This window comes from Populus alba, chromosome 4 (assembly GCF_005239225.2).
Source record: "Populus alba chromosome 4, ASM523922v2, whole genome shotgun sequence".
NCBI classification, from domain to species: Eukaryota; Viridiplantae; Streptophyta; class Magnoliopsida; order Malpighiales; family Salicaceae; genus Populus; species Populus alba.
Genome location: NC_133287.1, coordinates 11,027,222 through 11,089,283, shown reverse-complemented (window position 1 = coordinate 11,089,283; position 62,062 = coordinate 11,027,222). Strand labels below are relative to the sequence as shown.

Sequence of the window (62,062 nt, the reverse complement as noted above, 5' to 3'; positions counted from 1 at the left end):
GAAAAACATTTTATTCCTAACAAAACTCTTTTCAAAATTTTTTTTAATGATGCCTATAATTCTGGAAGACAAATATGGTTTTTCCAACACTTCCTCCAACAGAGAAATGAGATACAAAACAATTTTATAATTTTAATGAGTTACATAAAGTACAAATTATATCTTTGATTGGTTCGAATTATATTATACATTTGAACATCACATTGCATATCCATTTACATCCATAAAGCATGAATGCCCGATCATGTCAAGATCCAAAACCCCTATATGGAACCTCACTAGTGGACCAACAATTGAGTCTGAACATCCACCCTTGAGAAATATCTAGATAATCCACAATAACCAGACTGTAGATGCAGCTCCCTAAAAATTACCCAGTGATGACACCCTTTCCAATATCAAACACATTATCCACCAAAATAACTTTACAAACACCAACCTCAATACCTTATAAATGGAATGTCAGAATACAACATCATTAACACCCTTCAATAGATGACTATGGTAGCCAATGCCTACAAAACCCAAACAGGAACCTTGAACAAAGCTATTGCTGAATTGCTTATTGCTGGTTTCTCTAGCCAGTTAAAATGATGGTGGGATTACCATCTCACTAAAATCGACCACCTACATACCCTAAACTCCTTCCAAACATATGAAGACCAAACACCCATCCTTGACCCATCTGGAAACATTATCCAAGATGCTGTGTCGACTCTTATTCTTACAATTTCCTTACATTTTGTCGAAGACTCTTACCACTTGAAAGATAAAAATGCTGAAATTTTTTCCAATCTTAAGTGTAAGAAGCTAAGTGACTTTCAGTGGTACAAAAACACGTTCCTTACTCGGGTCATGCGGGAAAATTCAAACCAGCCTTTTTGGAAAGAAAAATTCCTTGCAGGCTTACTTATTCTATTAGGAGAAAAGGTAAAAAAAACAAAATCAAAGATACCTTTATAACCAAAACCATACCATATGACCAGTTTACATACGAAGAACTTGTGAGCTTCACCCAAAAAGAAGGCCTTAAGATCTGCCAGGACCTCAAACTCCAAAAACATTTAAAGGGGGAAATGAAACGTACCAGACAAGAACTTGGTAGTTTCTGTCACCAGTTTGACCTTTCCATCAAAAAACCCTCCTATATTGAAAACTGTTCAAAACCTAAAAACTATTCAAGCTAGAAACCCCCTTACAAAAGATCAGCCCATAAATATCGTAAACAATTTTGCTCAAAATCAGAACAAACCTACTACAAAAAGCCCTACAAGAATTCTATAAAATTCCATAAACCTTTCTAGTCAAAACCCAAACCAAAATTTGACCCAAAAAATATTACTTGTTACAAATGTAACCAGAAAGGACATACATCCCGTTTCTACAAAGTCAATACCAAACTCCATGAGCTCCAAATAGATGAAGACACCATCAACCAAATACAAAACCTATACATTAAAGCCACATATACTGACCCCTCTCCTTTAGATATTTATAAGGAAGAATTTCAAATTGATGAAATAGCAATTACCAGTGATACTTTAGATACCTCTACAAATTCCAAACAATTTAACATCTTAACCCAAGACCAAAAGTTTATTCTTGAGGCCAATCAAATACTTGACGATCCTCAACTCTAAAAAACCTACCTAGATAAACTGTTGAAAGATTTCAACCAACTAGAGCACTCTCCATCTAACCTTTCAAACTGCTCTATATTACCCTCCACTAGCACCAATACCTATGACCTTACAAAGATCATTAACAGGAAGAAATCCAAAACCACAATCCTAATCCAAGAATTACATTCTGAGATTAAGACCCTCAAAACTGAGTTACAAACCCTAATACAGGCCTAATAGAAAGATTTTTCCATACTACAACATCTTCTGTCCAAAATTAAAAGTCAGTCTAACACTAGGTCTGAACCAAAAGATCACATCAAAAAATATTTGATTAAAATTACGCTAATTTTTTCAGAAGATTTCAAACTTAACACTATTGCCTTATTTGACACAAGTGCAGACTTAAACTGCATTAAAAAAGGCGTGGTTCCAAAATGATTTTTACAAAATATCTTATAAAAACTCTATGCTGCTAACAATTCCAATCTGTATATTGCAGGAAAAACCCAAGCCTCTGTTTTCAACAATGGCATTTCTCTTAAAACATTCTTTGTCATTACAAAAGATGTTAATCATACCATCATTCTTAGCACTCCATTCATTAACATAATCACTCCATATCAAGCACATCATGATTGTATTATCTCCAAAATCAATAACATTAAACTCATTTTTCCATTCTTAGAAAAATCTAAGACTAGAAATTTGAATTTGATAAAAGCATGTTCCATACATACCTATCATATTAATGCACTAATTCATAGGAAACAATTCCATTTACATGATTTACAAAACCATGTTTCCTTTTGTCGTATCAATAACCAATTACAAAACTCCAATTTACAAAAGAAAATCACTGATTTATAAAGTAAGATTGAACAACAGATCTGTTCAGACTTAGCTAATGCTTTTTGGAAAAGAAAACAACACATTATTGATCTTCCTTATGAAGATACTTTTTTAGAAAAAACTTATACCTACAAAAGCAAGACTTATACAAATGAATGTTGATTTAAAACAGCACTGCAGACTTGAAATCCACGATCTCGAGTCTAAAGGTCTTATCCAAAAGTCCTGATCACCCTAGTCATGTGCAGTATTTTATGTAAACAAAAACTCTGAAATTGAAAGAGGCACACCGAGACTTGTAATCAATTACAAACCTTTAAATTCTATTTTAAAATGGATCAAATATCTAATCCTAACAAAAAAGATTTATTGAAAAAACTACATTTTGCATTAATATTTTCTAAATTTGATATGAAATCTGGATTTTGAAAAATCCAGATTGATCCCAAAGATAGATACAAAACTGCTTTTACAATTCCTTTTGGCCAATACGAATGGAATGTCATGCCTTTTGGCCTAAAAAATGCACTGATTAGTATTTAAAAGTGCATTTTTATTAAGGTTTTATATTATCATTTTGCACTTGAAGTATCAATAACTCTTTAACCAAAGCATGTTTTATAACAACAAGTCTAATACTATAAGATACCTTAATATATAGTAAATGTTCATCTTAAATGGAGGCCTATCACATAAATCAAAGGATTGATTGATGAATTCAACTACTGAAATTGTGAAGATAAAGAGAGGGTGAAGCTTAGAAAAGTGATGCTAGTTCAGTCCAAACTAGAACACTATTCGGTAATTGGGTCTATATAGAGCTATAGATCTCGGATTTAGGTCAGTTCCTTTCATAGCACAGGTGTTAGTCATACCATACAATTGGGTTATGATAGTGCCATGTATTTGTTGTTATTAAACTTAAAATGGTGGCTGTGAAGTTTATGCATTGTTGCTATCACTCTTCCAACTGAAGTTTGTGTAATTTCTCCAACTAGGGATATACTTTTGTGAGTATGGGTTATGATTGGGCATTTGGAAACTGTTTAAAGCATGAGCTTGTTCATGGAGGCATTCCCTAAAAGAAGGAAAAGTTGTATAATCATTTGTTGAGTGTTCATTGGTTTTACAGATTTCATATACAATTTCTTGAACAAATTTTATTTGACCATGCACCATCTGAATTTCTACGCATCATAAATGACATCTTTAGTGCACATTCAAAATTCTGCATTGTTTATATTGACAATGTACTTATTTTTTCTCATTCCATAGATCAACATTTCAAACATCTACATACATTCTTTTATACTGCAAGACAAAATGATTTAGTTGTTTCTAAAACAAAAAATTTTCTATTTCAAACCTATGTTTGTTTTCTAGGACATTACATCTGCCAAGGTACTATAAAACCAATAGAGAGATCTTTAACCTTTATGAATAAATTTCCTGATAAGATTATTGATAAAACCCAATTCCAAAGGTTTTTAGGCAGTCTTAATTATGTTCTAGACTATTATCCCAATATTAGTCGTCTTGCCAAACCTTTACATGACAGGTTAAAAACCAACCCCATTCCTTGATCCAACCTCCATACCAACCTTGTCAAACAAATTAAAAAACAGATCCAAACCATTCCTCTCCTATATTTAACCAACCTGTTAGCTCCTAAGATCATTGAGACCGATGCCTTTAACCTAGGATATGGTGGGATTCTTAAACAAGTACAAGATAACAAAGAACAAATACCCCAGTACACATCCGCCCACTAGAATGATTGTAAAAAAAATTACTCCACTATAAAAAAGGAGATTATTTCAATTGTTCTTTGTATTATAAAATTTCAAAGTGATTTATTAAATAAAAAATTTCTTTTACGTGTTGATTGCAAATCTGTAAAAGAAGTTTTACAAAAAGACGTCCAAAATCTTGCTTCAAAACAGATTTTTGCCCAATGGCAAGCTATTTTAAGCATTTTTTATTTTGACATTGTGTATATTAAAGGAGATTCAAATTCCATCTCTGATTTCTAACCCGTGAATTCTTTCAAAACAGGTCCTGATGCCTCATAAAGCAAAATCCAAATATATTTTCAAAACTAATTTCCAAAATATTTTAATTATAGAAGAAGGATTTTATCATGAAAACCCTTCCATTGCTGCTTCAAAAAGTTTTACTCCAAATTGGTACTACAAACCCTGGAATTTAGCCAAACTACAATCGTACAATGCCGTCATTCTTGATATTACCAACTCTATAAAATTCAAACACTTCAAACTTCATTTATATCACACTGAACCAGTATATTCCACATGCATCATTCATAAAGTTATCCATCCAAACGATTGGGGACAACCCTTACATCAACCTCTCTCCTTCCCCATACGCCTTCGTACAAGTTTCCAAGGTTTCAATACGTCCTATATGTATTGGGATTACCAACATGCATGGTTTAATGCCTTCTTCCTACAAAATCAAAACCATAGCCATTCTTTGCTTTTCTACTTCAATAGTGTCATGAATACTACAAACCTCTCCCTTTGGTTCCTCCAATGGTGGGACTATTTTGGTTGTCATGTTAACAACCTTAAAGAATATCCTCTGGTTGAAAACAGTTACCTCCATTTCAGGAATATTTTCAACCAACTCCTTCTAAAAAGAAGTTTCCTTCCCTTCTTATTTTTTATACAAAAGTTTTTGTTTCATGGGTATGTTCATGGTTCTACGATTACAATCTCCAAAACAGACTTCCATTACTTGTTCGTAAATTCAAAATCAAATGATGGGATTCCTTTACAGTCGAATCTAAAAGTTCCAAATTAGCCATTACAAAATGGTTACAAAAGCATCAAACAGATCATATCATTGATCATCATCCTCAATCAAAATTTCTAGCTTGAAAGGCCCAAACAACAGCTCTCCTTGCCTTCGTTAGAACTGAGGAAGAATACCTCTAAATAGTACAAGACATTATACAAACACAGGACCCTAAAACGGTCTTGTCCCAATCCAGCTCATCTGACTCGACATCTCCTGCCATCTCACTTTAAGACGATAATGAAGATGATTGCTTTGGCATTCTGCCACCTATCAAGAGACATTAATGAGTATTTTAGGCTCATCTTTTTACAGCCCATATCTTTAGACTCTACTATTTTTAGTCCCTTTGTTTTAGGCTTTTTTCTACAAATATTACCTGAGACTACAAAAAGACAAACCAAGTGTCGGTGGAAAGAAGACAACAAACAAAACTCCCACAAAAAACATGGGCAATTTTCATTTTGTCATCACCCAATCATGGCAGACAATGGCACATGGGTTTTGGAGGAATCTCCAGGCTTTTCAAAAAGCCATTTTGGCCTCTTCTGTGGCAGCACATCTATAAAAGGGGACTCCTAACCCCTTAGAAAGCAAACTATCATTTTTCCTCAGAAAATTTTACTCTCCTCTATAACCCATATCCATTCTCCCCTGTAACCAATATCTCCTGTGTTGATTTACCTTACAAATTTAAGTAAGATTCTATTTCAATTTACATTACTTATATTCTTGCAATATTTAAATTCCTGCACGTTTAAGTATGCTCTGTGTTTGATCAAGGATCCTGACATTGTCGGTCTTGCCTTGTTCATTCACATCAGAAATTTGTTTACATTTGTTTTGTTCTTTTTACAAACTCAGTATATCGGCTGAAAACCTGTTACTCGATCTATAGATCATTCTCAAGTATAACAACGTCACGTACTGTGCTCTAATCTTTATGTGTGTGTGTGTGTGTGTGTGTGTGTGTGTGTGTGTGTAACATAATAAAGGTAACTCAAATAATTAAGTCCATGTCCGAGTGTCTAACTTAAATAACTAAACAATTAACTAAATCCCTTGTCTAATAGCCTTTTTTGTTTTACATCATCATTCCTACCATTGCTGAAGACTCATTTTCTCATTATAGTCCCTGTTATTACAATCGACTCATTTACATATTATAGTCCCTGTCATTGTATAAGACTTATTTTTTGTTTTTGTATTATAAATTTAATATCAAGCTCATATACCATATACCACATCTCACCTTACATTTCTATATAAATAAATCCACAAAACATCTCCATAACAACACGGGGTATAGTGATGAACAAATATCACATTTACAAGTATAATGCACTTCTAAAATATATATCATTTATAATATACATAATTCCACAATATTCATCATTTTACAATGTATATTACACAATCCCGCAATATTCATCATCTTACAATATATATTACATATTTATATAATATACGCCATTTACAATTATAGCCCTGTCCTTGCAATTGGCTTAATTATACATCATTTACACATGTCCAAGATATACTTTTATATATACAATAAATAATTATACCAAACCCTTCTTTAAAATAAAAGGCAGTAAGGTGATGAACACCTACCTCATACTCTAAAAGTATATGTATCCTCTGATACTAGTTTAAACTCGGATGTCTCTCTTGATTTTTCAAGGAAACATCTCTGATCAATAAATCAACTCAATCTAATCCATTTGTCACAGTTACATATTCACATTATCATCTATATTTTAAATAAACATTCTTGTGGATGTACTTTTGTTTACCAACCATGTTCATTCCTTTCAAATACATATTATATCAATTTCAACGTACTAATTATTTAGGTTCATTCTTAACATGTAATGTACTCATTTTAACCCACTAAAGTTATTTATCAATTTCAAATAGACTTTAGGTCATTTTTGGCTCATTAATAAGAGTAATTACTTTAAAATAATTATTATGACTTCCTTAGCTCATTCATACGATTTGTCAGTTCAATCCAATTATCATGCAATACTTGGCTCATTATTGATATTTACTTATCTCACAATGTATTATGTCATCTATGCCTCACTAAACACACCTGATTATTTTACAAGCACTAGGCTAATTTTTTACTTACCAAGACCCCATATTGAAATCTAACATTCATATGGTTATTTTCTTACACTTAAGTTTAGTCATCCATATTGACAAACACATGGTGTGGACATTCATTCATATTAATTCAAAACTATATCATTAAACACTATATCATTAAGGCATAATTCTCTCATATCTCCATCATTATACCAAAAACATAACTTGCATAATATCATTAGAACATAGATGTCAAATTATTTAAAAAAAATCAAAAAACATTTGTGATCAAATACAAATTTGTAAGTGGTTTATTTTTTAATTTAAATTTTGATCATAAAAAAAGTATTTTTCTGGTAGTGTTGTTTCTCTTGCATGTAGAGTATTATCTACCTCTAGACTCGGGGTTTAGACCAAACCCAACAAACTAGGAGTGTTTTTTTTTTTTTTTTTCTTTTTCAAAAGTAGCAAAGTAAGATTTTTGTTTTTTGAAAAAACAACATAGTTGAAAACTTAAATTAAAATATACCACATTTTAAATAGTTGTAGTTAACACTTACAACACTAAAGAAAACTTTATTCAACCCTTTTATTTTATATCCTTTTAAGTAAAAACAAATATTAATTAGTGTAAAATTAAAAAAAAAAAGTTAGAAATTGATTACCATATCACACAACATTCTATTTATAATTAAATTTTAAACTGTTGGATTATTGTTTTAGTTATTTATATTATATAAATAACTCAATTATGCTCGCTTGTTTTTCAAAATGATATCATGAAGGAAAAATAATAATAAAATAAAAATCATCCAATCTTAGTCAGCAGTAGTGGGTAAGAGTTACTGCTTCTCGTTGACGAAGGCAGTACTGGAGGCAAAGTCGAGTTCACGCGTGCTTGACTGGTCGCCGTCTATATATATATACTAGCCTTGTACCCCGCGATGCCGCGGGTCATTTTTTTTGTATAAAAATATTTTTAAAAAAACAAAAATTTAAAAATCTTGAGTTTTTTTGCAAGGCCATACACAAAGAATTTTGTGTTTGGCTACAACGTCTGACCTAGAAGTAATATTTATAATATTAATAATAAAATTAAACTTGCATGACCCAAGTTTAAGTGAAACCTGATTGCAACACTGGACTTAAGAAGATTGATGTGGTCTGACTATAAGGGTCGTGTCATAAAAGTGTGATAATTAAATAGACTAATTAAAAAAAACAAAGAAAAAAAAATTAACAGGAAGGAAAAAAACTAATGAAGAAAAAGAAAATGAATTAATTGGGTTAACCCTTTAAACCAGGTTATGCCGTTAAAACCTTGGATTGTCAAGCCCAGGATATGTATCATGAAAGTATAAAAGTCTGATAATTAAATAGAAAGAAAATTAACTTTAAACAAACTAAACTAAATGAAAAAAATAACTCGTCAAATCAAGTCAACCCATCAAACCCGAGATCCGTATCATGAAAATCTGATAACTAAATAAAAAAAATTTTAACATTAACAAACCAAATCAAAAAAAAATTCATAAAAAAAATTAAAAAGAAAAAAAAAAGCTAATATTGTAGTAATCCATAGTGTTTTTTTTCTTTGAAAAAAGCTACAAAGCTAAGTTTCAAACCAGATCAATATAAAAAAAAACGACAAAGACTATTTTTTTTTTAAAAATCAATTTTGGGTAAAATAAATGAAAAAAAAAAACATGTAAAAAAAAGAAAAAAAAAACGAAAAAAAAAAACACGTTGGGAAAGTTACAGTGTTTTAAAGAAATAAACAAAAAAACTATAATTTCAACCAGTTCAATAGTAAAAAAATAAAATCAACAAAAAAATTCTGAAAAAAAATGCAAAAATTAACAATTTGAAAAAAAAGAAAAGCAAATAAAAAAATAAAAAAACATGTGGGGAAAGCTAAAGCTAGATTATCATTCAGCTCAATATTGAAAAATAAATTCGATAAATATAATTTTTTAAAAAAATATATAGGGAAACACTACAGCAAAACAAAAACTATATAGGGAGACACTGTAGCAATCCATATTATTTAAAAAAAAACTACAAAAGCTAAATTCTCAACCAACTTAATATATATAAAAAATCTACAAGGATCATGTTGAAAAAAAAATCATAAAAAGAAAAAAAACCAATGTATGAGAATATTATAGCAATCCACAATGTTTTAAAGAAAAAAACTTATATAGTTAAATTTTTTAACCAGCTTAATATTTAAAAAAATTAGTAAAGATAATTTTGAAAAAAACAATTTTAAAAAAGAAAAAAACAAAGACAAAGAAGTCAATTTTGGGTAAAAAAAAAAAAAAAAAACATGTAACCAACAAAAAAAAAGAAACAAAAGCAAAAAAAAAAAAAAAAAAAAAGAGCTACAGTTAAAAAAACTGCTAGAGGAAAAAAAGATGTAAAAAAAAAAAATACAGCTGCTACAGTGATTTCCCCACGCGTTTTAGAGTTCTTTAAATATATATATATATAATTAAAAAAAATTAAAAGATCGATTAAATTAAGAAAATTAAAAAAAATTAAAAATACCAAATCGTAAAAAAAGCCCGATTAAACTAATTAAAATTTTTAAAAAGCCGACCGGTTCGGTTTTGATTTTGTAAGCCTGAAACAGAAAAAACCGGAAAAAAAAACCGAGCCAAACTGGAAAACCGAGCCAAACCGGAAAAATCCGAGCCAAACTGAAAAAACCGAGCTAAACCGAAAAAACCAAGCTAAACCGTTTGAACCGGTTTTTAGTTTTAAAAAACCAAACCGAACGAACCGAAACTAGTTGGTTTAAACCGGTTTTATTTTTTTTAAAAAAAAATTTAGTTTAATTTTTTTTTTAATACAAACCAATCCAAACTAAAATAATGATCTCTACCGATATATGTTTCATGTGCAGTGTAGACTAGAAAAGCTATATTATTTTACCTTGTTGATTCGTATGAAGTGCATCAGCATAAGCTAATTTATTGGAAGCTTTTACCACATTTTGCTAGAAATATTCAACTAATTGTCAAACTTGAATCCCTGTTTCCAGTCAGAGGCAAACTGGGCAATGGTTCTTTTCTTGTTGAGGGTATGCCTTGATCAAACATCTCGCTAAAGCTGCTTGTCCCTTACTTTTTTTATTTTGTAGGGTGTGTAAAATTATTATAGTGGTTGTTTTTTGAAATTATTTTTATTTAGAAATATATTAAAATAATATATATTTTTTTATTTTTAAAAAATTATTTTTTTATATTAGATATCAATATAATTTCTAACTTTCTCTATATTCGGGTCTGATAATACCAGTACACGTACATATTCATTTAAAAAATCATAGAAAATTAATACCGTGCCGGTCCATACCTAAACTCAAATTAAATGAAGATAGACAAAAGTGAAACCACAAAAAAGTCGAAGCCTACACTGTCTCTGTAAATTAAAGAATTATTTTAATTTAATAATTTAAATTGTTAGATAAAATTTTAATATTAATTTATATTATTTTTTTAATACATCCCTCAAATAAAAATAATTTAAATTAAAATTTATACAAACTCATATTATCTTGTGTTTAATTTTTTTTATTAAATAAATAAAGATGGTGAGATTCAAACTCTGACTACTTAATCATCAAAACTCTAATACCATGTCAAAGAACCATTTCATACTTAAACTATTAAATAAAATTTTAAAATATAATTTATATTATTTTTTTAATAAACCAATACAAAGCTTATAGCGTGACAAATCTCATAGACCTCTAAACTAGAGCACCTCAGAAAAGCCAGATCTGGAAGAAAACAGCCTCAGCTTCGACGAACCAAAAAAAAATGCTTCTTAATTAGATTGAGCTACAAGAATTGCATGCAACACTACTCGAAAACAAACCTCAGAGGGAGTTAATTAGATTGAGAATTAGGTTTGAGTACAAATCCATCCATTTATTCTTCTTAATTGTGTGTTCCTACCATCCATGTGTACTTGGCTATTTCAATTACTTGTGCAGTAAATATTGTTGAAATACTTGACGTGATTTTCCATGTCGATCGTGATACTCTCTAGCCATATAATTAAGGAACAAGAAAGGCCAGAAAAGAACTCCACCATTGCTCATGCTTGAATTTCTTCGTGTAAGGGAGAAACGACAAAAAAGAGCTTGTCAATATTGATAAAAGGTTAGATCCATTTCAAAATCGACCCTCCGTTTCCTGTAAGAAGCCATACATTTAGGCAGTCTTGAACACATCACGTCAGCTGGTACTCTATAAAACATATTGTATCTCTTAGCTTGACGTCTTGAAAAAGCAAACATTACAATCAAATTAATCCAACATTCATGATCTCTTCCAAAATGAAGTTACAATCGTGCAATTTATGGAATCTTGTTTAATTGATTGTACCAACAACTATTAATCTTTAGGTTACAATCCTCTCATAGATTTCAATTCGTCAGCATTGTGCCTCTGATAAATTTCCTTCTTAGTCCTTTAAGTTTTTTTTTATTATTATTAATCTTCAAGCCACAGTTCTTTTTTATTTAGTCTTCAAAACAAAAATAGGACGGTCTTTTAATGTGGCCATCATGTTCATCCTCTCACAATTTTCTATTCATAAACTTGTAGCTCTAAAAAAAAATTTACTGGTCCCTTAAGTTTTTGTTTTGTATTGATCTTCAAGTTATAGCTCCTTTAGGTTTAGTTCTCAAAATATTTTTGTTGTTTTAATTAGATTTTTTTGTTCTTTTTAGATTTTATTCTGTCGTTACCAGAATTTGAACACAACCCTCCATGAAAATGTCATCTACCTTTACCAAAAGAACCAAAAGACTAACGTTGGGCAACAAGAGCTAAAGGGAGTTTGTTTGGCTTGGGCAGTAAAGGAGCATTGGCAGTAGCAACATTCATGGATTGAAGGGAGGTCTACTGAAGAAACTCAAGAGAGTTAGGAGATAACTATTAAGATTTTCATACGGGAGAGTTTCTACCTTGGTCACAAGGCTTGTTGCCAAGTTTTTGAACTCAACCTGAAGACCACGAAACACATACAAATTAAAGTCCTCTAGCGAAACTGGTTGGCCAACAACAACTAATTCATTAAATAATACCTTTTCTTTATACAAAAATATAGTGACCAAATCATCACCTTGTTGAAGATCTTGAAAGAAACTATGAAGTTGCATAATACGAGAATTAGACAAATAAGCAAGAACTTGCTCGAGAGTATGCCAAATAGAGTGCGAGGTTTGGCAATCAACAATAAGATAGTGAACATCCATTGAAAGAGAAGAAAGCAGTGCACTTAGAATAAGTTGGTCTTATTGTTTCTAATGAAGAAAAGAATGATTAATCTAAAGAGAAATTCCATTAGCAACAACTAAATGAGGAGAAGGACACGAGAAGGAGTCATTAACAAAGTTGGAAACACCTTGTACAAGGAGATATGACTTCATCTTCATTTGCCAATATAGGTAATTTGTGTTTGTAATATTAAGAGAAATAACTTGATGAGTATTAGAGAGTGGAACAATAGCATCTATGGAACCAAGATGGACGATAGTAACAACAGAGGAAGTCTGCAAATTTGAAACATCCATGATGGCAAGATTTCGGCCAACAACAGCAGGAGAAGAGTGTAGAACAAAGGAAGAGAACAAGTTCTGTAGAGGCACGACATGAGTAGGGGAAACCTCTATTAAAATAATTGAGATCAAACACAAAAAAGAGGCTAGAATTCTGAATAATCTATATATTATGAATGCATAGTCTTAACCTAAATGCAAATAAAGTATATATAAGTTAAACTAAAAATATTATTCTACCCTTAATAAATAAGACTACATAAATATTATTTAACATCTCCCCTCAAACTCACGATGCGGCAGCTACAAGCATCAAGAGTTTGCCGACCAGAAAATGAAAACGAGAGATGGAATGCGCCTTGGTAAAGAAATCTGCAATCTGCAAGGAAGAAGGAACAAAAGGCAAAGTAATGGTGCCATGCTTTAGATGATGATGAGTAAGATGACAATCGATCTCAATGTGCTTAGTTCGCTTATGACAAACCGAGTTGTGAGCAATCTGAATAGAACTCTGGTTGTCACAATACATAGGAGTAGGATGAGAAAAGGAAACTCCTATATCAGCAAGTAACCAACGTAACCAAACAATCTCTTTGGTGGTAGATGCCATAGCACGATATTCTACTTCGGTGGATGATTGAGAAACAATAGATTGTTTCTTGCTCTTCCAAGAAATAAGAGAATCACCTAAAAAGATACAAAACCCAGTAACAGATTTGCGATCTGTGAGATCACTACCATGATGAGCATCAGAGTATGTACGCAACTCCAAGGAAAAGGTGAATGAGAGTAAAAGACTTTGAAAAACTGTACCCCAAAGATATCGCAAAATACGAAGAACAACTGCCCAGTGAACAGTAGTAGAAGAAGCAACAAACTGACTAACAACATGAACAACATATGCAATATTTGGACGAGTAATGGTGAGATATACCAAACTCCCAACAATAGTGCGGTATAAAGTAGGATCTATCATAGGCAAATCATCAGAAGAAGAGTACCTTGCATTAACCTCAATAGGAGTATCTACAGTCTTGTTATCAGTAAGTCTAGCCTGCTCAAGAATATCTGCAACATATTTCAACTAAGAAAGAAGGTAATCTCTAGGTGAGTATGCTACCTCAATACCCAGGAAATATTGAAGATAACCCAAATCCTTCATTTCAAATCGTCTAGCTAACTCTGTCTTCAAAATTGAAATACCATCAATGTCATCACCAGTAATAATCATGTCATCAACATATAAAGACATAATGATACGACCTGCATCAGTGCACTTGATAAAAAAAGCAGAATCATGACTGCTAGAAACAAAGCCAAGAGACGAGATCACAATAGAGAATTTCTCAAACCAAGCACTAGGTGCTTATTTGAGACCATATAATGTTTTCTTAAGCTTACAAACATATCCAGAATCATGTGAAATACCAGGAGGGGGTGCCATATAAACTTCTTCTTGAAGATCTCCATTCAAGAAGGCATTTTTAACATCAAGCTGAGATGTTTGTAGACCCAATAGACCCATCAGAATTAGTCTTGATCTTATACACCCAACGACAACCAACAACACTCTTACTAGGAGGTAGAGGAACCAGGTATCAAGTATCTGTCTTATGCAGAGCAGAAAGTTCCTCATCCATAGCTTGCTGCCAAAGCGGATCAAGAATTGCCTCTTTATAGGAAGAGGGCTCAAAGAGACAATGAATAGAAGTTAAAAAGGAAGTAAATGATGAAGAATAACAAGAATAAGCAGAATCTGGTAGTTTTGTAGACTTAAGAATATGGATGGACTGACGTAGAGGTGGATCCACAATCTCAGATGAAGCTTGAGGGGCTGTAGATGAGAATAGAGCTTCAGGGGTGCTAGAGAGTAAAGTACCAGTACCTGCAGAGTTGTGAGTACAAATTGATCGAACATGGGGAGAGATATCATTATTAGAATCCTCATAAAACAGATCTATACTAATAACATCATATTTAGTCGGGTTATGAGTAGTGGATGGAATGAAAAAGAAAGATATATGCTCAAGGAAGACAACATGACGAGACACATAAAGTTTCTGAGTTATTGGATCAAAACAACGACAACCCTTTTTACCTTCACCATAGCCTAGAAAAACACAAATAGCGGATCGAGAGGATAACTTACTTCGTTCTACATGAGGATAAAGAACAAAACAAGTATAACCAAAGACTCTAAATGAGGAATAATTAGGAACATACCCATATAACTTTTCAAAAGGAGATAGACCTGAACTATGAAAAGATGGAATTGTATTAATTAAACTTGCAGCAGTAAGAATAGCTTCTCCCCAAAACTCACTAGGAACAAAGGTAGACAATAAGAGAGAACAAGCAGTTTCACCAATGTGCCTATGTTTTCTTTTAGCAACACCATTTTGCTCAGGAGTATCTGTACAAGAAGTTTGGTGAATGGTTCCATCTAAGGTAAGCAATTGGCAAAATTTATTAGAGGTGTATTACCCACCCAAATCAAACCTAAAACATTTAATCACAGCAAAATGTTGAGTTTTGATAAGAGCTCAAAAAGCTGCATATATCTCAAAGAATTCAGAACGATGTTTCATTAAATAAACTCAACAATAACGAGTATGAACATCAATAAAAAAGACATAATATCAAGACCCTCCTTTTATGGCAATAGGAGAAGGTCCTCATACATTAGAATGAATCAAATCAAATGGTGAAGAAGAAACATAAATACTTCAATTAAAAGGTAAGGCGGAAAATTTTGCTAATTTACATCCACTACAATAAAAAATGTCACAAGTTTTTAAATTTTCTAAAGCACTTGTGGATGCCAAAAATCTCAAACGAGAAGATGAAACATAACCTAGACGGGAATGCCATAAATAAAAACTAGAAGATGAAAGACTCAAACGAAAGGAAGACAAATCAACGGTAGTAGCAACAACGGCAGCAGCAGCAACTGACACTTTTAACTCATCCAAAATATATAGTTCATTCTCTCTACGACCTATCCCAATCAGCTTCTGAGACTACAGATCTTGTATACAACAAAACAAACTAGAAAACATGACTAAATAATCACTAGAATCATATATTTGACCAATAGACGTAAGATTCAATTTGAGTTTTGGAATAAGATAAACATTAGGGAGAGACAAGTGAGGTGTGACAACAGAACCAACACCTACTAAGGGCATATGAGTGCCATCAACAGTCATAACAGGAATGGAGGACAAAGGGGACACAAAGGTAAAAGATGAGGAATCTAGAGACATATGATGAGAAACACTAGAATCCAAGACCCATTTAGAGTGTGACATACCTGAGGAACTATGAGGCAACTAACCTATGGAAGAAGAAGCAGACATTGCTTGTGGCTGCAAGGAGAGAAACTTCTGAAATTGCTCAGCCAAAATATTAGGATCGGTAATAGAGCTTGAGGAAGCTACTGCTGCAGTATTGTGGTGTGGTGGTTTATAACCCTGAGGTGGTCTATGAGCATTAGATTGTGACTGATTGCCAAACTTCCAAGCTTGATTCTGCTATCTCAATTTAGGACACTGACCCTTCCAATGACCTTTCTGTTTACAAAAACTACACTCATCGAAGCCAACCCTTGTGTAAGGCTTATTCTGATGATTAGAGAATGACTTAGAAGGCACTGCTAATACTGAAGGATTTGAAGCAGAAAGAATTTCTTTTCAGAATAAGACTGAAGACGTATTTCTTCAGCCAATAACTCACTAACAACAGAGTCAACAGAAGGCAGTGGAGAACGATGCAGAATTGAACCTCTAAGTCCTTCGAAATCACTGCGAAGTGCTGTTAAAAACTATACCAATCGCTGCTGCTCTCTACGCTCAATATAGGCACCACATGCCTTTAATTCTGCCGATTCTGTAAGAGCTGTCATAGCAGAATAAAACTCTTGAATACTCATATTCTTTTGATGAAGAGCTCGTATGCCATTCTCTAATTAATACTGTTTTGCAAAATTTGATTGTGTGAATAACCTTTGCAGATGATCCCAAACCTCTTTTGTTGTCTCATACTTCACCAACTACATACTTATTGAATGCTCAACAAAATTGTTGATCCAAGTAATAATCTTTGCATTATTTGCTCCCCATATATCTATCAAAACAACATCCCCCTCCTCAATATTCTTAGGTATCATATAAGTTCCACTAACATACCTCCACATCTTCTTACCCTTAAGGAAATTTCGCATTACATAACTCCAATACGAATAGTTCTTCCCATCCAACCTCACACTCATAGACTGAAGCGAATCATCTCTTTCAGTAGCCATAATCAACAGTCACAAAGAACCAAAATGCAAAAGTAGCGGAAAACTAAATACCAATTTGCAGAAACTGAATAGAGATTGCAAAAAACTAAACAAATATCTTCTCGAAATTATATGATTACTCCAAAACACAAAACAAATTTGCAAAAACTGAATGTAAATACCAAATTGCAGAAGTTGAAGGGAATATGAAATACCAAAATAATTGCAGAAACTGTCAAAATACCAAATTTTATAGAAGCGGAAGACAAAATATCACTCCAAAAAAAAATTTTGAGATCCGCGAAGCTGTATTTGGGATTTAGCCTCGTTCCATAAAACCAGCTCTGATACCATGTTAAAATAATTGAGATCAAACACAAAAAGGAGGCTAGAATTCTGAATAATCTGTATATTATGAATGCATAGTCTTAACCTAAATACAAATAAAGTGTATATAGGTTAAACTGAAAATACTATTCTATCCTTAATAAATAAGACTACATAAATATTATTTAACAACCTCCAAAGTAGATGTGGAACAAGAAGTCTACAGTAGTGGCTGAAGAGGAGAGGAAGTCTGCACCGGTGGCTGAGAAGAAGAGTCCATTAGAGAAAAGGAAAGAGAGTTTTAAATTGTTTAGAGCTCTGATACCAAGTTGAAAATAATAGGTAGCTTAATATATTAGTTAGCTATATATATATATATATATATATATATATATATATATATGAAGTACAATGTACAATAGTTAAAATAGTTAATGTAGAGATTGCAATAATTACTTGTGGATTGTATGCAATTAATAACATAGTGAAAGAAAGAAATATATGTTTTTGGATAAACAAATACATTAAGAAAAAAAAATTTATATTAACAATTAAATTTTTTCTACATAATTTAAATTGTTTCATTTATGATGAAAATCCATTTTTATTTTCATATATTTAAATATAGAAAACTTTTAAGAGTACTCCATACTTCATGACATCAAATATCTTTATTTTGGCAATTGCGCGCAGAGCTGGCTGTCACTGATGACATTGCATTGCATGAATTTCCAGCATGGTGTCTATTGTTAGTTTATTTGAATATAAGATAGACATTAGACATTAACTATATAACGAGGAAGTGAAAAGAAGAAAGATTGACATTATTATTATTATTACTATTTTCAAGTTAAAGATTATGATCAACTTGAACACAAGACTTTGCCCCAAGCGAGTGCTTCCAGCAAACATTTTGCAAAAGATTCACCTTTGAGCTGGCTCCACTTTCACGAACTCAAACCCGCCCCCCATGTGTTAAGGTCCCCATGACGTTTTGTTTTGATGATCAAGTGCTTGTCTTTGCTGTTGTTTCTTTCGTTCTTTGTTTGAAAGATTTATATAAAAATTGTCCCTCCCTCGCTCTTCTTCCACTTAGCCCACATTAGGTGACCTAATGTTACGAAAAAGGGGTGTACCCATGTGATCTGGAGCCATCTTGGCCACCTGAAGGATCAAATTTTAGCTCTTGTGGGGCATCAATGGGGCTGCCCTACTGCAAGAAACAACAACGGAAATTTGAGGAATGATGCCCCGATTGCACGTTGCCCCCTCGTGGGCATATCGTAATCTTCCTTGGTACGATTTGGGCTCGAATTGACAAGCACCAGACAGTTATTGAGCCACAAACTCCATGAAGTTTTGAAAAAACACATGAATGCAATATTTTCCTTGAGCACTGTTAGATTTGGTTCTCTACTTTCCCATTTTGGGGTGAAGTAGAGTGATCCAATTTGTTGGTTCCTTCCTCGAGTAACTTAGAAGGAAAAACAAGATACTGTTGTTAGTTTTCAATATGAAATGCAAAGGTCTGCAGTACTCACTTCGACAAGTTGAGGACATAAAGTAGTCTTAATTTCGAATCGTGCTCGTATGACTTTGATTATCAAAAAAAGTAAGCAAATATGCAATTAATATCGAATCCCTTCTGTTTTTATTTTTTATTTTTTATTATTATGGCTGTTGATATTCTCTATCCAATATTTGCACACCTTTAGTTAAGTCAAAAGCATGTTGTTATCCACAAAGTAGCAAGCATCTTGAGATATGAACCCTAATGGTTAAAAAAGAAATATACCCTAAAACCATCTGGGTCAACATTATCAGTTTTGTAATTCCTTATCTGAATGCTTAAAGTTTTATGATTGTCTTGTGGCTAAAACCTCAGATAATCTCCACAGGCTTTTCTCTTCATCAACATGGTTTACTTGGATCACACATGAGAAAACTCTTCCTGTATTCTTCTGTCTAAAAAAATCGAAAAACACCCTAGATCTAGTAAAGAAGCTTCTTTTTCAAAGACAATTTAAAATATATGCTAGCTAGCAATTTTCCCATCTAAGCTGTAGTTCAGCATGCTTTCACTCAAATGCTAGTAAATTATACATCTAGTTGCCTACAAACAATCTTCATCTGGTCAGTGCCAGACTGCACACAAAGTATGTCGGTCAACTTAAATTAAAAAATACGAGGAAGATAATTTATAAATGAACAATAATTAAACAGAGTCAAGGTTGTTTTTTTCCCCCCATATTTTTATAATGCATTATAGGCCGTAACATGAACCCCATTAACGAAATGATCACACGAATTAAGCAACAACGAAGTATATTCCTAGTAATGTTGTACTATTATTGAGTTTAATTATCATGCAGATCTGATATCGCAGAATACCATGCTAATAATAATAATAATAATAATAATAATAATAATTAAATATTAATATCAGTATATCTTAAGTTCACTAGCATGTGTTAGATGCATCCTAGCTTACCTACTACTCACATGCTTCACAACAAAGAGAATCAGGGCTAATAATAAGCTACCAAAAACACTCCAAATTTTGATTAAGTAATTTCAAACCCAGGATTCTATGTTTGACTACCTGCAAATTTCCAGTTCAATTTTCCCTGAAATCGGCAAAGACGGTGATATATTTAAATCGTAGTTTTGTCATAATTTTTGGGGATTGTGTTACCAATTGAGTTACTGTGGTCAAACTGGCTTGACCAAGGCATCTCTTTATTTTCTATAGCTAGGGCAGACCATTCTTTAGTAGCACCAATGTAGAAAATCTGTCTAGTGAAAGTGATACCCACTTACATCGCTTGATCATATTGAATCTACACTACTTAGACAAATCTGCATATAGAAATTCTGTCTAGAAATTGAAATTTGAAAAAATAAAAACTTTTGCTACATATATATGGATAGTATTATATATCAAGGTTCAAGATCAAAACAACTCAATTATTGAAATTATGGACAAACCCACTCGGTAGTGTCTGTACACATGCCCTACGATTTTGGTTTAATGTGTTGGATTATACGCAGGTGGCTGCATGCCCATTGCAAGCCACTGCTCAGTGAAAGGGTAGTTCATATATTGTTAATCACTGTATACTAATCCTCATTTCATCGCGGACTAGGTTGTTTTTTTATAATTTTAAAAAATAATGTTCAACAACTGTTAGCATGCAAGTGAGCTAGTAGTTCAACTAGTAATAATTAAATGATAAGAAGTTACTTAGATAAAATTGACATTATTTATTCGAATCCTACCACTTCCATTTCTCAACTCATATTATGTTTGCGATCAATGGAGAACCTTGAGTTAACGGGATCTTCCTTGTAGTTTAGTTCTTGGGAATGGTCACCTACTCGTGGGTCATGTATTTAGGAGTATGTTCATGATAATAAAAAAAAAAAATCATTACTAGCATGTTCTAAAGAAAATAAAATCTTGTGACTCGAGTTATAGACCCTAGTCAGTCTAATAAGATGATTTAATTTAATTATATGATAAAAAATAAATTATACAATTAAAGACGAAAAGTTATAATGATGACCTATAGAAAAACAACACTTGCAAAGGATGAAATAAAAAAAAACTCCGAGTCAATCCTAGTTAATATTGGCAAACTTATGACTAGGTCATGAGACTAAGCCATTTTCGTAGAAAGCAAATAAAAATTAATAATAAAAAAAAAACCAATCTCTAATAAATACAATGTTGAAGATTGAACTTGAAAAATAAAATCGGTGTAGAAAAGATAAAAAAAAAGATCGATGTCAATTTGGATTAACATCTCATATTCCTGATCTGGGTCATGAGACTAGGATCACTACATCGAAAAAACTTATAAAGCTCAATTCTCAACATTTCAATGTTGACATATGAAATTTAAAAAAGAAAATGAATTAAAAAAAAAAGATAAATAAAAAACAATTAAAAATATAAGACCAAATTTGACATAAAAAAAAATGAAATAAAGTTATGTAAAATCCCGAGTCAATCTGAGTTAGTATGGCAAAATCCATGACATAGGTTGTAAGGTCAGGCCATCATAATAGAAAGAAAAATAAAAATAAATAAATAAAGAAGCTCCATCTCCAATAAACAAGGTTTTGAAGGATGAAATATTTGAAAAAAAAAAATCAATGTAAAAAAAGATTAAAAAGAAAAAATTGATGGCAACCCGGGTTAACATTTCTTACTCGTGACTTGGGTTATAAGACTAAGATCACTACATTCAAAAAAAATTACAATGCTCAATTATCAACCAATTTAATATTGATTGTTGAAATTGAAAAATAAAATCAATTTAAAAAGAAAAGCCTTGTAGAAAAAAAAAAAACAATTAAAAGAATGAGAACCATATTTGACATAAAAATAAAATAATATTAAATAATGTAAAAGCCCTGAGCGAATCCTAGATAATGGAAAATTTATGACTTGGATCATAATACCAGGTTATCCTCATAGAAAGCAAACTGAAAAAAATAAATAAGTTTAATTTTTAATAAACCAATATAGAAAGATAAAATTGAAAAAGAAAATTAGTGTCAAAAATATTTTAAAAAATAAGAAACAATGTCAATCTGGGTTAACATTTCATAACCATAACCTAGATCACGAGACTAGGATAATCACGTTGAACACAAATTTGAAAGCATAATTTTCAATTAATCTAATGTTAAATGATAAAATAAATAAAAAAGAAAAACTAGTTTACAAAAAGGAACCAAAGCAAAAAAAAAAAAAAAACAATTAAAAGAATAAGGACTAAATCTAACTGAAAATAAAAATAAATAAAATGATGAGTGATGAAATTGAAAAAAAAATAATTTATAAAAATAATATAAAACAAATATAATCAAAAGAATGATGATTAAATTTGATATAAAAGTCAAATAGAATGAAATAATAAGGGATAAATTGAAAAATAATTGATTAAAAAAGAATAAAAAACAAATAAAGAGCAATCAAAAGAATGAAGATGACAATTGAAAAAAAAAAAAAAAACAAAATAGGAGGATAAGCTTTTAGTTTTTGTTGGGCCAACGTGATTTTCGAGGAGAAAAGAGAAAATATGGGTGAAAAAAATTCAACCATCAAGGAACCATCGTGCTACCTTATGCAATGAGTTGCCCTCAATGCTTCAGATGACATGGTGATTGATAGTTTTTTTTTTTTTGTCTCTAACAGGTAATTTTTTATAAGGATTTTTTTTCATTGGAATTAAATTAAATTAGTAGATTAAATATAAGCATCAGATACTCGTGTTATTATTATTATTTTTTTATTTGTTTTTCGAGTCGTTTTTCTCACAACATGAACAATCATGATGTCTTTTAATTAATTGAATCATAGATTTTTGTTGTTTTATACAACATGAATATATGCTGGTGTTATTATTATTTTGTATTTGCTTTTCGAGTTGCTTTTCTTATAACATGAACAATCATAATGTCTTTTAATTAACTGAATCACAAATATTTTTTATATATATACAACATGAATATATTTTTTTACATTGTTAAAAATAACACAACCTTGCTCAGTAGCTAGTATTTTAATTTAAGAGGTGTTTGGAAGTGTGGTAGTGATTACTTTTCAAAGTGCATCAAAATAATATTTTTTTTATTTTTAAAAATTATGTTTGATATCAGCACATTAAAACAATCCAAAAACATAAAAAAATACTTTTAAAAAATAAAATTTACCTAATCTTTATTTGGAACTCAATATCAAACGGGGGCTTAGTTTTTCTTACCCACCCAACAATTTGAATCCTTATTGGATTTGATAAATGAGGCCCATATGCTAATATTATTATGAATTCTCTACTTGTTGGTTCAGATTAGTAATTGGGTCAGTGAATTTCTTGAACTTGTACTATGATTCTTTGATATGGTTATGGTAGATGTTCTTAGTCTCCATCATTGTAGCTATTCAATGTTTTAACATTTTCACAATAATATTTGATTAATTTTATTACAAAATACAATTCTTCTAAATACTTAACCTATACTATTCATATTGGAATGTGGATGTCTTGTCATTTCTATTAGGGAGTGCAAGCTCCTAAAGTTGATACAGATTGTAGGTAACATTTCCATTTTCAGGACCAAACAAAACAAATATATTACCAAATTTGTGGGTAATTTTTTTCCATTATTAAAAGTTTACAGAAATTTCAGCAGAGTTTTTCCTATATCAGAAGGTCCCCAAGTTATCTACTATCATCCTATACACATCTTATACTCATATCTAATCATATTGCAACCACAATAAGTCCAACTCAACAATATATTCAACAACGTAGATATGACATTTTATGTACCCATTTTCATTCACATTTAACATACATAATTTAACAAAAAAGAGAAGCATACAAACATTTGAATTCCAAATACAAAATAATACAATCCACTATTCCAAATACAAAATTACAAGGATGATACTATTATGTTCCAAGTTACATGGTCACTTAAGAACAAAATACATAGGTAATTCTTACATTCCTAATTGATGCAAAAGAAAACTAGAGGACCTAAATACTACTCCTGACATGAGTGGGAAAGACCTGCAATTTATAATTTTTAGAATAAATAAAATACGCATACAATAAAATAGAAAAGGGAAATTTACATAATACATATACATATATATATATATATATATATATATATAAATAATCATATACTAATCCATGCACAACAATGGATCTTGGATTATTAATTTGCCTTCTATGATTATGTCCCTATTTATTCTTCTGAGGACCACCCATTATTTTTAATTTCATAAACATCCCAACTTTCACCAGGAGCACATTATTGTGCCACCTTTTTCCCAATCCGGGAAAATCATTGCTGATACTAATGACTTACATTAGTATCTTTAGTCACCCATTTTAGAATCGACTAATCAAGTTTGTGGGAATGCCGCCACCAACGTAACCCGTTCATGTCATTAACTATTTTAGAACCAAAATAGTTAGTTAGTGTTCCATATTACCTTGGAATATCGTCGGGTATGCCAATGTCAAGAATTCTAGACATCATTAACTTTCACCTTAAGAAAGCTAATCAAGTTCCATAAGTTTGTTGATACTGACATCAATCGACGATAACATTAACTATTTTTAACCCAAATAGTTAATCAAGTCCAATGTTTCTCCTCCATATTGGTCATGTTGATGTTAGCCAACTCGGCTAATATCATTAGCCTCCTATATTTGGGACTAGCTAATCAAATCCAAGGGACGATTATCGATGAAAACTCATTATTTTCATCCATTCTTTCTGAAGGAACTCGTAAATCAAATATGGTTTTCTATTTCTCATTCATGTCAATTCATCTTTTCTCTTTTCGGTCTCATTTAGAGGCACAAGATTTATAATCCAAACAAATAACTAGAATCGTATTAACTAAAGAAGATATACGTGTAGAATACATATATGCTACAAAAGCTCGGCTTGCGTTCTCTTATTATTGTTGTACTCCTTTTACGATTCCTCTTGAATCCACAAGTACCCATCATTATTTCATTCTCAATCACATTTCGCAACATAGTAATAGAAATGGTGACAATGTTCATTTCTCTTTTACCATTATTTTTACATCTACCCTCCCATTATTATCCTTCAAGATTTCAGTTCATTAGCAGTCATAACAAACATCACTAATTCAATTTCAAATATGGTTTATTTCTTTTTTTGGATGTCAAGACATGATGCTGCATATTTTACAAAGGGGGGCACAAATTATATTCTTAATGTGGCTAAATTTCATCATTTTGTTAACTTGGTTGAATTTGCCAACAGGGATGATAACTCGACCTCCCTTCAGATGTTTACCTATATCTAGAGCTCTAAAGCTTCAAATTAAACGAGGTTAAACTCGATGGAAAGCTAACATCTCATAATATAACTTTTATACAGGGCGATACTTGACACGACCAAAAGCTTAATGTCTTCTCCCAAGTGCAGGAGTGTCGAAGTAATAAATAACCCGGCAAGACCGGGGTCGAACCACAGAGATGTTAATTGTATAAATTATAAATAACAAGACAACAACAACAACAACAACAATAACAACAACAACAATAATAACAATAATAGTAATAATAATAATAATACTCAGTACGTGGCGTTGTTACACCTGAGAATGATCTAAAAGATCGGGTCACAGGTTTCCAGCCTATATACTGAGTTTATGAAAAGATCAAAGAGATATATTATATAATATAAACATAATGTAAATAATAATAATAACAATAACAACAACAACAACAACAACAACAACAACAACAACAACAATAATAATAATAATAATAATAATAATAATAGTAGTAGTAGTAGTAGTAGTAAAAGAAGAAGATGATGAAGAAATTAATGAGAACTTTGAGATGAAAGATTAATGTAAGGATTAAACAACGATAAATGTCAAGGTTAGAGGATCCACTAATGGTACTTCAAACAAGTATAGTATAAACTCTTATTACTCAATTGGAAACCACACATAAAGGAGGTTCCAATCAGATTATAAATTGTTAACACGATTACATTAGTTATCTTATTCGAATAAAGCTAATAATTGTAAATGTTGGCAGGCATTCATGATTATAACTTATGTTAACAACAAATCAAGTTCCTTTCATAGCTCAGGTGTCGGTTATACCATACAGTATGGGCTATGAAAGTACCAAGTATTTGTTGTACCAAGTGTTATACAACATAAATCTAGATTAACCATTTAACAAGCAAATTATTAAAAGTGAACAAGATAACAAATATAAAACATGTTAGTATCCAACGTTAAGGTCCATGTTAAGTTTATATTATACTTATTCTTACACCATTAGTGTACCCTTTTCACCTTGACATAATTAACTTAGCTAAATATAATGAAAGAAAGAAACATAAATGAACAAGATAAGAACATTAATGAGAAAGAAGTTAACTAAGTAAAGGAGTAAAGAAAAGGAAATGAAGTACATAAACTTGATATTAATGAAAGCAAAACATAAGCAATACAAAGAGAGAAAGCAAGAGCATGATCTTGATCTGGAAACCAAGATTCCTTAATAGATGGTAAGTGCCTCCTTTTATAGGCCAAAATTTGGAACTATTGATTTGTTGACTAATTGATGAGTGGGTGGCCACATCTTGACTTGGTGACAATCCTTATCTTCTTGTCTGAACAAGATGTCATTTCTAACATCATAATTTTCCCAGAATCCTCAAGAATGTTCTAGGAAATTTTCTCAGCTTTCCAACAAAAAAAAGATGAGGTCATTTGGACTTCTATAACTCAAGATATGGGTTGAACACTAAATAGTGTCTGGGCTGCAGGACAGCTTCGGACTTCTTCGTTGTTCCTTCAATTTGGACTTCAAAATGGCCTTTTTAAATCTTGGGCTCCCATGAAAGTTGTAGTCCTTTGTCTTACCTTTCCATCCATATAAAATGGACCTAAATCCGAGATCTAGAGCTCTAGATATGATCCAATTACCGAGCAATGTTCCAGTTTGGACTGCACCAGCATCTCTTTTCTAAGTTTGGCCATCTCTTTGTCCTTTCACTTTCAATACTTAAACTCATCATTCAATCTTTTTATTTATGTGATAGGCCTACATTTAAGATGAACATTTACCATAAATTAGGGTATCTTATAGTATCAAACTTGTTATTATAAAACATGCTTTAGTTAAGGAGTTATTGATACTTCAAGTGCAAAATGATGATATAAAACCTTGATAAACATGCACTTTTAGTACTAATCAATACTCTAGATTATGCCTCCATCTATGTTAATTTCTGAGCACAAGTTAATTAACATAATAGCCCAGATTTTATCCTAGTTTGGGCGTTCAACATACAAACCATCATTTTTCATGCATTTCTTTTTCTTTTTTTATCCACTATTACCCCTATAATTTCATCTTTTTCTCATATTAACAATCACACATAAGGACATAGTTAATTTAAGGATTAGTCTTCACAAGAATATGCATAACAAGGTTGTTCATATGTTTTCAAATATCAGCATATCATAATTTTGTGAAATTCAACACTGTCTCTCAACACGTATGCTTATTTAGTATCAACATATTTCTCCTCCCTCTTTATTCATATTTGGACAAAGATCTGCAGACCTTCCCCTATTTTTTTTTATCTTTTAGTTAGGTCAAGAATATCACTTAGCCTTTCTCAACCTCTCTCACACACTCATCCTCACCTTAACCTACCAGAGATTTTCTCAAGAACTTAACCTAGAGCTGTTGTTTTCTTGCATGTAACTTACTCAGAATATTTGAAATTACTTTAGAAGGTCTTAGGTTTGTCCTAGTTGTGTTTTCTGCTCCTTAGAACCCCTTCTCCCTCAAATGTTTAAGTTCTTCTTCTCTTCCTTAGTTGTTGTCAGCTCTTTCTTGGCTTTCTTTTTCTCTTTCCTTTTCTTTTGATGTCTAAATCTTCCATTACCCTTTTAGTTTCCTCTCATATGGTGGATTGCATGTGGTTCTCTTTGTTTGTTCTTGAGAGAAAATGAAGAGGTAGTGAGTGACTCTTCTTCTCCTCTTTACTTTCTTTTTTGTCGTTAGCTCTCCTCCTTTAAGGGATGGCAATTTTCTTCTCACCCTTTTTTTTTTTTTGTTTCTATCCCTCATTTATTCATACCTGTTAAGTCTTGTCCTCCCCTATTTGTTTCTTCCCTTTTAGGTCTCCAAATATTTTTTTTTTCTTTTTATGTGGGTTGCCGACTCTCTTCTTCTTCTTTATTTAATTGCATTTTATTATTATAATACTGACCATATATATATAAGTGTGTTTCTCTTGATATTACATTCTTCTCTCTTAACAAAAATTTCATCCTCAAAATTTAAGCAATGTACCTGTTTCGGAGAATAGATGGGGGTATTTTTCTTTAATGTCAAATTCTCTCTCCCACGTCTCTTCTTCTATTTAGGAGTTCCTCCACTACTAATGGCTCCTTTTTATTTTTTTAACACTTTTTCGCTTCAATCCATGATCTTAACTGGTTTCACATGACCTTAGGATGTTTTCAAGTGTCAGGTTCACCTTAGTCCCTAAAGCTCGTTGTAAGCTTGGCTATAACCTTAAGGTCGACTTTGGGTCTTGGTCCGACATGATTGATATAGGCACTCCATAAAGCCTAATCACTTCCCCCACATATAACTTGGCTACTTGTCCACGGGATCTATCATTTTTGTAGGTAAGAACAAGGTTGAATTCATTAATCGATCAATAACCACCCATATAACATCATTACCCTTTTTGCTCCTTGGCAATCCAATTACAAAGTCCATGATTATGTTCTCCAATTTCCATTCCAGAATTGGCAACAATTGTAATTGCCTTGCCGGCCTCTGATGCTTTATCTTCACTTGTTGGCATATCCCACATCTTGAAACATATTTTGCTCTCTTTTTATGTTTGGCCACCAGTAATATTCCTTTAAATCTCGGTACATCTTAGTGCTCCCGGGGTGAGTTGAAAATCGAGATTCATAAGCTTCATTCAAGATTTCTTCCTTCAGTAACTTATTCTTAAGCAAGTAAACTCATTTGCCCATTGCCACCAATCCTTCTGAAAAAATTTGAAAAGGTATATTTACGCTCTGATTTATCTATTCCTTGATTTTTCCTACTCCTTTTTCCGCCAGTTGAGCCTCCAGGACTTTATCTCAAAGCATCGATTGAATTTTTACTTGAGCTAGTATTGACCCTTATGGACCCACACTTAGCCGCAAACCCATCTTTTTCAACTTTATTAAACGCTCATGTTCTTTATTCCCCGAATCATCAACCACCTCTTTCCCCTTCCTGATCAAAGCATCTGCTACCACAATGGCCTTACTCGGATGATAATCAATCATACAATCATAATCATTTATAAATTCCACCCATCTCTTTTGTTGAATGTTTAACTCTTTTTGCGATATTAAATACTTCAAACTCTAAACTTGCATCCCATTTAGGTAATGTCTCCATACTCGTAGGGCAAATACTATTGCCGCAAGTTCAAAGTCAGGGACTAGGTAGTTCACTTTATTTGGCTTTAGCTGTTTAGAGGCATAGGCAATCACTTTCCCATGCTACATTAACACATATCCTAGACCCCTATTCGAAGCATTACTGTATACCAGGAACCCCTCTATTCCCAAAGGAAGGGCCAAGACTGAGACAGAGGTGAATCTCTCTTTCAAATCCTGAAAGCACTCCTCATATTCTTTTGACCAAATAAACTTTACTTCCTTGTGGGTTTGGTTAAAGGTGATGCTATTGTAGAAAAACCTTCGATAAATCTCCTATAATACCCCGCGAGCCCTAAGAAACTCAAAATCTCCGTCACATTTGCAGGTCTCTTCCATTTCAAAACAACCTCTACTTTTCTTGGATCCATAAATATTCCTCCTGCAGAGATAACATGCCCAAAAAATGTTACGTCCTTGAGCCAAAAGTCACATTTATCCCGCTTTGCATATATTATATTCTCCCTCAATGTTTTCAACACATTCCTTAAATGTTGCTTGTGTTCTAAATAGGAACTAGAATACACCAATATATCATCAATAAACACCACCACACATTTATCTAGATAAAGCTGAAAGACATCATTAAAAATTCATAATGCCCATATCAAGTTCTAAAAGCAGTTTTCTGTATGTCATGTTCTTCGATTCTTAACTAACGGTACCCCGACCTCAAATCTATCTTAGAAAACAACTGTGTACGCTTCAACTGATCAAACAAGTCATCTATTTGTGGTAATGAGTACTTGTTCTTTATCGTCACTTTATTCAACAGACGATAGTCTATACACAACTAAAATGTGCCATCCTTTTTTTCACAAATAATACCAGAGCTCCCCAAGACAAGTTGTTTAGCTATATGAATCCTTTGTCCAACAATTCCTCAAGTTGGAGTTTCAGTTCAGTTAGTTCTATGGAGGTCATCCTATAAGGAGATTGTGCTATAGGGTTAACCCATGTAAGGGTTATAATGGAAACTTCAATCTCCTTAATTAAGGGTAGCCCAGGTTACTCTTCTAAAAATATATTTGGAAATTCTTTTACAATGGAAATATCTGCTAATTCTATGCTTCTTTTTTTTAATTCTTTTACATGAGACAACCATGTAAGGCATCCTATCCTAATTAAATTTCCGGTCGTTATGACCAAAATTATAGAATTTGGTACTACCCTTCTCTCCCCCTAAATACTACCTTTTTTTTCACCCTCCCTCTGGATAACCACAGTTTTAGTAAAGCAATCCACTTGTGCTTTATGTCTACCCACCCAATCCATACCTATAATTAAATAAGTCATATAATTGTAATGGCATAAGGTTCACCCTCAATTTCGCACCCTCGATGTATAATACCACACCTTTAAATAAATCATCAATGTATATGTTTTCTATTAAGGGTGTACTAATTGTCATTCCTATACTTAGTCTACTTGGTGGCACATTTAAATTATTCACAATTCAATAAGCCATAAAAAAAATGATTAGCTTCAGGATCAATTAAAGTATGAACTTGTATTAAGCCTAGTTGTAATATACCTGCTACAACATCTGGCATCACCCCCATATCTTCCTAAGTCATGTGAAAATATCTTGCCTCGAGTCCTCTCTTCTTAGAACTAGGGTTGGCTCCTATTGGCATTTGCTCTTGACTGAGTAGGTCGTACGGGTCGATTCACTGTCACTGATTGTTGTTGGCTTTGTGTGGTAACCCCCTATCTTTGTACCCCTTTAGTGGCCCTGCATGGAAATTCTCTTTTTTTTGTGACCCATGTCCCCGTAATGGAAGTAGCCTCTCCCCAAGTATTGGCAGTCCCTCTATCGGTGCCCCTTACCTCTACAAATATAACATCTTCTCAGTGTTGCAGAACAGTCCCCAGGGAGTTTCTGATTACACCTCATACACGGTGAGTAGGTGGGTTCCCTTTGTTTCGCGAGTCCTCCCACAAGTACTGGCTCCTTTGCTGATTGACCCCGGTATATCCCCCAGTATCGGCCCATCTAGCTCCCCCTGAAACACCCTCCATGAACAAAACTCCCCCCTCCTTCTGAAGTTGCTGAAAGAGTGACTACCCTTACCCTTTTTCGGATATAGAGCTCTTCATGGTGGAGGAACAAAGTCCTTTCTCTTAAACCATGGCATCTGACTCCATTCACTAGCTAGCCTCGGAGTACCATTCATCACCCTCTCCATACCCTGCACAACCCATACTAGATCCTAGATGGACTGAAACTGCGTAGCTACTAATATTATCTTTAGGTTTTGCTTAAGCCAATCCTAGAACCATTTTACTCGATGATGTTTGGTAGCGAGGGAGGAAGGTAGGTAGTGGCAAAGATAGATAAGTCTTGGAACCTTCTTTCGTATTCCAGAACTGTCATCTTCCCTTACTTCAGGTCGAGGAACTCCTACTCTTTTTTCTTTCTATGCTACCAAGAGTAATACCCTCTAAATTCCTCTTGAAAATCTCTCTAGCTCAACCCTTCTTTTGCTCTCCTTTCTCTAATAGTTTCCCACCAGGAATGGGCTTTCTCTATCAACAAATAGGTTACACAATCCACCCAGGTTTCCTCTGGCACTTGCATTTGATCTATAACCATTTCTACCTTTCTCAACCAATGTCCTGATACTTCAATGTCTTCTTCCCCTAAATAGGTTTTACAACACATTTCTCGCATACCCTTCACCTATTGAGCTAGGATAACCACTCTCTCTGCCCGAGGGGTGAGACTGGATGTGCTTGCAACCATCCCTATTGCTACTGCCTTGACCAGTTGCACTAGAAATATAGGGTCTGAATATGGATTTGGTGTGGCCATCGGTGCAGCCGATGGAGACCTATCTTCTAGTCCCTGACCACCCATTCCTCTAGGTAGCAACACTTCTACCCGACGTGGTGCATGGTTATCCTGATGCCCCCGTGATTCTCCCTTCTCAGAATGGGCTGATGTTGCAGGTAGATGAGAGGTAGTGTCCATCAGTGGATCCCTTTTGGCTTCATTACCGTCCAATGAGTCATACTCTCTCCTCCTCACAGGAGATAAGTCTGTCACTGCTCCTTGTTATAGAGGAACCATCCTGCAATATATTTTCAAAAACCACATCGTTACTTCAGTCCATGAAATTTCAACCAGAGGCATTGATACCAAATTATAACATTCCCATTCTCGGGATCAAACAAAAAAAATATACTATTGAATTTATGGCTATTTTTTTTTCCCATTATATAAGGATGACCAAAATTTTCACCAAAATTTCAGCAAAGTCTCCCTTATACTGGGAGGTTCCAAGTTATCGACTATAGTTCTGTACACATCTTATACTCACATCTCAATCATATCGCAACCACAACAAGTCCAACTCAACAATATATTCAAGAACATAGATATAACATTTTATTTACCTAATTTCTTTCACATTTAACATACATAATTTAATAAATAAGAGAAGCATACAAACATTTGAATTCCAAATACAAAATAATACAATCCAGTATTCCAAACATAAAATTACAAGGATGACATTATTATGTCCCGAGTTACATGGTCACTTAAGAAAAAAAAATACATATGTAATTCTTATATTCCTAATTCATGCAAAAGAAAACTAGGAGACCTAAATACTACTCCTGACATGAGTGGGAAGGACCTGCAATTTATAATTTTCAGAATAAATAAAATACGCATACAATAAAATAGAAAAGGGAAATTTACACAATACAGACACACACACACACACACACACACACACTAACCTATACTATTCATATTGGAATGTGGATGTCTTGTCATTTCTATTAGGGAGTGAAAGCTCCTAAAGTTGATACAGATTGTAGGTAACATTTCCATTTTCAGGATCAAACAAAACAAATATATTACCGAATTTGTGGGTAATTTTTTTCCATTATTAAAGGGTTACAGAAATTTTGGCAGAGTTTCCTCTATATCAGGAAGTCCCAAGTTATCTACTATCATCTTGTACACATCTTATACTCATATCTCAATCATATTGCAACCACAATAAGTCCAACTATTATGCCACCTTTTCCCCAATCCAGGAAGATAATTGCCGATACTAATAACTCATATTAGTATCTTTAGTTGCCCATTCTGGAATCAACTAATCAAGTTCGTGGGAATGCTAACACCAACATAACCCGTTCATAGTTAATTAGTGTTCCATATTACCTAGGAATATCCTCAGGTATGCTAATGTCAAGAATTCTTGGCATCATTAGTTTTCACCTTAGGAAACCTAATCAAGTTCCATGAGTTTGTTGATACCGACATCAACTGAAAATATCTTTACCTATTCTTAACCCGAATAGTTAATCAAGTCCAATGTTTCTCCTTCTCTGTATTGGTCATGCTAATGTTAGCCAACCTAGCTAACATTATTAGCCTCCCATATTTGGGATTGGCTAATCAAATCCAAGGGATGATTATCCATGAAAACTCATTATTTTCATCCATTCTCTTTGAAGGAACTCATAAATCAAATTTTGTTTTCCAGTTCTCATTCATGTCATTTCATCTTTTTCTGTTTTTGTTCTCATTCATAGGCATAAAATTTATAATCCAAACAAATAACTAGAATCGTATTAACTAAGAAAGATATAGGTGTAGAATACCTACCTGCTGCAGAAGCTCGACTTGCATTCCCTTGTTGCTGTTATACTCCTCCTGCGATTTATCCTGAATCCACAAGTACCCATCATTATTCCATTCACAATCACATATCACATCATAGTAATAGAAATGGTGACAACATTCATTTCTCTTTTACCTTTATTTTAACATTTACCCTCCCATTATTATCGTTTAGGATTTTGGTTCATTAACAGTCATAACAAACATCACTACTTCAATTTCAAATAAGGTTTATTTTTTAAAAAAATCAGGACATGATGCTACACATTTTACAAGGGAGGAATAAATTATATCTTAACGTGACTAAATTTCACCATTTTATTAACTTGGTCGAAACTACCAGCAAGGGTGACAACTCGACCTCCCCTCAGATGTTTACCTATATCTAGAGCTCTAGATCTCCCAATTAAGCTAGGTCAGACTTGTTGGATAGCTAACAGCTCAAACTACAGCTTATATTACTTCAGATGATGTCTTTATCTATGTTGATTCTTGGGCACAAGTTAATTAACATAACAACCCATATTTTCACTCGGTTTGCGTGTTCAACACATAAACCATTATTTTTTAGGCATTTATTTTCCTTCCTTCATCCACTATTACCCACCGAATTTCATCCTTTTCTCATGTTAATAACAATCACACATACAGACATAGTTTATTTAGGGATTAGGCTTCATAAGAATATGCGTAACAAGGTTGTTCATATGTTTTCAAATATCAGCATATCATAATTTTATGAAACTCAACATTGTCTCTCAACATGCATGCTTAATTAGTATCAACATATTTCTCCTCCCTCTTTGTTCATATTTGGCCAAAGGTCTGCAAACCTTCCTCTAGTTTCATTGTCCTCTAGTTGGGTCAAAAATATCACTTAGCCTTTCTTAACCTCTCCTTCACACTCATCCTTACCTTAACTAACCTAGAGATTTTCTTAAAAACTTAACCTAGGGTTGTTGTATTCTTGCATGCAACTTAACTAGAATGTTTGAAATTGCTCTATAAAGGTCTCAGGTTTGTCCTAGTTATGTTTTCTACTCCTTGGAACCCCTTCTCGCTTAAATGTTTCGGTTGTTCTTCTTCTCTTCCCTTTCTGTTGTCAGCTCCTTCTTGGCTTTCTTCTTCTCTTGTCTTGTCTTCTGATGTCTAAATCTTCCCTCACCCTTCTAATTTCCTCTCAAATGGTGGATGCATATAGTTCTCCTTGTTTGTTCTTGAGAGAAAATGAAGAGGCAATGAATGACTCTTCTTCTCTATTTTTCTTTATTTTCTGTTGTTAGCTCTCCTCCTTTAAGGGATGATAGTTTTTCTTCTCCCCCCCTTTTTTTTTGTTTTTATCCCTCATTTATTCATACCTTTTAAGTCTGGTCCTCCCCTATTTGTTTCTTCCCTTTTAGGTCTCCAAATCACTTTTTTCTTTTTGTATGGGTTGCCGACTCTCTTTTTTTCCTTATTTAATTGCACTATTATTATTAAACTCACCATAATGATATATATATATATATATATATAAGTGTGTTTGTTAGGGTTTTACACTTCAAGTAGAAGAAAATGCATAATATTGTTAGTGAAATTTTCACGAATTAGGATCATATTATTGTGCAAAAACTCGATATGAGTAGGAGATTTGATGCACTAATTTGACCATGCCCCATTTTCCATAAGACACAGAACACTAAGAATAAGTTGATACAGTTACAGGAATATAAAATCAATAAAAAAATTTGTATTTGATCAGTAATGGCAAGCATAACATTATTTTGATACGGTGAATGTTAATAAACTTAATCCCAATTATAACTTACCACACATGCATGGACATCATCACACCCACATAATAGCTTCCCATTTAGTAGGTCCACAGCTTGAAATGATCCTCCTCCTTCACTTCTCTGCAGGAAAAAAAAAACCATAATTATAGGGAAATTTTTATTATTATTATTATTCCCCTTGTTACTAATAAGAGGTTAGATCTTGAGACTTCGAGGTAAATGAGAGGAAATGTAATTATAGGAGAATTTAAGTGTGTTATATATATATATAATATATATATGCACCTTGTAATAATCTACAGCAACAAAATTTGCCCATCTGTTGGCAGCAGCACCATTACAGGTATGAAGCATATTTATGAGATTCCTTGAGTTATCTTCACAAGAGAGTTTCTTCATAGGAATACATCTAAAGTAATTTACCAACACCAATGATCTACTATTGTCATTAAGAGGAGGTGACTCCTTTCTATTAGTACAACTTCCTGCTTGCATGCCAATATTCCCATCTGCCGAAAACAATTGTATGCATATTATATAACAAATTCTACAAGGTTATAAAAAAGTAAAAAAATTAAAAAAAATTATTAACATTTTTTTATATTTCTTACATTGATTTTCAACCATGTAATTCCATTGGTAAGCAATGCCTTCACTTGCTTCCTTGGATTGAATTGAAGTGAAAACAAGTAGCCTTTGGTTGTTCTGGACCATGTCATTAACTAATGGCCAATCTTGACCATTTTTGGGCATGTTTGTCACAGGAAACCAATATTTCATCAAGCCAGCATCAGTGAAGACCTTGGTCAATCCATTTGGGGCTTGAACATAATCTTCTAAGATTATCGTAACAATTTCTGCTGGATGTGTAGATAAGAAAGCTTCAATTTCCCTTAGAGTGTCAATAGCTGGACCCTACTAGTGGCAAACACAAACATTTTCACACCGTAGAGAAAATAAAAGGAAAAAATATCTCACATAACTTAATTAGTAGGGAATAAAATGTTCATACAAATGCAGTATAGTCATGACATTGTCCTTTAAATGAATGGCATAACCATACATCTCCACGAAAATCATAGGTATCAAGCATCAAGGCTCGAGCTCCATTCTGTAGTCAAATAATTAATGGCATTCGTTAATTGACAAAAAAAGATGTTCTAACACAAGAAAATGACATTTAAACAAGAAAGAAACATTTACATTTAGTTGATCCATGACGCTGTCTTCTTGATTGGTAAATGTGATTCGAGGAACTCTAGTGTGAGATGGGTATCCATCAATAGCATAGGCATTGTGAGTCGCCAAAAATGCATATTTGTTGAAAGGCAAAGAATTGTTCTATTAATAAGAAAGAGGGAAAAGAAACACAAATTATGTTGTGTATTAGTTGTTAGGAAACCAAATTGTTGCTTTATTATATATATATCCAATCCCTAACAAAAAAAGATTTGTTACAAAAATTGCACTCTGCATTCATATTTTCTAACTTTGATATGAAATCTGGCTTTTGGAAAATCCAGATTGATCTAAAAGATAGATACAAAACTGCTTTTACAGTTCCCTTTGGTCAATATGAATGGAATGTCATGCCCTTTGGTCTAAAAAATCTTTTTTAACTAACAGATAATTGAAATAACAAATATAATAAATAAATACTCAGTACGTGGCGTTGTTATACCTGAGAATGATCTAAAAGATCGGGTCACAGGTTTCCAGCCTATATACTGATTTTTTAAAAAGATCAAAGAAATAATATAAATAGATTTATGATGCGAATGAATAAGGCAAGACCAACAATGTCAGGATCCTTGATCAAACACAGAGCATACTTAATGTACATAAAGTTTAACAAGAACGTAAATAATGAAAATAGAATCTTACTTAAATTTATAAATTAACACAAGAGATATTGGGTACAAAGGAGAATTGATATGGGTTCCAGGTTACAAGTTACAATGGAGAATAAGGTTTTTTCTTTGGAAAAATAATGGTCTGCCTTCTGAAGAATTTGGAGTCCCCTTTTATAGACAAGTTGGCATAGAAGAAGCCAAAATGCCTGGTTGGAAGAGCTTGGAGATTCCATCAGTACCCATGTGAACCCATGTGGTGTTGTCTTCCATGCCCATGTGGTGACAGAAAAGGAAGATGCTCATGTGGTGACAGAAAAGGAAGATGCCCATGTTTTATATGGGACTTTCCTCTGTTGTCTTGCTGCTACCGATACTGATTTTTTCTGTTTGTAGTAGTAGTAACAGGTAATATTTGTAAAAAGAAAGCCTAAAACAAACAGGCTTAAAATAAAAAGGGACTCAAAATAGGTGAGTCTAAAATAGGGCTCTTGAATAGATGAGCCTGAGAAAGTTTGAAAATACCTTCTTTTTCTTTTTCTTTTTTTAATGTTGCTTGATAGGTGGTAAAATAACAAAACAGTCATCTTCATTATCATTTCCAAAGGAAATGACAGGAGATATCGATCCAGATGAGCTGGATTGGGACAAGACCGTTTTCAGGTCTTGGCTTTGTATAATGCTTTGGACTATTTGTAGGTATTCTTCCTCAGTTCTAGCAGAGGCAAGGAGAGTTGTCGTTTAAGCCTTTCTGGCTAGAAACTTTGATTAAGGATGATGATCAATGATGGGAGCTGTTTGATGTTTTTGTAACCATTCCGTAACTGCTAATTTGGAACTTTTGGATTCGGCTGCAAAAAAATCCCACCATTTGATTTTGAACTTGCGAACCAGAACTGGATGTTCGTTTTGTAGATTATAATCATAAAACCATGAACATACCCATGGCATAAAAAATTTTGTACAGAAAATGAGTAAGGAAGAGAACTTTCTTTCAGAAGGGGCTGGTTGGAAGTTGTTTTTGAAATGGAGGTAGCCATTTTCAACCAAAGGATGGTCTTTGAGGTAATCAACATGACAACAATAGTAGTCCCACCATTGGAGGAACCAGAGGGGGAGGTTTGTAGTATTCATGTCAATATAGAAGTAGAAAAGCCAAGAATGACTATGGTTTGGATTTTGTAAGAGGAAGGCATTGAACCATGCCTGTTGGTAATCCCAGTATGTATAGGTGGTATTGAAGTCCTGGGGGTTTGTACGGAAGTGTATGGGGAAGGAAAGAGGTTAATGTAAGGGTTGTCCCTAGTCTTTAGGGTGAATGATTTTGTGAATGATACATGTAGAATATGGCGGTTCGTATGAAGGTCGAACCAAGGAATGGGGTTTGTTTTTAACCTATCATGTAAGGGTTTTGCTAGACGGCTAAGATTGGGGTAGTAGTCGAAAACATAATTAAGACTACCTAAAAACCTTTGCAATTGGGTTTTATCGGTGATCTTATCAGGAAATTTGTTGGTAAAGGTAAGGGACCTCTCTATTGGTGTTACAGTGCCTTGGCAAATATAATGGCCTAGGAAACGGACACGAGTTTCAAAGAGAGAAATTTTTGTTTTAGAAACAACTAGACCATTTTGTTCGACAGTATGAAAGAAAATATGTAGATGTTTGAAATGTTGATCAATGGAATGTGAAAAAATAAGCACATCGTCAATGTAAACAATGCAGAATTTTGAATGTGCATTGAAAATGTCATTCATGATGCGCTGAAATTCAGATTGAGCATTTTTTAGACCAAAGGGCATGACATTCCATTCATATTGACCAAAGGGAATTGTAAAAGCAGTTTTGTATCTATCTTTTAGATCAATCTGGTTTTGCCAAAAGCCAGATTTCATATCAAACTTAGAAAATATGAATGCGGAGTGCAATTTTTGTAACAAATCTTTTTGGTTAGGGATTGGATATCTGATCCATTTGAGAGCGGTATTCAGAGGTTTGTAATTGATCACAAGTCTTGGTGTGCCTCTTTCGATTTCAGAGTTTTTATTCACATAGAAGGCGACACACGACCAGGGTGATTGAGACTTTTGGATAAGACATTTAGACTCGAGATCATGGATTTCAAGTCTGCAATGTTGTTCTAAATCAGCGTTCATTTGTATGGGCCTTGCTTTTGTAGGTATTGGTTTTTCTGAAAAAATATCTTCATAGGAAAGATCAACTATGTGTTGTTTTCTTTTCCAGAAAGCATTAGGTAAGTCCAAACAAATCTGTTGCTCAATCTTATTTTGTAAATCAATGATTTTCTTTTGTAAATCAGGGTTTTGTAGTTGTTTGGTTATACGACAAAAAGAAACATGGTTTTGTAAATCATGTAAATGGAATTGTTTGCCATGAATTAGTGCATTGATTTGATAAGTGTGTATGGAGCATGCTTTAATTAAATTCAAATTTCTAGTCTTAGACTGTTCTAAAAATGGGAAAACAATTTTGATGCTATTGATTTTGGAAGTAATGCAATTATGATGTGCTTGGTATAGAGTGATCACGTCAATGAATGGAGTACCGAGAATGATGGTATGATTAATATCTTTTGTAACAACAAAAAATGTTTTAAGAGAGAGACTTTTGTTGAAAACAGAGGCTTGAGTTCTTCCTGCAATATGTAATTTTGAATTATTAGCAGCAGAGAGTTTTTCAAATGTATTTTGCAAAAATCTTTTTGGAACCACTCCTTCTTTGATGCAGTTCAAATCTGCACCTGTGTCAAATAAGGCGATGGTGTCAAGTTTGAAATCTTTTGAGAAAATAAGAGTAATGCTAATTAAATATATTTTTGAAGATATTTGTGTTAATACATTTAGAAAATCATATGGAATATACTCAATATTTTTAAGTGTATGCGGTAATGCATGAGATTCAATGGTCTGATCTTCTGTATCAGACTCGCTATCAGACTGGCTTTCAATATTGGATAAAAGATGTTGTAGTATGGCAGAGTCTTTTTGTTGGGCTTGTTTAAGGGATTGTAATTCGAATTTGAGGGTTTTTATCTCAGAATGTAATTCTGGAATGGTAACAGTGGTTTTGGATTTCTTTTTATTAAGGATCTTTGTAAGATCATAGGTATTGGTGTTGGTAGAGGGTAATATAGAGCGGTTAGATGATGGAGGGTTTTCTGGTTGGTTGAAATCTTTCAATAATTTGTCTAGATATGTCTTTTGAAGGTGAGGATCATCAAGTCTTTTGATAGCTTCAAGAATGAATTCCTGGTTCTGGGTTAAGACGTTGATTTGTTTGGAATTTGTAGAGGTATCTGAAGCGGCACTGGTAGTTGCTATTTCATCAATTTGAAATTCTTCTTCAGAAGTATCTCAAGAAGAGTAGTCAATGTATGTAGCTTCAATGTAGAGATTTTGTAATTGGTTGATGGTATCTTCATCTATTTGAAGGTATTGACTTTGCAAAAACGGGACGTATGTCCTTTCTGGTTACATTTGTAATAGGTAACGTTTTTGGGGTCAAATTTTGTTTTGGGTTTTGACTGGAAAGGTCTTTGGGGTTTGGTAAATTTATAGGGCTTTTTGTAGTAAGGTGAATCCGGTTTGGAATAAAACTGTTGTCGATTTTTATAGGTTGATCGTCTATAAGGAGGTTTGTGGCTTGGATGTTTTCTTGGTTATGAGCAGTTTCCGCTGCAAGAGGGTTTTTTAGTGGAAAGGTCAAACTGGTGACAGAAACTACCAAGTTCTTGTCTGGTATGTTTCATTTCCCACTTTAGGTGTTTCTGGAGTTTAAGATCCTGACAGATTTTAAGACCTTCTTTTTGGGTGAAACTTACAAGTTCACCATATGTGAGTTGGTCATATGGTATGGTTTTTGTTGTAAAGGTGTCTTTGATTTTGTTTCTAACCTTTTCTCCCAAGAGAATAGGTAGACCTGCAAGGAAGTTTTCTTTCCAAAAGGGTTGGTTTGAATCTTCCCTAAGCATGACACGGGTAAGGAAGGTGTTTTTATACCATTGAAAGTCACTGAGCTTCTTACACCTAAGATTGGAAAGGAGTTCAACATTGTTGTCTTTCAGATGAGAAGGGTCTCCAACAAAGTGTAAGGAGATTGTAAGAATAAGGGTTGATACAACATCTTGGATAGTGTTTCCGGATGGGTCAAGCATGGGTGTTTGGTCTTCATATGTTTGGAAGGAGTTTAGGATATGTAGGTGATCAGTTTTAGTTAAATAGTAGTCCCACCATCCTTTTAACTAACTAGAGAAATCAGCAATAAGGAGTTCGGCAATAGCTTTGTCTGAGGTTCCTGTTTTGGTTTTGTAAGCATTGGCTGCCATAGTCATTTGCTGGAGGGTGTTGAGGATATTGTATTCGGACATTCCATCTATATTCCATTCATAGAGGGAAGAAGCATTATATTTGTGTTGAGTAAGGATAGTTGGTTCAGTGGTTATGGAAATGTCTGGAGTAGTGGATGTTTTTGGAGTTTGCCATGTAAGTTTGTTGAGGGTAAGAGGTTGGTTTGGAGAAGTACTTTCATTAGAAGACTCCTCAAGGCTTTTTTATAGAGTACTCACTTGATTTGTGGAGGTCGAAGGGTTGGTTGTTTGTGGTGTATCTAGGACAGTTAAAGATGAACTGTTAAGGTGTTGTAAATGTGTTTTGATAGCTTTGAGAAAGTCTGTCTGGTTCTCTTAGAGTTGTGTTTGGCTTGTTTTTGTAATTTGGTAAGGTTTGAAGATTGGGTTTTTTAGTTTCAAGTCAGTTGAGGTTTTAATGTCTACCGAACTTGTAGTGGTTCTTTGTATTTGTTTTTCTAGTCTTGTAAGCTGTTTTCCCAAGGTGTTAAGGTTGGTCTTTGCAAAGTTGTTTTGGTTAATGATATGTTTTGTATTGGAAAGGGTGTCATCAGTGGAAAATTTGTAAGGGGCTGCCTCTACAGTCTGGTTGTTGTCGGTTATTTGGATATTTTGTAAAGGTGGATGTTCAGACTCAACTGTGGGTCCACTAGTGAGGTTCCATACAGGGGTTTTTGATCTTGATGTGATTGGGCATGCATGTTTAATGGATGCAAAAGGATATGCCATGCGATGTTCAGATGCATAATAAATTCAAACCAATCAAAGAATAGAATCTATATTTTATGTAACTTAATGAAATTATAAAATTGCTTTTGTATCTCACTTCTATGTTGGAAAAAGTTTTGGAAAAAACCAAATTCATTTTGTAAAGTTATAGGCAGAATAGAAATCTTTTTGGAAGAGAGTTTTGTCAAGAACAAAGTGTTTTTCTGAGGTTAATATATTCAGCTCTTTTTGGATATTTTCAGTAACAGCTGAAAAGGTTGGTGAAGTTGGAGGAGAGGATTGTTCAAGATTTGTATAGACAGGTTTTAGGATATTTGTAGTATTGTCTGCATTTTGGAAGCTAGTAGAAGGGATATCGGACGTAGATTTTCTTGGAGAAGTTTGGTGATAAGGGATATTAATAACAAAAGGGATTTTGGAAATTCTTCCCAGATCTATTGTACTGGAAGAAGAAGAGGCTTCTGAGAACCTGGAACTTGTAGAGTGACGATGGAAAGATAGTTTGACTTTGTCATTTGTGTATTGGGTAATGTTTTTTATTTCAACATTGGGTTGAGGTGGTTGAGGCTTTTCTGGTGATGCTGCACCTTCAAGGACCCAATCTTCTAGAAGGGATATGTCTTTCCATTGAATGGCTTTTGGAACAACAGTGTTTGAGCGGGATAAATCGGTTTCTAAGAGGAGTGTTTCTCCTTTTTTATATTGGAATTTGTGTTTGTTGGCAAAAGCTGAGAACATGGCTTTGTAGTGAATTTTAAATATGAGAGCAACAGGGATAGATGCTTCTAGCATGTTATAATTATGGGTTTTTATTTGTAATAGCATACTCTATAGAATATTTTTGTCTTTAAGAGATATGGTTATGTTTGGATAACAGTCAAAAGATATGGGGCCACTACAAAGGCTATACTCAATAGAACTAAGGAGAGAGTCTTGGAAGTTTTGAAATCGAGCATCTCTTAGGACAACTAGGATGGAGGTGTTTAGACCTTCTTTTGTGAAGGGTTTTATTCCGACTTGGACAAGGCCAACATGAATATATTTGTAGTTTCTAGCTAGATGTTTTTGTAAGGACTTTTAAGAAAGAAGTTGGATGGTTTCAAAAGGTTTTGTAAGCTGAATATCTCGTTCCTCAGTTTTGATAGTACAATCTGTTTTGAAAATATCATATTTAGATTTTTGATAAATCTGAGTTTGAGAAATTTTTAGGATTTTACAATCATCAATGTTTTTTGTAAAATCTTCAATAGTTATTTCTTCACTTTGTACAATTCTTCTACTTTCAGAAGATTCAGAGGTGGAGGAAGCTGAAATAGAAGTAGTCCTGTGAAAAACAGAATCTATAGAAAATAAAGATAAACTAGGAAACAGACTGCAGGTTATATGGATTTATTGCCCTTAAGACTTAAACGGGACTTACACCATTCAGTTGCATTCACCTATTATCTAATATGTCTTCCTATCCGGACCCCAATAGGCTCTAATACCAATTTTAACAAATACAAAGAACCACTACAAGTTCGGTAGACATTGAAACCTCAACTGACCTGAAACTAAAAAACCCAGTCTTCAAACCCTACCAAATTACAAAAACAAGCCAAACACAACTCCAAGAGAACCAAACAGACTTTCTCAAAGCTATCAAAACACATTTACAACACCTTGACAGTTCATCTTTAACTGTCCTAGATACACCACAAACAACCAACCCTTCCACCTCCACAAATCAAGTCAGTACTCTACAAAAAAGCCTTGAGGAGTCTTCTGATGAAAGTACTTCTCCAAACCAACCTCTTACCCTCAACAAACTTGCATGGCAAACTCCAAAAACATCCACTGCTCCAGACATTTCCATAACCACTGAACCAACTATCCTTACTCAACACAAATATAATGCTTCTTCCCTCTATGAATGGAATATAGATGGAATGTCCAAATACAATATCCTCAACACCCTCCAGCAAATGACTATGGCAGCCAATGCCTACAAAACCCAAACAGGAACCTCAAACAAAGCTATTGTTGAACTCCTTATTGCTGGTTTCTGTAGTCAGTTAAAAAGATGGTGGGACTACCGTCTAACTGAAACTGATCACCTACATATCCTAAACTCCTTCCAAACATATGAAGACCAAACACCCATCCTTGACCCATCCGAAAATACTATCCAAGATGTTGTATAAACCCTTATTCTTACAATCTCCTTACACTTTGTTGGAGACCCTTCTCATCTGAAAGACAAAAATGTTGAACTCCTTTCCAATCTTTTATCCAAAATTGAAAGCCAGTCTAATAGTGAGTCTGATACAGAAGATCATACCATTAAATCTCATGCATTACCACATACACTTACAAATATTGAGTATATTCCAGATGATTTTCTAAATGTATTAACACAAATATCTTTAAAAATATATTTAATTAGCATTACTCTTATTTTCTCAAAAGATTTCAAACTTAACACCATCACCTTATTTGACACAGGTGCAGATTTGAACTGCATCAAAGGAGTGGTTCCAAAAAGATTTTTGCAAAATACATCTGAAAAACTCTCTGCTGCTAATAATTCAAAATTACATATTGCAGGAAAAACTCAAGCCTCTGTTTTCAACAAAGGCCTCTCTCTTAAAACATTTTTTGTTGTTACAAAAGATATTAATCATACCATCATTCTCGGTACTCCATTCATTGACGTGATCACTCCATACCAATTTTTTTCATATAACTAAACAACTACAAAACCCTGATTTACAAAAGAAAATCGTTGATTTACAAAATAAGATTGAGCAACAGATTTGTTCGGACTTACCTAATGGTTTCTGGAAAAGAAAACAACACATAGTTGATCTTCCCTATGAAGATACTTTTTCAGAAAAACCAATACCTACAAAAGCAAGGCCCATGCAAATGAATGCTGATTTAGAACAACATTGCAGACTTGAAATCCATGATCTCGAGTCTAAATGTCTTATCCAAAAGTCTCGATCACCCTGGTCGTGTGTCGTCTTCTATGTGAATAAAAACTCTGAAATCGAAAGAGGCACACCAATACTTGTGATCAATTACAAACCTCTGAATACCGCTCTCAAATGGATCAGATATCCAATCCCTAACAAAAAAGATTTGTTACAAAAATTGCACTCTGCATTCATATTTTCTAAGTTCGATATGAAATCTGGCTTTTGGCAAATCCAGATTGATCCAAAAGATAGATACAAAACTGCTTTTACAGTTCCCTTTGGTCAATATGAATGGAATGTCATGCCCTTTGGTCTAAAAAATAATCCATCTGAATTTCAGCGTATCATGAATGACATTTTCAATGCACATTCAAAATTCTGCATTGTTTACATTAACGATGTGCTTATTTTTTCACATTCCATTGATCAACATTTCAAACATCTACATATTTTCTTTCATACTGTCAAACAAAATGGTCTAGTTGTTTCTAAAACAAAAATTTCTCTCTTTGAAACTCATGTCCGTTTCCTAGGCCATTATATTTGCCAAGGCACTGTAACACCAATAGAGAGGTCCCTTACCTTTACCAACAAATTTCCTGATAAGATCACCGATAAAACCCAATTGCAAAGGTTTTTAGGTAGTCTTAATTATGTTTTGGACTAATACCCCAATCTTAGCCGTCTAGCAAAACCCTTACATGATAGGTTAAAAACAAACCCCATTCCTTGGTTCGACCTTCATACGAACCTCGTCAAACAGATTAAGAAACAGGTCCAAACCATTCCCCTCCTCCATCTAGCTAACTCGTTAGCTCCTAAGATAGTTGAGACTGACGCCACTGACATAGGTTATGGTGGAATTCTCAAACAAGTTCAAGATGACAAAGAACAAATCCTCCAATACACATCTGCCCACTGGAATGATTGCCAAAAAAATTACTCTACTATAAAAAAGGAGATCCTTTCAATTGTTCTCTGTATTACAAAATTTCAAAGTGATTTACTAAATCAAAAATTTCTTCTTCGTGTTGATTGTAAATTCGCAAAAGAAGTTTTGCAAAAAGATGTCCAAAATCTTGATTCAAAACAAATTTTTGCCCGATGACAAGCTATTTTAAGCATTTTTTATTTTGATATTGTGTACATTAAAGGAGATTCAAATTCCATTCCAGATTTCCTAACCCGAGAATTCCTTCAAAACAGGTCTTCATGCCTCCAAAAGCAAAGGCCAAAGACAAGGGGAAAGCCCCTCAAACCCAGCCTACAAAACCAAAGAACCCCAAACCTTCTGCAAAACTCATGTCTTCAGTTATCTCAACTGCTAAACTAATCAAATCTTGATATGTGGCAGTTATTGAAGAAGAAGAAACTACAAAACCCCAACAGGACCAAACAAATGCAGTCCAGCATTGGGTCGACACCATTTCCAAATCGCCAGAATTACTCCTGGCGCTATAAAAAGTGTCTCAACAGACCTCTGGTGATTCTGTCTCTCAAACAGGTAGTATTTCTCAACCACTTTCAAAACATCAAGGAGGCATTTCCACTTCAAAACCCCTCCTTTCTTTACAACAAACCAGTTTTCCAAAAACCAAATCCAAATATATTTTCAAAACTACTTTTCAAAATATTTTAACTATGAAAGTAGGATTTTACCATGAAAACCCTTCCATTGCTGTTTCAAAAATTTTCCCTCTAAATTGGTACTACAAACCCTAGAATCTAGCCAAACCACAGTCCTATTATCCGCAATCCTTAAGATTACTAATTCTGTCAAGTTCAAACACTACAAACTTCATTCTGATCACACTAAACATGCATATTCTACATGTATTATTCATAAAATCATTCACCCTAAAGACTGGGGACAACCCTTACATCAACCTTTTTCCTTCCCCATACACTTCCGTACAAACCCTCAGGACTTCAATACCACCTATACATACTGGGATTACCAACAGGCATGGTTCAATGCCTTCCTCTTACAAAATCCAAACCATAGTCATTCTTGGCTTTTCTACTTCCATAATGACATGAATACTACAAACCTCCCCCTCTGGTTCCTCCAATGGTGGGACTACTATGGTTGTCATGTAGATTACCTCAAAGACCATCCTTTGGTTGAAAATGGCTACCTTCATTTCAAAAACAACTTCCAACCAGACCCTTCTGAAAGAAAGTTCTCTTCCTTACTCATTTTATGTACAAATTTTTTTATGCCATGGGTATGTTCATGGTTCTATGATTATAATCTACAAAACGGACATCCAATTCTGGTTCGCAAGTTCAAAATCAAATTGTGGGATTCTTTTGCAGCCGAATCCAAAAGTTCCAAATTAGCAGTTACGGAATGGTTACAAAAACATCAAACAGCTTCCATCATTGATCATCATCCTCAATCAAAGTTTCTAGCCAGAAAGGCTCAAATGGCAGCTCTCCTTGCCTCTACTAGAACTGAGGAAGAATACCTATAAATAGTCCAAAGCATTATACAAAGCCAAGACCCGAAAACGGTATTGTCCTAATCCAGCTCATCTGGATCGATATCTCCTGTCATTTCCCTTGGAAATGATAACGAAGATGACTATTTTGGTATTTTACCACCTATCAAGCAACATTAAAAAAAAAAAAAAAAAAAAAAAAAAAGGTATTTTCAAACTTTCTCAAGCTCATCTGTTCAAGAGCCCTATTTTAGACTCACCTGTTTTGAGTCCCTTTTTTATTTTAAGCATGTTTGTTTTAGGCTTTCTTTTTACAAATATTACCTGTTACTACTACTACAAACAGACAAAATCAGTGTCGATAGTAGCAAGACAACAAAGGAAAATCCCATAAAAAACATGGGCATCTTCCTTTTCTGTCACCACATGGGCATGGCAGACAACACCACATGGGTTCACATGGGTACTGATGGAATCTCCAAGCTTTTCCAACCAGGCATTTTGGCTTCTTCCATGCCAACTCGTCTATAAAAGGGAACTCCAAGTTCTTCAGAAGGCAGACCATTATTTTTCCAAAGAAAAAACCTTATTCTCCATTGTAACTTGTAACCTGGAACTCATATCAATTCTCCTTTGTACCCAATATCTCTTGTGTTAATTTACAAATTTAAGTAAGATTCTATTTTCATTATTTACATTCTTGTTAAACTTTATGTACATTAAGTATGCTCTGTGTTTGATCAAGGATCCTGACATTGTTGGTCTTGCCTTGTTCATTCGCATCAGAAATCTGTTTATATTATTTCTTTGATCTTTTCAAAAAATCAAAGAAAAAAACCGAACTGAAAAAACCAAACCGAACTGAATCGAAAAAACTAAAAAAAAAAAATAGAGCCAAATGGGAAAAAAAAAAAACAAAGCCAAACAGAAAAAACCAAGCCACACTGAAAAATCCGAGTGAAACCAGAAAAAACCGAGCCAAAACCGAGCCAAACCAGTTTGAACCTATTTTTTTCTAAAAAACCAAACCAGACATAACCAAAACCGGTTGGTTTGAACCAATTTCGATTTTTTTTATGTAAAAAATTTTTTGGTTTGATTGCTTTTTTATATATAAAAACCGAACCGAATAAAAAATGATCACCTCTAATAAAAACTAGGGTTTTCAAACCCTAAAGTTACAACCCTAAACTATAAAGAAATAGCTAGAAAAAACTTTGATATTTTCTAAAAAGTTTACAAATCATTAACATGAGAACAAAAAAAACACATTAACTATTTATATAGACATTAAAACCAAAGTAACAAAAACAAATCCAAATCAAAGTAAAAATAGTAATTAAAACCCAAAATTAACTAGGAAAATAATTAAAACAAATCTTTTTTGCCAAATTTGAATACTTCCCAAACCTCAGCTAGTTATAGTTAATTTACTTCCTTGGAACTGGGCCCGTAGAATCATCCGCCATGATTTGAATCTGATATAATAGTCAAATCTAAAATTATGTTTATTTTCGTCACATTATGCATTTGAAATGCCTAGGCTTCATCACAAGACTCTTTACAAGCTTTGCCTTATCTATCTAATCCATAAATGTATTTACAACACCAAATTTTAGATATAATATCTTCTCATCATAATAAAGATAAATATAGGAAATATTAAAGGTCCTGAAAATGCCTATATCATCTAGTAAATCACTAATATAAGCATTGTCATTAATTTTTTTATTATGGTATAAAGACCATATTTCTTCTCCTGCAACTTACTATAGAACCCCATCAATAATCTCTTTTTGCATGGAAACACCATCACCTTATCTCATTCTTGAATATTTTAGCACAACCATATTTATTGGCAATAACCTTAAATTTGGAATTAGTTTTCAACATTTTTTGCCTCACATTAAGCATAGCTTGCACATCCATAGTCATCTTCCCAGTAGCAAGTTATATCCAAAATGCTTTTGAAGTGATACAAGATCAAGTACATGTCTAGGACATTACAAATACACAATCTTGATTTGTGATTTATTAGAGGCACTATGCATATATGTTAAAATTTAGAAGTTTGGTGTGTCATCAAAGATGTTCTGAATCAAGTTGCTAATTATTTGATTCAACGCCTTTGTTTACCCATTTATTTATGGATATATTGTACTACCAAATTATAGTGTTGAAACATGCATCCTCCATAACGTCCATAAAAAATGACCAAGGAACTTGTTGTCTAAGTCAAAAGTGATGGTCTCAATATCCAATGCAAATGAACCACCTCTTGGAATTAAAGTTGAGCAATTATAAAAGCATCATTTATCTTTTTATAGGGGATAAAACACGTTATTTTAGAGAACATGTCTACTACAGCAAATATAAAATCCTCTCCTCTTTGTGTACGGGGTAAACTAAGTACAACATCTATAGACAATTCCTTCCATATATTTTCAAGAATATGTAATGATATGTATAAACTTGTATTATATGTTTGCCTTTTGTAGTTTGACAAATATAATATATTTGCATAAACTTGTCAATATTTCAGTTTAAGTGAGGCCAATAATACCTCTCAATGATATCGTTATTAGTCTTCTTTCTCTACAAGTGACCAAACAACCCTTCACTGTACATATCCTAAATCATCTTTTCTCGCACTAAAGAATGAAATCGCACTAAAGAATGAAAAATGCTACGTTAATCACCTCTTATTGAGAACCTATAATGAATGTGACAGTTATTATAGACAAATTCTAACTTTAACACTTCTCTCATAACTCATCAAAATTTTCATCATACTCAAACAGTTCTTTCAAATAATTGAACCTAGTGATCTCTCCTTTTAAAGTAGCCAACAAGGCTACCTTTGACTCAAAGAATCAACAACTATATTCTAAGTTATAACCTTATACATAATTCTGATTTGGAACTGCTACAAGCAAAATTACCCATCTCATGTGTATGTCATTAGTGATTCTCTTATGAGTATTTAAAATTCCAGCATCTTAAAATTAGAATACAAAACAAATTTCTTATCTATTAGGTAGTGCTCCTAGTTTTTCAGTCTGAAAACAACATAAAACTCCTTATCATATATGAACCATTTAAATCTAGCATTTTTCAACTTCTCACTAAAAAATGCTACGAGTCTCTTCTCTTAAAAAAGTACACCCCCAGTTCTAACATAAACATCATATTCGACCTTAAATATTTTGTCAAGATTCAAAAGTGCCAAAATCAAAGTAATGATTATTTTTTCTTTAAGCAAATCATAGCTCTTTTCCACTTCTCCCTAATTGAACTCCCATTTCTTTATGCATTCGGTAATTAGTGCAACTATATTATTGAAGTTTTCTATGAATTGTCAATAAAAGATAGCCGATTTATTGTAATTGCACACCTTACTAACTGTTTTAAGGATTGACCAATTTCTAAAAGTCCTAACAATCTCTTCATCAACTTATATGTAATCTATACTCACAAAAAAAACCTAAAAATAGTAATTTATTGGTCATAAGACTATACATTTTCAAGTTCATATATAGTTTATTTTCCAAGAAATCCTCCAGTACTTTTCTTAGATGTCCCACTTGGTTAATTTTATATCAATTATAAATCAAGATGTTATCAAAATAAACAACCATAAATTAATTTATAAAGAGACATAAAATCTTATTCATCATCATTCTAAAAAAAAAAAGCTCAATATATTAGATAATCTGAAAAGCATAACCAACCACTAATGCAATGCATTTTTTGTATTAAAGGTTGATTTCCACTCATCTCCTAGTCAAATTCAGATCTGATGACATCATTTCTCCAATCAATCTTTGTAAAAACTAATGCTCTATATAACTTGTTAAACATGCCATCTAACTAAGGAGTCAAAAACTTGTGACCCATAATTATATTGTTAATGGCATGATTTTCAATATTCTTACGCCAACTATTATCTTTCTCCAAGGTTAACAAGGCTAAAATTGCGTGAAGACCAAAGGTTTCTTGAATCTATCATTTTATTAATTACTCTTCCATCTTATCCTTCAATAACTCATCCTTTTTATGACTCATTTGATAGTATAATAGATTTGAAAGGTTAGCTCCTAATACCAAATCAATATGATATTGAATATCTCTCATCAAGAGCAATCTATCCAATAACTAATCAGGTAGAATCTTTCCAAATTTAGAAAGAAAAGGTTTAACTATATTAAGAATAACTATATTTTCCTTTATAATTAATGCATAAACATGTCTAGTCTTCTTTACATCTAATTGTGTCTCATGTTTTGAATTAATTGTGGTAAGGAAAGGCTTTCGTTCTATTTTATAAAGTTTGGGTTTGGGTTTTTCTTTCAAAGAAAATGTTAAAATTCACATCATATTTATTAATCTTGTATAAATTATCTCTACCCAAGGGTTTAGCATTTGCATCATACTACAAAGACCTACTAAATATTAAACTAAATGCATTCTTTTATACCATGTGATAATAAGTCTTATCCCTATACTTTTATTGGAAAAAAGGTACTTTACAGCTTTGAGTTACTCTTATTTTCCTTATTGCCTTAATCCATCCAATTTTATATAGTTCAGGATATGGTTCTTATGGTTATTTTAATTTCAGCAATATATTGATCAATAATATTTTCATAGCAACTACTATCAATAATAAAATCAAACAACTTATTATTTATGGTGTATTGAGTACAAAATAACTTGTCTCGCTATGAATCTTCTATAACATTTGGTGTTAACAATATCTTCCTAACTAGATAGGTTTATCCCTCACCATCATTGTTATTATCATCATCATTATACTTATACAAATCTTCTTCCTCATCTCTATGGGTTTATGTAACTTACCACTATATTTAAAAGGTTCTTACTCACATTACCTTCAATCACGTTGATTGATTTTTGCCTTCTATAATTACAGGAACAATGCCATGCCTCCTTACATTTAAAGTAGTTTTAAATTATTGGCTTGGCATGAAGTTTTTTTATTTGTTAGTATCAACTTGCCTTTCTATAGCCTTATCATGTTTAACAACATCTTATCTCGTTGAAAGTTGCTTTGATGTTTTTACTACCTTTTCCTTATTAGTGATATTGAATTTTCTTGCCTTATTGTATAGCCTTCTAGAACGATTGAATTTACTAATGCTTCTAGCCTCTCTTTTTTTTTTTTTTCCAGCATCTCATCTTTTCATGCCAATTTTCTTACTTTAGCGAGTATAATCAACATTTATACTCTAATGTTATCTCATATTGCTAACTTTAGCCCCCCAAAGAATCTCAAAAAATATTGATTCTCTATATTCTAAAGTCGATTCCATTCTACTAGCTTTTAAAACCCCATGATCTATTCATTGACAAATTTCTTTGTTCATGAATAATCTTGATATCATTGAAACAAGTATCGGTTATAAAAAAAATAATAAAAAAAAGAGAACCTTTCAAGCATCAGCAACCTTATATATATCTATGATGTAAAAAAATGTATTCCCACTCTCAATCATGTATCTATATAACACTTCCATCATTCAAGTTTTACATGACAAGTTTCATCACTTATTTTTATGATACTCATGTTTCCCTGACTCTGTCATATTTAGTGATCCAATCAAGGAACTATTCTATATCATGATCTCTATTGAAGATATAAACTTTTATTTTTATTTGGAACTCATTCGCTTATTATCTTTTAGGCTATAATGGTCTGTCTTGGTTTGTTAGGGCCCTATAACCCTTATCAAATCCTTCTTCACCAATACCCTTCACATTAGTAAATGTTTGTCTAGATTGATCTTCAGTAATAGGTGTTATTACCATCTCTATCCATTAAAGAGGCCAACTTTCTTTGATACCAATTTGCATAACATATAATATGGATGAAAAAAAACTAAGATTCTCAAGCCCTAAGGTTGCAGTCCTAAACTATAGAAAAATACATAGAGAAAACTTTAATATTTTTTTAAAAGTATGTAACTCAATAATCTAATAATAACAATAACACTTATATATAGATTAAAACCAACCTAGAAAAAAAAATTCAAATCAAAGTTAAAAAAAAAAAGTAATTAGAATCCAAAATTAACTAGGAAAACAATTAAACTAGAAAACAAAAACATATTCTTGGTCTATTTAGGAGGCTTTTTAGACCTCAACTGGTTATAGCAACCCCACCTCCATTAAAATTGGGCTAGTAGAATTATCAAAATACCTTGATCTCAGTCCAATAGTCAATTATAAAGTTATGGTTAATTTTGTTAAGTTATGTGTTTGATGCATCCAAGCTTCTTTCTGAGCTTTATCTTATTAACCATGATGAGAGGGGTCTTAATGATAAATATTTGACTATTTAATGATGGACTTATATATATATATATATATATATATATATATATATATATATATATATATATATATATATCTTGTTTTATATGAATATGCTCGTTGGAAATTATATGAAATGATTAAAAAAAGTTAGGGAGTTGCATGAATAATTTAATAAGTGTTGATGGATATTACTTGCAACATATTATCTATAGTAAAAGACTAGAATTATATAGCCAGCATTATGTTGTGAGCTAGACCAGGAAAAAAAAATTCCAGCATAAAAAAAAAAAAAAAAAAAAGGAGTTTTAGATGGTGATAAAGTGTTTTAACAAAGTAAGAGAAATCCATGACTAATGTCATAAACCTAACTAGTCAAATAAGTTGGTTTCATTTAATTACATGATAAAAAAAAAAAATCGACCGAGTTAAAAAAAAAAGTTATCATGATGACTTAAAAAAAAAACTTATCAAAAGAGAAAAAATTACAAACCTGAATAAAACCAAAAAAAATATTTGATTTAAAAAAAAAAATGACCCTTAAAATGACTATCAAACCAACAATTTAGGTTATGAGAATGAGATAACCCCATATAAAGAAAAATAAAAAAGCCCAACTTCCATAAACCAACAATTTAGGTTATGAGAATGAGATAACCCCATATAAAGAAAAATAAAAAAGCCCAACTTCCAATAAACTCATTGTTAAAGAATGAAATTAAAATAGAAAATCCATGTAAAAAAAAGACCCAAAAAACCCGATATCAACTCGGTTAACCTTTCAAACTTGTGATCCAAGTTATCAGAAGAGGACCATCCCATCAAAATAAATCATGAAAATCAACTTCTAACAAACACATTGTTGAAGGATGGATCACTCATTCAAATCATCTCAAGAGCCTTATCCTTATATTTAATTAATTCAATTTAATTCAAAAGCAATTCTTTTAAAAAGCTAAATTTAACAAAGAACAACAAATAAAAAGAACTGAGATAACCAAGTAATTTAGAAATTAAGGAATACATAAAGAAAATAAAAAAAATCGAAGCACAATTTCTAATTAAATAAATGTTGTGAGATGAAACCAAAAAAATATGAGCTTAAAAATAAAATTAAAAAACCTTGGCAAATCTTCTAAACTTGGATTAATCCCTCAAACTTATAAACCATAAAATCTTAGATTCGGACTCATTTAAAAAACTCAATTCCCAACCAATTTAATATTAAAGGATATAAAAAAAAAAAGATCATTTTAAAAAATTTACCAAAGTAAAAAATATAGAAATCAAAATGATGAAGATTAAATTTAATAGGAAAAAAATTGAAAAAAAATTCATGAAAAAAAATCAATTTTAAAAATTATCTAAAATGAAACAAAGGGAAATCAAAAGAACAAGGACTATTTCTAATAAATGAAGAGAATAGAAGGAGGATGAAATTGAAAAGAAATTTTAATTTTATAAATTATTTCAAATTAAATAAATAGTAATAAAATGAACATGGATTAAAGCTAAAGAAAATACAAATTGAAGGGTAGTTATAAAAAATTAGAAGGCCATCACGGAATTTAAGCAGCTGGGAGAAAGAAAGGGAAAACAAAATACCATCGGCACCAAACTAAAGGTCTAATGGACATGTGTCGTCCTGGAATGAAAATGTCATCAAGAGGATTCAAACACCACCCCAGAAATCATTGTTTGGCAGTCAAATGACCTCTAACACGCTACCCAAAGAGTGAGGACACTCCCTACCCTTGATTGAGAGTAATGCACATGTAAGTCATTTTTTAAAAAAATATTTTATATTTATTAAAATATTAAATTGCCTCTTCGTCAACCTAATTACAAAAAAAAAAAAAAAAAAACCATGATAAAAATACAAAAAAAAACCCAAACACCATATAAAGAAATTTTTAATTCTAATGATAACTTAATCATTTGCCTATACTTAAAAAGCTGTAAACTCCATAAAAACCCTACATGTCAACTCAATTATTTTTTTTTTTTCAAGAGTAATTTAATTATAAAATAATGAAAATGTATATTACCCCTGTTGTACGTAAAAAAAAATTATTAAGAAGGACAATTAGTAATTTCATTCTTCAAACCACTTTGTAAATAATTCTAGAGCTACGATATCTATTGCTCGATAAAAACATCTACCTTTTAGTTTCTCTTAATTTAATGTGTTTTAGTTTATCAGTAAAAGTTGAAGTAGGAATGGATGTTACAAACACGCGGTTTAATTTGAACCGGATTGTATAATATCGGGTTGGAACACAAAAAATATGAATTTGATGTAATAACATTTGCCCAATTCAAAGTCAAAAACCTTTTGTTTTAAATCAAGACGTTTAAATGGGCCAGATGGGCCTACTAAGGCCCTCCCATTCCAATTTCAGCCGTACTCAAACCATCCTAATTCTTACAAATTACGGGGTTGCAATGTGAAATCGTTTTAATCTTTGATTATTTATTTTAAAAAAATTATTTTTTATATTTTTAAATTATTTTAATGTATTAATATAAAAATTAATTTTTTAAAAATAAAAAATATTATTTTAATTTATTTTCAAATAAAAAATACTTTAAAAAACAATTAATCCAGAAATTACATGGAAAAAAACACTTTCTGAGACACTTTGTTGATAGACAACATTTTCCACTCCAATTTTAACTAGATCGAAAAGAAGTCTGTCCTAAGTATATCTTTTGCCTTTTATTCTTTTATCATCATGGTATCATGCACTGAATGGTGCCTGTGATGGTTGATCTAACACATGAACAAGATGCCTACTTACAAAAGAAAAATTAAGCAAGAGAGTTAGAGAATCACCAGAAGCTTGAATTGGTCTGTGATGGTTGATCTAACACATCTGGTGCCTGGAAACCCTAGCGGGCAAGCGAGGCAATAGAGTCCAGCTTCACAATCTTGATTCGATGAACATTCATCATGTAGCTATTAAAACAAAAGTTAAATTAAATACCAAAAACCAAAGAAAGCAAACCGAGAAAAAAGATCAAGCTGTAGCCAACCCTGCATTCTCCATTTGAGCAAGCTGCAGCAACACCAACAAGCGCCGCCACTGAAGCTGTGATGATCAAAAGCAAGTTTTGAGAAAAAACCATGTTGGGAAACGAAAGGATATTCATTGGAGAATAAAGGAACGTAAAGAGGCAAGACATATATATATATATATATATATATATATATATATATATATATATAGTACTCTAAATGTGTCTGGCTTTTGTTTCCCTGTTTTTTCTTGGAAAAGTAGCGGTGAGCTTTCCCTGTTTTTTTTTGGCTGAGAAAGCAAAGGAAGCTTCACAAAACTCTGCTCGGAAAGCAACACATGAGGAGGAGGTGGCCATCTATTCAATGACAATGATGTTGAAATATGGCCACAAGCTAGGTGCCTACCACGGTAACTTGAAAGTCACCTTTTTTGCATCTAAATAAAATCGAGATTATTGTATTTTTAGTGTTCGGAACTTTTTTTTTTTTTTTTTTTTAATTTAAGCATATAAATTTTCCTCCTTTTTTAAATTTTATTTAAATGGTTTTGTAAATTCTTTTATTAGTTCAGAAAAAATAAATAAATAAATGTTTTAGAATAGAAAAGGGAGGAGTCCCAGCGGTTGCTTGTAAATAAATTTTTGTCCTCTCCAACAAACATTGCTTCTACTCTCCTCTCGCTCCATAAAATCAAATAGAAAAAAAAAAAAAAAAAAAAAAAAAAAAAAAAAAACCCATAATCTTTGATGGAAGATCATTGTCAATATTCCTAATTCCAATTTATTTAGGGTTCAATATTGATAAAAACAACAACAAAAAAATCAAATTCCTAAGGAAAAAAACACCTTCATGGCTGGAAATCCGATTATGACGTAGGAATAAGTACCCCTTGTGTCATCAAATGCACACCCTCCATCATCTCCGCTCGAAATCAAAGGCTCAAAAATCCCCTCCGCTGATTCTGCCCCTCCGTCATGAACGCCTCAACATCTAAGGCGTGAGCTCGGGTCAGACAGTGTGCATGTTAAATTTGAAGGATTAGGGAGCATTATCAAACATTTTACAAGGAGTACTAGAGATCCAAGACGGAGTATGTCTGCATCATCTCGTATGAGCAAGCTTTCTACACTCTCTCACAATTCGAAGAATAAAAAAGAAAAAGAAAAAAGGAGACAAATTAAACAACAACAGCGATTGAAGATGAACATTAGCATAAACTATTGGGAGAAACACATACTTTATCCTAAAAATAATTTTTACAAGTTTAATGTTTTTCCTGGGTAAGGTCTAGATTAGCATATACGTACAGAAGTAGATTATGCCAATCTTTAGGTCACATTTGTTCGGTGATGAACAAAATTTCACAAAATTGCATGAGCAAAATCAGTAATCGATGACTCTTGGGTTAGTTTTGGCTTGGTTACAGAATAGTTTTCAATTTCATGATGCCCTCCGAAGATATTGTTCAAGATGCCGTCTCAAGATATTGTTAGCGTGATTTGAGTTTTTCCATTTTGTTTTCTTGTAAAATAGGAATTGATGTTAAACCATCTATTTTCTATTTAGAATTTTATTTTTAAAATAAATATAGCTGCGTAACTACTATGTTGTAACACTAAAAAAGGCCTTCTTGAGGCAAGAAATTATAAACACAACAATAATAAGATTTAATCCCTATATTAAGCTGCATGTTTCTATATTTATTTTATGTTCTTATTTTTTCTTCTTTGTTATTATTATTATTTATTCTTGATATTTAAATTCAACATGATATCAAAGCAATTTTGATATTCTATTTTTACTTTTAGTTTTTAAACTTCTAGAAAACTAGCATATAATAAGAGAAACACCGACAAAAAAAATATTTTGGTTGTAATTTTTTAAGTAAATAGTAATGGAATATGTTCCATTGATAATGTCATATGAAATTTACAAATAAATAGAAAACAAATAAAAATTTCACTAGCAATTTCATCGAAAATTTGACGAGTCAATATTTTTCAATGAAATTGTCGATAGACATTTCGTTGGTAGATTTAAATGAATTGAACTCCAATAGCTCTCTCTTCCCCCTTCTTACTCTTTCTACAAAAAAAAAATATATTATTTTTTGGATAATTTTAATTACCTTACTAATTTTTATTTGCATCATTAATATAAATCTTGGTTTTTTACATGTTTTTTTAGGATATATAAATAAGACCAGCATGGTTGCGAAATATGAAGAAAATAGTTACACTCATCCTCCCTTAATTATGTTTGAAGGTTAAAACAAGTAATGGAGCTTATAGAAATCAGGTTTATAGTATACATATGGCATCAATCCAAGATATAAGGATATGCCATGATGTTTCAATGTTAGGCATATAACATTATAGCCCAAGCCATACATCACCTATCATAGAGGAAATGGTCTAGTACAAGGTTCAGGAACAATTGGTTGTTAAGTTGCCCAATATAAAAGCAGAAATGAGGGTAAAACTAAAAGAAGAAATAAGAGCATGTATCAAACAAGAAAGTAATAGAAAATGAAAGCAAGTATGTTTATATTTGGCTTTATATTTTCCTCCTTCTCCTAAAGCTTCCGGTTCATGATCTTTTTCTCACCCTCCACCTTGTTAAGAATTTTAATCTGTTTTTTTTTAATAAGTATGGAATTCAATTTAACATAATTATTGTTTGTATGAAATTTTGTTTATAATACATCAGATTTGTTGTTGTTTTTGTTGTTGTGAGTTTAGAGTTAATAAAAAAATGCATTTGGGATAATAACAAATAAACAACACTAAAACAAGTGTGAAACGCCGACAAAATTATTGACATAATCATATTTTTATCGGCAATTTTATCAGCAATGTTCTCACCCATTTCATCAAAAAGTTACAAAAGGTTTAGGCATTTTCAATGGGATCTGAAGCAGAGTAGTCTGTCAGAAATCAATGTGTAACATCGGCAATTCCATCGCTCCTATTTCATTAGAATGTTGCAAAAGGTTTAGGTATTTTTGATGGAATCAACAATAATTAAGGATGTCGATGGACTTCCTAATGGAAGTTGGGCGATCAAATTTAATTTTTTTTATATGAATATTACATTGAAAGAGGAAGTTGTTGATGGAAATATCAACAAAAAACAAATCTCTCATGAATAAGTTGTTGACAATATATTTCTTTCAGCAATGTCATTGACTTTGTAATTGTTGATGAAAGTTTTTTCTAAATACTAATGAAATATTTTGTTGGTATTTTTCAATTTTATAGTGATGCTAATAGTTCAAGATAAAAAGTTTCTCCTCTTTTATTTTCCCTCAAATATTTGGTTTTTTATTTTCTCAAGAACCAAACAACAATATAAATTTTCTACCCAAACAATGAAATTTCCATCCTTTTCCAACAATTTGCATAGGGGTAATGTTATTTTTAAAAAGTCCTTGATAAATATTTTATAGAAACTTACATGTTCAAGAAAAAAACAAATTTCCCACAGACTCGTAGGGTAGGATAAGACATGTAAAACCCTGGTTAAAATATTACAGTATTAGTGAAGTGTTGGAAATTTAGTTTTGCTGTTTGTTTCAGTTGGTATTTTGTCTCCACCTACTTTTAAAACTCACAATATCCTAAAGTTTTATTCTATAAAACTTCATTTCTAATCATTTAGTACACAAACACACACACACACACACATATATAAAACTTTAGGATATTGTGAGTTTTAGAAGTAGGTGGAGACAAAATACCAACTGAAACAAACAACAAAACTAAAGAATAATGACAATGTCATAAATTTGAACTATAAAGGACATATAAATAGAAAATTTGGCTTCCTAAGAAAACCAAGTTGGCCAGCTAAACCATAAATAAAAAGAGAGGAATTTGAGAATAATTTTTGGAAAAGCTTTGCTAAAAACTCCAAAGAGAGTTAGATTAAAGGATCAAAGAGAGTTGGGAATAGATCTAAGTAAGAAAAATTGAAGGATTTAAAGGGTTTACTTAGCTAGAGAGGGTGATTTTGAAGAGAAAGAAGAAATGAAATAGAAGTGATTAAAACTTATTTTTCCTTGTTTTTATTATCTCAATTTATTGTACCTAAATGGTAAGAAATCATAATTTGAGCTTGTTTGAATTATTAATGAGAGTTGATGTGTTTTGCATATGAAAGTGTTATGTAAGTTTATGTTTGAATGAATGAAAGTTTAGATGGATTTTTTTATGTTATATTGAGATTAGCAAGCATAAAAATTCATTGAGTAATGTGTTAATTGAAAGAATTGAAAAGAAAACTATAATGAAGATTAAAGGGGTTGAGATTGTT

General features: G+C 32.5%; 1 protein-coding gene across 4 annotated transcripts; it reads right to left on the bottom strand.

Annotated features, from left to right (window-relative positions):
* Positions 1–33,034: 33,034 nt before the first annotated feature.
* On the bottom strand, positions 33,035–58,069 carry LOC118055060 (PI-PLC X domain-containing protein At5g67130). Of its 4 annotated transcripts, none has more exons than XM_073408588.1 (9): positions 57,766–58,068; positions 57,566–57,688; positions 37,251–37,388; positions 37,060–37,158; positions 36,659–36,962; positions 36,333–36,556; positions 36,081–36,167; positions 34,254–34,317; positions 33,035–33,271 (listed from the first exon to the last, which is right to left on the bottom strand). In XM_073408588.1, exons 1-9 carry the CDS (start codon positions 57,913–57,915, stop codon positions 33,246–33,248), a joined length of 1,215 nt encoding a protein of 404 aa, XP_073264689.1. In that variant the 5' UTR covers positions 57,916–58,068; the 3' UTR covers positions 33,035–33,245. The 4 variants fall into 4 exon arrangements, with proteins under 4 accessions (XP_073264689.1, XP_034922741.1, XP_034922742.1 ...); XM_035066850.2 differs by having other exon boundaries at positions 34,258–34,317; positions 57,766–58,067; XM_035066851.2 differs by lacking the exon at positions 37,251–37,388 and having other exon boundaries at positions 34,258–34,317.
* Between the last annotated feature and the right edge of the window lie 3,993 nt (positions 58,070–62,062).

Coding starts and splice junctions, on each gene's coding strand:
- LOC118055060 (XM_035066850.2), bottom strand. CDS start 57,915: ATGTCTTGCCTCTTTACGTTCCTTTATTCTCCAATGAATATCCTTTCG. Junction 36,963..37,059: donor GTCATGACTATACTGCATTT/GTATGAACATTT, acceptor TGCCACTAGTAG/GGTCCAGCTATTGACACTCT. Junction 36,168..36,332: donor TTGCTGTAGATTATTACAAG/GTGCATATATAT, acceptor TTTTTCCTGCAG/AGAAGTGAAGGAGGAGGATC.